The sequence below is a fragment of the Caloenas nicobarica genome, chromosome 2 (genome assembly GCF_036013445.1).
Source record: "Caloenas nicobarica isolate bCalNic1 chromosome 2, bCalNic1.hap1, whole genome shotgun sequence".
NCBI lineage: Eukaryota > Metazoa > Chordata > Aves > Columbiformes > Columbidae > Caloenas > Caloenas nicobarica.
The window spans coordinates 95,324,193-95,396,281 of record NC_088246.1 but is presented as its reverse complement, the minus strand read 5'-3'; positions in this window follow the sequence as shown (position 1 = coordinate 95,396,281).

Genomic DNA, 72,089 nt, shown 5'->3' with positions numbered 1-72,089 from the left:
CTCTGCTTCAGCCTGTGCCCGTTGCCCCTCATCCTATTGTTGGACACCACTGAAAGGAGTCTGGTCCCATCCTCTTGACATCCACCCTTGAGATATTGATAAACATTTATGAGATCCCCTCTCAGCTTTCTCTTCTCCAGGCTGAACAGAGCCAGCTCTCTCAGTGTCTCCTCATAAGAAAGGTGCTCCAGACCTCTAATCATCTTCGTAGCCTGCACCTGGACTCCCTCCATTAATTCGTTATCCTTCTTAAACTGGGGAGCCCAGAACTGGACACAGGACTCCAGATGCAGCCTCACCAGGGCAGAGCAGAAGGGGAGGAGAACCTCCTTTGACCTGCTGGTCACACTCTTCTTAATGCACCCCAGGATACCGTTGGCCTTCTTGGCCACAAGGGCACATTGCTAACTCATGGTCAACCTGTTGTTGACCAGAACTCCCAGGTCCTTCTCTGCAATGCTGTTTTCCAGCAGGTCCACCCCTAACCCTCAGGTGCAGAACCCTACACTTTCTCTCATTGAACTTCATTAGGTTCTTCTCTGCCCAGTCCTCCAGCCTGTCCAGGTCTCACTGAAAATGATACGGTTCTTTTACCAATGAGCCTACAGGAACCCAGCAGGAACTGCATTCTCATGACATGGTGAAGGACCAAGGCATGAGGTACCTGGTACAGAAGGCTTGAAAAATGGGAAGCACTGGATGGGCATGTCGTGGGAAGAGTTGTGGTTTGAAGAGATAACATGATAGCGAATGAAGAAAAAGAAGGCCTGAAAGTGACATATATGTCAATTCCAGCTTTTTACTCATACGTTGATCTATATTGGACAACAAGCAAAAAGAAGTTGTTGTGTCAACTTTGCCCAAACTTAGACAAGCTGTCTTTGTAAGAGTAATGTACAGCTAAGAAGGGGAAATCTATGCTGCTCCTGTTCGTGGGCAGGTTGTGAGATACCGTTTCTTTTCCAATCATAACGCCAGGAACTAAGGACTGCATGTCCTTTACACATATATTGTCACCACTGATTCTGATGTGCTGTTGAGTAGGCGTCACTCTGTCCTTTTGAGTTAAGCAAAGCTGATATGGAGCAAGGCTCAGAGAGTCTCCTTGTGGACCTGCTCTGAGCCCCGAGTTTCCATCCCCAGTGAAATAAGGCTCGTTCAGAGGATTGAAACAAGCATGATACCAAGGAGACTCCTTTCCTGTCACAGCTCTCATCTTCCCAAACACTGTCAGCCACCCCACTGAGTCGGAAAGCAGAGGACATCCTACTGGCAGTTGGATATAGCTGTGATATGTGCCATCCACTGAAGACAATGATCATGGTACTGTACTCCTTTCCTCATGAAGTTATTTAAAGGTGAAATGTTCAGTGTAGATAAATAAAATAAAGAGTAACAGTGGTTATCTCAGTCACCCACTGTGTGGAGAATTGCTTGTGATGGTGTCCCATCACCTCATCCCTCAGCTTCACCATGCTTTTTAAGGTAACTTTGTTTTTTAAAAGCTAAAAATAGTTTTTCTTTAATCTATTTTTTTTTGTCAACAGTGTAATGTAATCCATGCGTGACTATATTAGCTTTGACATGAAAAATTCACGGCTGCAATGCCTCCCTCAAGAAATAGGTTAATGTAGACATTTATCACTTAAAGGTACTAATATACTAATGGTTTTTATTTAAAACTGTGATATTTCAAGCACCTCACGTGAAAACAGAAAAGAACCAGTGTAGGAAGGAAGCTGCTCAGCATCAGGAATTGGATGCTTTGCTGGAATAACTCCTTTGACTTCGGCAACATCAGTGCTAACAACAGCTAAAATTTAGGCATGTGCAACCTAATTATTTTTCCTAGGGGATAGGACTTGGTTGTATTCTTATGATTTGGGGAAAGATGATAGAGGAAAAAAAAAGGGCTTTGTTGAGCCATCCTGTGATAAAGACGTGATAATAACTCAAGTTCATTTTTTACTCAGCAGCTGCATATAGACTTCATTGCGTTTTCAACTCAAAAGGTGGAGGCTTTGAACATCACTTTCGTTTCCACTTCATTGTTTTCATTTGCCTCACCTGTAAATATTTTGTGGCATTTTCTCTGATTTGCCACTTTTCTGCATCCCTTCTCTTCTGTGGGTTTTGTCTCCATTCCTGAAGCGCTCCCTGTAAAACTGGAAGTTCATAACGGACTCATACATATTGCCCATTCAACTTGATCTCTTCTATAACTTCTTCCTCGTTTTCCACTCAGTATCTCATGATAAGGGCAACAGCTGTAAGACAAAGGCATGGTAGCCTGTTTCCTCCTACCCCAATCCTGTCCCCATACCCCTGACCTCCTCCATGGACCAGTGCTGCTCCCTTCCCACTATTGTGATATTACCTTTCAAGCTGTGTCTTGCTCTCTGTGGGATAGGGGCAGCTGGACTGGTTCTTCTCTGCTATAATACAACATTGCATGATCTAACACCTGGTGACACTGTCCTCCTCTGACTGTGGGCCATGACACTTCATCTGCTTTCGAGGACCACAGCTCCCTGCCTCATCTCCCCGGCTGACCTTCATCTCTCTGGAAGGCTGTCAGTGCCATGTCCTTCCTGCTGCAGTTGTGGCAGCACATGACACCTGCTCCCTTTGGAAGGGAGTTTTTGAGCTCAAAATGACCATATTTTCTGTGCCTCTGTGGCTCACTGGTGGCAAAGCCCAGCCTATCATCCATTGCCAGCGAGCTGTGCCAGAGAGCACCTGGTAAGGGCTTGAGCTGGGGTCTCCTTTTCCTGTAATCTCACCTCCGCTAAGAAGTATCTTTGGTGAAGACTAGACTTTGCCTTGGTGAGGTAGGGACTGTAAATAACAGCACACATTGGTGATTTCCCTTGATGTGACCTTGTGCAAGGGCCACCTAGAAGACACCTAGATGCACAGTTGCTGGGGCAGTTAGTGCCCAGCAGGGAGGCTCAGGTTTCTCAAGGGTATGCTCCTGTTATGTGTTAGCAAAGTTGTGTTCAGCACTCATACAGTACGGGTTTTTTTCAGGAAAAGTGTAAAAAAATGTATTGGTGTGTTTTCCTGTGAAGTGCTTCTACTCTGCACAGAGCTGAATGTCTTCCTTTCACTAGAATGAACCTCATAACCCCCGCTAGTCTGAGGGCTGTAATGTCAGTGTGGAGCGAGAGCAAAAGAGCGTTGGTGCCTTATTATAGTCAGAGGACTCTGTGGACTGCTGCTGGTGCATGGACCTACCTCCAACCCGCCTCATTCTGATTGAAAGCTGCCACCTACCCCTTTGCTCTTGTGGTCACACTCCTGGAGCTTGTACTCTGCCCATGTCTTTCTGTTCCCTGCATCCTTCTTCTTGTTGAACAGGAGAAATACATTCTGTCCAGGTACCTTGTCCTTGTGTCCTGTCCTGCCTCTGTTTTCCTAGGACAACTTCAGATCTTCCCACACTCTCCTCCTCCCCTGTGCCATTTGTTGATACTCATGTGTACCCTGCTCCATCGTCCAGCTATGTGTTTTAATTAGGATGTCCGGTACAGCTTTAGTTCCTTTAATTTAATCATCTTTTATCTTGCTCTTCATTCTTCTTTCTCAGAACTCATTTCTTGCTGTATTAAGTTGACTCCTCTTGTTTGTTCTTCAGCTGCTAACAAAACGAGGTATAATGAGCATTTATCAAGATCCATTTTCCATTTACCCATGAAACCGTTATGATCACTTTTGATTAAAATACAGATGGGCCTGAATGGAGCCTGGGAATAATTAAAATGAAAGAAAACTCACCTCAAGGCTTGTTTAAAATTTCGTCTGAATCCAAATCTGTATTTCTGTATCTTTTGCCCATGTCTACATTCTGTGCTCTTCTATAATCCACAAATCTCTTTGTTATTAGGAATTCACAGACCATTTGTCTTACATTAGCTGTAGTGCTAGGATAAAGCTAAAATATATAAATCTCAATTTACCTCCCTAGAACTGGAAGATTAGTCATCTGTAAGCAGTCAATTGTGCTGATTACAGTGATCACTAAACCAGACACATCCTCATCTTACTTGCTGTGTTTTAGAACTGGAAATGATTGCATCAGCTTCATTTCTGCCATGTGTTCTTGCTCTCTCTCTCTCTTCCCTTTTTCCTGCTAATTCACATTTATTTTGAGCTGAAAATGAAGCATAGATTATCTGTAAAATACAGCTACTAAACGTAAGGTACAGCCCTTACAGAAACAACAGTATGGCTGAACACATAAAGTTTATACTCCATATCAGTGTACCCAAACCAAAGAGTTTCACCATAACTCCTTGATTGATAGGTTTGTATCATCCTCCTTGTGCTCATTTTTCTTCTGATTATTTTCCCCACCCCAGATGCAACACAATCCATACAGTACATCCTGGGCAGATCATCCTTTAAGAATGACTTCCACACCCCACTTAGTGTCAGGTGAAGTCATTTGCTTGAAGCTATGCATCTAAGAGGCGGAGGGACAAGAGGGATTGGATCAAGCACTCCAAACGACAGAGATTTCTCTTCATGTCAGACATGGTGTGTAGTACATTCTCTGAGTGCCACTGTTAGTGTCAACATTGACCCTCTTTGAAAATTCCATATTAAATCCCCTTTCAAAGGCTTAATTTGGAGCTGGATGCTGTTTCTGAGAGGGTAAGATTTCTTCTTCTGTATGGTCTGCCTTGTAGCATCCATGTAATACCATTGCAAATTCCCCTACTCTAAACACTGAACAATATGGAGCTAGATGGGTTTAACTCCTCCTTCCTTCTTTGGATCTCAATTTTCAGACCAAAAATGTATCCTTTCCCTTAGTTAAACTGCAGCTGCAAGTACACATCAGGTCACTGGAACCGAGGAATCCATGTTTCTATTATTCCCATTTCCCTGCGCACTACTGGCTGTCAAAGCTGCTGAGTGTGAGCCATGTTCAGCTGTCCAGGTTTGCAGGTAGATTTTGCCTCTGGCTTTCCTCACTGAGACTCTGCAAACTCTCTCTGCTTGAAGATCTGTGCTAGAAGGAGTCTGATCTCTGTTATCTGCTCCAAGTGAAACATTTATTTTTCTCTCCTATGTAGCTTTGTGTAGAATAGTTCCTCAAAAAACACATTCCTCTCTAAGTATTTTTCTCTATATTACATTTAACTCTTGATTGATTGTTCCCTAAGGATTAGCTAACTGTGATGACATAACACTGGATAATAGGGACCGTGTCCCTGTGCTGCTGAACACTGGCAATTGTGGCACTTTGTGTCTGTAGGTTCGTGGAGGTTTTCTCAGTCTTCCCAGTGGAGCGAGGGTCATCTGGCTGATGATACTTGTGAGATGGTTTGTGGATGCACTTGACAGGTAACACTGAGCTGGTAGGTTTGGATGTTGCAACTTGTTCCCAAAGTCGTCGATTGTTGTAGGCTATGGAGAAATCTTCATTAGGGGATGCTGCGGCCTGGGAGAGAGGAGCGAGTCTTGCGAGCTGTTGAAGCTGAAGGGCTGGAGGTCTGAGCTCTGCTCCGATGTTGGTGGCACAAACCTGCCCAGCCCTGAACACAAAGTGTGGGGCTCTCTCACACAACTCCCACAGCACATGAAGCACAAGAGAGGTTGTCCACACGGGCAGAGGAGAGAGGGTTGCCCAAAAGCTTGCCACAGGAGCCATGCTGCCCTTTGCTGCTCCAGCCTGTAGCCAAGATGTCTGCAGGAAGCCCAGATATCCCTGTGCCAAGTGTAACTGCCCAGTATCGGGGTATCAGCAGCGTGTGGCACCTTCTTCTGCAGGTGGGCTTCAGGGACCAGCACTGCAGCTGGTCTGGCAGGCAACCCTGTCCTCTGCCCTTCAGGAGAAGGAGAGGTTTCCAGCAGCTGGCTGCTGGAGCTGATGTCTTTCCCAACATCCCCCCATAGCTGTCCTCCTTGTAGCACAGGGAAGGGAAGAGCGAAGGGGAGGTACCAACTCTGCTGTAGGGGAATGCAATTTCTCTGTTGCTGGGGAATGGAATATCCTGGTTCCTTCTGTACTCATCAGGCGCTGATCATTTCTGCCTTCAGCTTTAATGAAGAAATGGTGTCAAGAGACAGTAGTGGCAAATCCAATCTAGCATCATCACCTCGCAGGTATGGGCAAAACCAGCTATACTGCCATTTAAATAAGCAGAGTCCTTTCAGAATGAATGCAGTGTGACTGAGCAGCAAGTTCACCATTTAAAGTGAAAATCAACACTTCCCAGCAGTGAAGTAGATCATTAAACATTTTGTTGCATGAGCCAGCATCACTTTTCTAAAAAAAGGTGTCGGGATGTTCAGCCAAATGAGCAATTCAGTTGGCTTAACTTTCCTGACCGCTTTCTAATTTGGTTTTAATGAAGATATAATTAAGAGGTAATGTCAGTAGAGAAGAACATTGTCACAGGATAATGGTCTCCTGCTGCTGCATAAATGGTAAATGCAGTAAATACAGAAGGAAAGCTGGAATGTTTATTTTCAAAGCAGGAGGCATTGATCCTGGGACATTGTTCTGTTTTGATACCTTTATTTCAATTTTGTCAGAAGAATGAGAGGCAGCAGATTCAATCCATTTTGTCCTGCTACCATTTCATGGGAGTGGGAGCAAAACTCTCCAGGTGGCTCTACTGCAGTGGGAATGTACTGCTGCTAATGGTGGCTCATGGGTTAGACTTGCAATTGCTCACTTTAACCTGATTGTCCGATGGCATTCGTGCTGCCATGGGGAATGCAGCAGCTGAGAGCCTCAGTCAGTCAACGCTACAGAATAACTTAGCCATGATAGTACTGTTTATGAAAGTGAACCTCCTTTCAGAAACCAGCCTTTTTATTTTTTGATTAGCTGGAGCTTATGATGTTCGTTTTTTCTGGTGAATAACGTCTGCCTTCCAGCATTGCAATAGCAGAAATAAGGATTTTATGTTCCAGCCCATATCATTCACCTCCAATGCAATTCAGGCTGCAAAATTATTTCCATTCTGAACTTCAGTTCCCATTTTTCTTTTAAGTTTTGCAAAACTTCTTTGGGGAGAAATTCTCTTCCCAGGCATTTAAGCCAAGTAATAGCTTTAACCGTTTTTTGCATTATGAAGGCTGACAAGATATACTATCTCCTAAAGCTAAGACTGTTTTTTCAAGCAGAAAACTGCATGAAATAACTGCAAATGAGACGTTTGCTAAAATGTGGATAAATCTTGGAAGTTAAAACTTCCTGTGAAATTAGTACGTGCTGAAGAGAACTGCCTTTGTTCTGTCTGAAATATTCGGTGTTTTGAATTTGCAAACTAATGACAATTTAGAGCACACAGAATAAATCTTAAATCTTCCAGGACACCCAAGGAATATATAGTGTTCTTCATCAATAGCTGGCAAAACATTTTATGCTGATCAGAATGAGAGCTAGCCTGATAGGGGTTCATTAAAAAAAAAAAAAGGGCTTTTTCATTCTGAAGTACAAGCAAATCCAGTCTTTCAAAAATGCTAATAAAAACCGAGAGACTGTTAACACACCATATGTAAAGCACGTTGAGGCTGAGAGGGATTTGCCTTCAGGCCCAGAGTAGGCCTAGCATTTAAATGTGCCCTAAACACTGTATTGCTTGCAGTCATTTTACTCTTGCCTAGGGAGATGTTCACACTCACGGGGACAAGATGGGCTCTGTGGGTTTGTGGATGAGCAGTTGGCTGAAAGGTGGAAGCTCTTCGGCTGAATCCCTCTTTTGGCTCATTCAGGTTTGATCTAGGTCTGTCTTCTTCTGCAACAAGTTATGCTGTCCCTTCATCCATTCAAGTGACATTGTGGGGGCAGATGCTCTTCACCTGCTTCTCCTTTGTGAATTACAACACTTACCAGCTCCCTGTTACCTTGCATGGAGCAACAAGCAGTTGTTTTCCATTTATTCCTCCACAGCTGAAGTAGAGCACTCTCTGATGAAATGGGACGTCTCCCTCTGGACCAGAGAAACTTGCCTGCCGCACAGAAATTGTTATGAGAGAGACATTTCTAGGAAAGGCTTGTTTTGTCATATCACCATTTTACAGACAGAAGACATTACCAACCAGCCAGCCCCCAAGTCAGCATCTTAGCCTCATCTTCTCAGACAAGAAAAACATCATAAACCAATGTGAAACCAGTGGCAGAGCTGGACGTTAAGACAGGAGCACTCAGTGCCTTGTGCTTTCAGCACATTGCCTTACCCTTGACCGTGGAGAGAAATTGCAGTATGAAAAGCAGTGAGTGTTTTCAGAGATAACGCTGTGAATCTGGAAGACTGCGTGAATATTTGTCATGGGGCTGCGCTTACATCAGGGTCACCCAGTCAGAATTCGGCTTACGGTGTGTCGTGTAGTTTTGCATGTCTGTAGGCTGTGCCCCTTGCAGTCCCCATCATTTAGCTGCTGATATGGTCAAAGGAAGCTGGAAAAAATCACATGCAGGAGTTGTGTTTCTGTAAAGTTATATTCACACAGCCAGAGCAAATATTAGACAGTGAAAGAGACCCAGAGTAACAGGATTGCTTTGTCCTGAGCTGCTTCCTGCTGACACATGGGAGACAGTCAGCTTCCCCAAACTGAGACACTCTTGCACCAGCTCAGTTTAAAAGCTCCTGGGGACAGCAGGAGGTTATTGTCCAGCTGGAAGCTGTTGGGAGGCCACCTATTTCCTTCCAAGAAAGTGCCTCATGCAGCTTACCTATGGTGTCAGGAGCTGAAGGAAATAATGTAGGACTTTCCTATGCTTCCTGGGGTGAGAGCATCATGCTTTGGATGCCCTTTATACTCCTGGGTGAGGAAGTTACCCTCCTTCCCAAAACATGGCCTCTGACAACATTCTGGAGAGCCTGAGGGGCCAATAGTCTGGGCCAGTCCCTTTGAGGAGGACACATGCATCCTTGCCCTGCTGAGTGCTCCCTGCCCACCTGAGAGAGGAGGATGATGGTTACAGAGGGAGAATTCTCTGCCTGAGGGATGGTGTGAATAGTGGGAGGGAGTCAGATGCTGAAATGCAAAGGGCACCTGAGGCTTGTGTCCCACTTTCTCAAGCCCCTGCAGAGAGGTGACCATGGTGTTCTGGGGGCAGACAAGGGTCAGCTGCAATGTCCCTGGTGCTGTGGGCATCCCAAAAGGTCCAGCAGTCAGAGAGGTGAGGAAGCGGCCAGAGCAGCTCCTTGGGCCATCCTCAGCCACCTGGGCAACCTCTGAGGCTGCGGCAGGGACAGCAGCAGCCCTACAGTGCTGGCATGAGCAGCAAGGAGAAAGGTTTGCCTGGTCTCTGTAAACCACTGCGCCCTCGGGATGTGCTCTCTGCTTCACTACAGCACCAAAGGGCTGTCACTGAAACAGATTTACAGGGCTGTCTGCCAGAAAGTAGAGCTGGGGCAGGAAGAGCAAGGAGCAACACATTTCCCTTTAAATGAGTAAGAAACTCTCAAGACTTGCCCTCACCCTGTGGGAGCACTTCATTTTTTGGTGAACAGCACTATAAATTTCACCTGTTGGTAGAAGTAAAGATGTTTTATGGTTGTCCAGACTGAGCTATGATTGACTTAAATTCTAACAAATCATTACCTTGCTCTCCTCCCACAGGCCTTTTAATCATGCTACACACAGCACCTGCTTTTCCTTTAGAGATAACCAGGGTGGGAGCGAACAACTGTCACCGTCACCTAATGAATGAAATTTGAACCATTCTATCATTTCCCTCTGCTTGGCTATAAGAACACAAGGAAAACAAGCAGAGCAGAAATCATATGGCAAGAAGCAGGCTGAGCTGTGCTCCTGAGCATCGCGGCCGTGCTGTCAGGAGGCGGACCGCTCCGTGTGAAGCAGCTGCATTCTCAGTAAGGTGTGGGGTGCTGGAGGAAGGAACGAGGAGTCAACAGGATCCTTGCCATGAAGGGCTTTTTTTGACAAAAGGTGCTACGCAACGTTGCATGTTGTGGCGGAGGGGACACGGTGGAGTATTTCCAGCAAGAGATGGTGCATTTGTACCAAATCGGTATGCATGCTGTTTTCTCTGTTGGAATATTGTCATTGTCCTTTATTACATTAAAGGGGAGCATCTTTATCTCATGGTGATTTGGGTGGGATGTGACATTGCGTTATGTAAAAGGGGCCAGTAATATCAAGGAGACAACCGTGAAATAGCACATTACACACTGAATTGAACAGCAGGCTCATTTACATTCCTTTAATTTGGAAATATGAACATTCAGAAACCCTCTTCTCCACTTGCATTCCCTTATTTGGGGAACAAGTAAATTACATTTATGATAATTTAGTATTTAACTGGTACAAGCATTGCAAATTCCAGAAGCAAACGTTTCAAAATAGACAGGAGCTGTGCCAGCTTCCTTTGCAAATGCGTGTGGTAAAAGCCACCTCTGCGGGTGACTCCAAACACAGCATTTCCAGCTTCTGGACCTGCACTTGCAAGCACTTGTAAAGCAGATGTGACAGCTGGAGTTAGGCTTGCAGGGCTGGACCTGTTGTCCCAATCACAATGTAAGCTTATCGTGTGTGGCAGATGGATTTAATTAATAAACTGGGTGTAACACCTCCTCTGTTGTGTGTGGAGTCATTTTTGCAGCCTATGAGATCCCAGAATTGCAGATGAAAATGACAGCATAGACCTTTTAGATCAGCCGTGCTCAAATGATGCTGAGAGGCTTCTACGGCAATCCCACTGCTACATTTTCCAGTCTTGCCTTGGAAAATTTCTACCGATAGTGACTCATGTTCAGCCACTCACCCGACAGCTTATTCTATTGCCTGTGTAACAGCCCTTATTATTAAGTAATTTCTCTTGTATCTAAATGAGATTGTTCCACTTTTAATTTGAGAACCTTTTACCATCTCTGCTGCAGGGAAGGTCCGTCCTACCAGCGCACAAATATTAGCTCTCATCCTGGCACTAGCTGGGACTCCTTCCTGCCCTGGTAGTTACATTCCATCACATCCACCACCTTGCAGTTCCCTTCACCATTTCCACTGCCCATCCTTAATTCCCCTGCCACTTTTCAGTGCCCTTTTTAGAAAGTGAGGCTTAAAAATGTGTCTTGTGCTCCAGCTCCAGCCTTACCCAGACTGCATAATGCTGCACTCATCACTCCCTTTTTGTCACACGACAGAGCCCTCTTTACTCTGTACACCCTGGGATGGTGATTGCTCTCCTCGAAATGTGAGCTCTTACACTTTTCATCACCCACTACAACCCCAAGGTCTTTTCCTACATAAATGTTTTCTAAATATCTGTGTTGATTGTTGTTATTTCTCTCCAAGTGCATTACTGTCACATTCATCAATATTAAATAAATTTTATTTTGTTGACATCTTCTCATGACTCAGAACCTGCCAGATAATTCAGCAATGGAGATTTACTATCCCCTTTCACCTATTCATTTGATATTTTATCGCTTTCAGTGCTAGCAAGGTTAAACACAGCATTGCCTCATATAGATCAAATGTCCAGTGTACAGAGGGGAATAGAAATATTTGGATAAATACTTGAAAGTCAAAAGTAGGATTTTTTTTTAGAAAAGCAAAAAAAAAAAATGCAGTCTTTTCTCATTAAATATAAATCTTGTATTTAAAATTTTCCCCTTTAACCAAACTACAATAAAAACAGAGAATGTAAATAAATAAAACCCAATATTTTCTTTAATTTAAAAAAAAGTTGGAAATCTTCTTCAAACCCAAACTTTTATGTGAGCATTTTCATCTGAATTATATAGACTTTAGGGGCAAAGGCTTTCTGGGTAATTCTGACAAAGGCTGTGAGAAGGCAATACGTATGTTTTATTCTGCCTGTTTCACAGGAGGGTCAGTACAGAAATCATTGTTCTAGATGAAAGTTCATCCCCTTTCAGGAGAGCTCTGAAACATTTGCCTGAAGTTAATCAGGATCAATGGACTTCCACGTGTCTTTGCTGTGCAGAGCAGGGACTGAAGTGAGCACATGCTGCAGAGCTTCAGTCAACAGCAGTCCCTTGAGCAAAATTTTATTTAAAAAAACCTGAAACCCAAACCAACAATTGTAACAACAACAAAAAAATCGCAAAATATGTCTGAAAACCAGAAATGTTAGCATACTCATTTCTTGACATTGGCAATAACCTTTGATATATTTTGTGTAATTTCCTACAGAAACTTGCACAAATCAAAGGAAAAGGACAAGCTGGTGGCAATGCCATCCGTAATAAGAAACAACCAAATAGAGGTCTGGTTAAATGAAGAAAGACCTCATTGCTCAGAGACCTAAGTGAATGGGCTGAGCTCAGATGAGCAGAGGAGGATCTCGTGCCCGTTCTTCAGCCATATTCACTTTATAATTCATCTGTCATGCACTGTGCACTGAAGCCCTGTCAAAGCAAGTACCTGCTACTGCATAAAGGTGCAAGAATCTCTGGCCATATGTTGCCCATCAGAGGCTGCTGGTGCTTCTGAAATGACATCAGGCTACGTCTGATGTTTGGCACTAAGATAATCCTGACTGTTTTGATGGAGATCTGAAGATAACACTATTTGATGTTCCCTGTGGATGGCTGACTCCCAGATGCCATTACCAGCTTGTGGCAAATATTTTGAAGTTTCATTAACCTTCTTAGTAAGTCTGCCTTGTACCTGTGTTGCTCATTCCAAGTGTTTTTGAGGAACATTGGTTTAGGTCATCCCTGAGGCAAAGGTGGGTTCAAGAGGGGAGCCCAAACAGGCCTCCTTGATTACGTGAGATTTGCTCTGACAGATCCATTTTCAGTAATTGCATCTGCACATCTGATTTAGGGCTCCTCAGAAGACAGTAGGGGAAGCTGATTTCTTTGAAAGTAAATACCCAGCAGCCAGAACTGAAACAGATGTTATGGATGGGACCAGTAATTCACTTAACTGTGTCTCAAAAACCCTCTTTTCTATACATTGCTCCTCAATATTCTCCTGGGCAATCACTAGCCCTGCTAAATTTGTGGTTCTCATTTAATTCCCTGACATGTTCTTATTTTTTAAAGCTTTATTTTCAGCTATTGAAGTACAAGAAATTGCTTTTTGCCTCAAGCCTTGCTTTCCAGAGACTCCACTCCTGGTAACTTAAAGGGAATGCTTTCCCCTTTGCCGTGAACATCTCTGAGGGCACTTCTGAGCCCACCTGTGATTTTCCACACCAGGCTGTGCTCCCGGTGGACACAAACCTTTCCCTGTGCTGCCAGCGGAGAGCACAGTGCTCAGACCAAGCCCCCACAATAAGCAACTTTCTTGGAGATGAAAGGCTTGGGTTTAGGCTCAGTCAACGCATCTTTCTGCCCGAGGGCTTAATTTATCTCTCTCTCTGTAAATGACTACCCATCTAGCAGCTAGTTACAGCATGGATAAACTGCCCGCAAGAGAAGCGTGGAGCCCAGCTCTCTTGGCCCAAAGATGGGGAGGGCCTCTGTCAAGAGCGAGAACCCCAGGACAGTCCATGGTGGAGACAGAGGCAGGTCAGACTGCGACGAAGGTGCGTGGGCAGCAGGTGGGACTCCACCAAGGCATGGCCCTGTGCCACAAACCCCTGTCATCATGGTCTGCAAGCTGTCACCTAGCTGTTCGTCACATGGGGATTGTCCCTGGGTTTGGAAACTTCTTCCCAATTTGTCGTTGGGTCTTACATCAGGGGCTCCTCCAGGTTGGGGGGACCAGGCTGCAAGGGGCCAGGGTTGGGGACAGCCCTGGCAGGAGTTATCCAGCGGACACTGGTGCATCCTCTTTGGAAACAGGCCTGTGGTCACACAGGCTGTGGCCACACAGCCCGTGGCATCACTTGGGTTAAAAGGTAAGTATGTGCTGCGGATGGCACCTCTCGGTGGAGGGATGTACATGCACGTGTAGATGCCACGCACAAGTAGCCATTTTTTCACACCGTTACCTCAGAAATGTTACTGAAATAATTACAAATTATGTCTGTTGTATAATCCTTTTTTCCTTTACCTAGTCTATAATTACAGTACCTTCAGAAAAAAAAAGTGTATTGGATTTTTCTGTCATGATCTATGTTTAGGGCTTGGCAGGATTCAATTTTAATTTCGACTTCAATGATAACATTTTATTACCTGTGTTCTTTATTTATAGTTACACACTGCTTATTTATACTGATGTAAATATTTTTTGACTTGCATCCAGGAAAGTGCTATTATCATTGGTTGAAAGAAAAGCAGCCTCCTTCTTTTGAATAGCTGGTGTGATTTCGAAGAGATGGGGGTCTATAAATTCATCTACCATCACAAAATTTATCTCTTAATCTAGACAGAAAAGTAATGACAAATACATTTAAAAACTCTACCTGACAGAGCCTGTCCATGCTCTGTTTTCTTAGAATACTGTGCAAGGTGACGACATGAATCACAAGTAACATTCAACATGAGTTTGGACAAACTAGAAAATGTTATTTTTTCTTTGGAGGGAGAAGAAATATATTGTGCTATTAGAAACAGAGTTGAGCTGAGAAAAAAAAGATATTATAATTTTAAGTATTTTGTGCATTTAGATAAGCCAATCAGATCCCATATGGCATATGAGCAAGCATTAATGGAGAGATCATTAATCAAGTAATACACCTACTGGTGTTAGGAAATATAGACTGCCTTAGCCTGTATCCAGGCTTTAGCTTATTGTGCTCGTACAATCAAGAGGCTCGCATAAGCACAATAGGACAGGACTTCTGTGCGAGCTGATTCACTGCTTATATAGATCTTGCTTAGCATAATTCACTTAGCGTAAGTAACTAAATTTGCTAAATCTTAGGCCACAAGCTGTGAACTTTCACCTAGATATGTCAAACTTTTTGCCTATTTAAGCAAAGGAGGGTCCCCAGAGTCAGTTCAAGCCAGAAGACAAGGGAGCTACGATCGTCAGAAAAAGTTGCATCCATCCCTAGAGATAAGAAAAGGAATGGTACACCTGGAGACAAGAAACAGCAGAATGTGAGAGCTTACTGATGTTTTGTCTCTTGTCAAGGAGACCAAGGACTTTTTCAACTTTCCAGCAGCAGGTGCACATGGCATCGGACAGGACAGCACCTAGATTGATGTCCAGGCTCGCCAGTGAAAGACAACTTACTCGACCGCAGAGAGAGGAAACAATCCGCCTGATGAAAATGAAGGGATCCAATGAAGAACGAGGGACCCCAGACCCTCATTTTACAATAGGCCTGAACTGGCACACGAAGGGTGGGAAACTTAGATTGTAAGAGTGTAATTGCTCAGAGATTTCTTTGTTCTGAGTCTCTCTCTGGAGGCACCCAGCTCGAGCTTGTCTCTACCGCTGTACCTTTCAAAGTACTTCAGAGGAATTTCTGGAACTCATGCCTGAGATTCTGCTTTGGGAAACGTAGGGTGAAGAAACTTATTTAAGAAATGGAAACAAACCCCACAACAGTTTACAGAAAACAGACAAATAGTTAATCCATGGTTAGATGGGTTAGTGGATGTCAGTGCTGTGGATGTCAGTGCTGGAGCATTACTTCAGAGAGGAAGCAGCATGAGACTGTGGACAAACATCATCCAGTTCTCCAGTACCCCAGGACCCCAGTACCAACCAGCTGACACCCAACCAGTAGAAAAAGTTTCCTGAATCGTGGTTGCTTGCTGGAGAAAGAGAGCATGAGAGTGCCCACCAGGAGGAAACCTCTGGTTTACCCAGGAGAATTAAACCCCAAGACTGCGGTCTGATTGCTGTGGGCACAGAGATCAGGTTTCCACTGATTCCAGTCAAGCTGAAGGATTTACCTGCACAGGAAAGCGGTGGGATGGTGAGCATGTCTTCTTCATTCCCCCACCCACAAGGACTTCCTCTCTCCAGATGTATTCATTATGGAGCTCCTTCCCCACCTTCTGCCCACGAGCAGGGCTATCCAAAGCCAAGTTGCTGGGAACTCTACCTGTTGCTCAACAATGCTGAAAGCTGAGATATATTTTGAAATTTTCATGCACGAAGGGAAAGACTTAGTTTTAAAATAATGTATAGTAACACAAGATATTTGGCCCCAACATGCAGGAAACATGGGTGTTATTGGTTCAGAGCTGCACAGCAAGGGAATTGGAGATTACTGCTCCCATCTTCACGCTCCCATCTTCACGCTCCCATCTTGACTTTTTGCTAAATGATTTGGCAGAGCAAATAAAAAAAGCCAAGGCTATAACCGTTTTCTGTTGCCACCCTAATGATCCTAAGTGCTCTGAGAAAATTGCCACTAAGCATTTTACCTGAAGTATTTGTGGAACAGGCCTTAAAAATTATTGATAGTAAGAAAATAACAGAGATTAATGAGCTTTTTCCCCAAGCTAGTGTACCACTGGAGAATTTACAAGTCTTAATGTGTACTAAATTTGAAAAGTACAATTTTAATTCCATCCTGAAGAGTACTTAAATCATAAAGAAAGTTACCGACTAAGTAAGTAGGGGATCTAAAGTACAATTGTCATAGCTGAAATGTCCTTTACCTCCCCACACAAAACCAAGCCCATCAATCTGAAAGATTTTGTTCAATACGCCATTGCCAGGAACTGTTTTCAAATTCAGATGAAGAGAAAAAAGCAACAACAATCCTAAATATATCATTAAAAACTCTGTGTAGTAAATAAGACAGACTTCGTATCAGCTTAGGGCCCTTGATTTATGCCAGAGACGCAGCCACGAAGCAGTGCAAGAGAGTATAGTGCCCCAGGACTTGTCTAACAAGATGTCATGTTTTTCCACATGCAATGAACTGTTCTATATCAAGTCAGAGGAGAAAGTAATACTCCAGCCCCTATTCGCTTTACAGGTTTGGCAGACATGCCTTTTTTATCGAGTTCAGTTCTTGGACAGGTCCAAATGAATAGGAATTTTTTGTCTGCCCCGAAATTTAGTGCATCTCACAGAGACAGGAAGGCAGAAGGTGTGGGCTGGGGGAAGCAGACAGGACGCACCAGTTTGAGGAGATAGCTCTCCCTATAACAGCTGCTCTTTTAGCATTACGTGCATAGATGAGTAAGTACAGACGTGTGTGAAGATCTGGGGAAACAAACCATGGTTTCTGAATAAGCTCAGTCTCTCAGCATGTACTCTATGGTGTCTTGACATCAGTTCACCTTTGGTGATGTAACATCAGCAGCGATTCTCAGGAAAGCATCTGGCTGCCTTGGCAGGTAAATGAGTAGCAGCTGGGAAAAAAATGGAGTTCACGTGGGGACAGAGGCATTGAAGGGCTTTCTGAGCTATTGATTTTTGCATGTGCTTAAGGAAGCACAGTGGGGAAACAGATTTTGTGTCAGCTCAGGTTACCCAGAAATTTCTATAATTTGCCATCCAGTCCAGTCACTAGATAGATTGAACCTGGTTAACATCACTTAATAACCAGCACAAATGATCTTTGAGGCAAATTATTAAGTGTTTGAGAAAAACCTGGTCCAATTCCTTGCTAAAGGGTTTTGTATCTTAAGTCGCTATACAAAACATTGTGTGAATACTGAGTTCTATAATGCAAGAAAACCAGCAGTGCCCGTGAGCTGGGAGATGGCAATTGCCAAGTTACGTGGCCCTTTCTACCAGTGAGTGTCAAGTGCCAGCAGGGTGCTGGTGTTGCTTTTGGCCAGTTTTCTTCCTCTGCCCACCGTACATCAGGAGCTCAGTCACCCAGACCTATTCAGCTGTTGTGTGGGCTGATGACACAGCTCTTTTCCTCCCATGACCTACAGGTTTTTTGCTCCTGCTGAACCTCCTCATGCTAATACAGGCATTGTAGTTATTTTAATTTTGAAAAAAACACCTATGACATTAACATTTCCTTGACATTTCTGAGCCTCTGTATTCCTCAGCTTCTTTACATCTTTCCTCGCAGGCATGTATGGCCAGAATGCAGGTTGCCCTTCCTTCAGGACTGTACCTGCATCTGCACCTGGTGCTGTGTCGAGTCTCTCGCTGATGCCTCTGAACCAAAGATCCTCTCAAAATATCCACATGGAGGTGGGGGGCTGTCATGGTTTAGCGCCAGCCCGCAGCTAAACACCACACAGCTGCTCTTTTACTTTTGCCCCGGTGGGATGGGGAAGAGAATGGGAAGAGTAAAAGTGAGAAAACTCGTGCGCTGAGATAAAGGCAGTTTAATAGGTAAAATAGAAGCTGTGCACACACGTGAAACAAAACAAGGAATTCATTCACAACTTCCCATGGGCATACAGATGTTCAGCCATCTCCAGGGCAGCCGGGCTCCATCACATGTAACAGTTACTTGAGAAGACGAACACCATCGCTCTGAACGTGCCCCCTTTCCTTCTTTCCCCAGCTTTATATACTGAGCACAATGTCATATGGTATGGAATATCCATTTGGTCATTTGGGTTCAGCTATACCAGCTACATCCCCTCCCAACTTCTTGTGCACTCCCAGACTACTCACTGGTGGGGTGCAGTGAGTAGCAGAAAAGGCCTTGACTCTGTGTAAGCCCTTCTCAGCAATAACTAAAATATCCTTGTGTTACCAACACAAATCCAAAACACAGCATCAAATCCAAAACACAGCATCATACGAGCTACTATGAACAAAATTAACACTGTTCCAGCCAAAACCAGCACAGGGGTGCAAGTTGACTGTTAAAAGTCCTTTTCACATCAGTCTTCAAGACACATCTGCATCCAGGGTCAATTCAAAACACAGCTCTGCCTCTGCACATAGCTCTCCCTGCTGCTCACTCAGCTCTAATCATTAGGATCTGGCCATTTCAGGAAAGACGAATGCACTGATGGGGGGTTTTTATGTCCCGTTGTTCATGAATTATTGCTCCTGTCACACAATAACTGTAATTATTACTTTTCTGGACCTTTGGTTGATTGTCTTAGCAGAAGAGAAGAAAAAGCAGCAGAAAAGAGGGGTGCAAAATCAGACATCTTGAAATTAAAAATAACCTCTTGCCTTTTGCTACTAGAATTGCTCCCTTTAGGTCAGAGCCAACACGCACACACACCTGCGTGTGGTGCTTCCTCTGTTCCGTGGTGCCTAGGGTAGTTTGTCTAGTTTTAAATTGGCCAAAGTATATGAAGGGTAGAAGGTTATTTTGAATCTGCTAATGTGTCGTGGGAGACTGTTGCAGCAATGAAGCATAGGAAGTGGGGGAAGGCAGAGGGAAAATGTAAAATAAGTTTGGTTGAACTAAAGCAGCACATGATGTGAGAATTTCAAAGCTCCTGGTACCAGATTGTTACAGTAGTAAAAAAAAATAATAATTTCTTTTTTTTCCTTTTTGTTTTCCCTGAGACGGCATGTCCTTACACAGAATATGAGAGTCTTGGCTTCACTGAGTTTGTGTTAAAGGGATAAGGGAGAGCCTCATTACTGGACTTTTCCTGAAAGCTCCTGGATGGTTATATAGCTCAGCATAACAAGGATTGTCACCATTAATATATCCAGGAGCTATGTATGGGTTTTGCACTTCACTGTTAACCTGCCTGACCCTGGGAGACGGTGTGACCTGACCAGACGGGCAATCAGAGGACATCCTCTTCCCTGGACGGCTGTCAGGTCCCTGATATTTCCACTCTTTCCCCTTCAAAATATCAATTTATTCCTGCTTCTCATTCTTACTATGTCTTTTTTTCCTTCTTCACTTTATATAAGAACCTCCTTAGCAATTCAAGACAGGTCCAGCTGTGGTTAGTCTGTCATGGAGAAAATAATATCAAAAGGAAACGTGCTGGGGAAACACACAACCCAGTGCAAAGCCTTCCCCTAATTGATTGATAAAAGAAGAATTAGGGCTGCCTCAAGAAACAATATTTCCATAGCAATGGGAAAAGAGAGGAAGCTGTGCCGTGAATTGCAGGGCAACTGGCTTCAGCTCCTTGGCCTCTAAATTGCTGGGTGCATTGGTGTCGGCAGCGAGGTGCCGGCCAGCGTGCCCAAAGGCTCCACTAGCAGCTGGTGGTGGATGCGCCAGGTTAGTGTGGGACCACTGTCCCACCGATGGACCCCCAGGGCACAGCGCAGCATGGGCCATGTCCATGTTTGAGCCCAGTTACGGGGGCTGCGAGCACGATGCCGTACTGTGGGATGGAGATAAGCTTCCATCCTCTATCCTGGCTCCCCCCCAAAAATAAATAGATGCCATGTTTTGTAGTCTTTTTTCTTCTCTTTTCTTTTAGGTAAGAAACAAGATTAGGCCTCAGCCTAGGTACTGGTTGCTATCACTTCAAGCAGACTGACTTTCTTGTATTTTCTCTGTAACAAAATCATCCAGAAGACACAGGGGCACACTGTCAATTACTAAGACCGCGTCCTTCATTTTTGATGGTTAATGTTGCTTGCCTGAAAAGTGACTAATTATATGGGGTACATCTAAAACTTTATTTGCTTAATTGGAGATGTCTTAAGGAAGGCTTGCTTTCAGGGAAGGAAGCCCACTGCAGGAGTCTCAGGGTGGGAAACCACAGCTTGCCATGTTGCCAGCTGCTTTTGAAAATATTGGTCATGCATGTGTGTGTAGCAAATTTGTGTGTATCTTTTTTATTTGCAAGGCAGGCCAGAATAAGCAAACTCAGGTTCTGGCAGCTAAATCATGAACAAATGTTAGTCTCAATTTGGTGTAGTACAAAATTAACAGTTTACAAATCATAATGGGTCTCAGAGAAAAAAAAAAAACACAACAAAAACAGCTCAAAGAGCAAAAAAATGAGCCCTCATTCTGGACTTGAAGCTTGAAAAAACAAATTAATCCATTTTCATAGCTGTCAGTTGGGCACACCTTCTCCAAGTCATATGTTTACCAAGGTTTAATTCCTGCTCTGCTATGGGTCGGTGCTGATGGGAGTTCAGCACCTGGAGAGGAGGAGCCGCCTCTCGCAGCGCACGGCGCCGTAGCCGGCTTCACTTCTGCGCTTTAAACCCACACATTTTTCAAAGACAGAACATACATTGCTGCTTTGGGTGACGTTTTGGTTGCCGGCTATGACCAAGGCTGCATCAGAAGAAAAGAAAGTCAAGGCTGATGTGATTTCTTCCATGCTGCCTTTGTTTGGCTCACTTTTTCAACAGCCATTCCTGAAAAACGTGGAAAGACTGGACACTAAACAGCCTCTCTCATAATGAACGGCCTCTTCGTTATTGTCATCAGTACCAGCAGTCTGGGGAACATATAGAAGAAACTGCCTGAAAGGTAACAGTCCGAAGACAGAGAGAGAGCAATACAGACATAACATGTAATACACCAATTGACCTGAAGATGGGTTTGTCTCAAACCAGCATGACATAATTTTCTCTGCCTGAATTTATGAAAATAAAGTTTACAGCGCTGATTTTCGGGGCAGATAAAAGTCAGCAGGCCCCAAGCAGCATACATATTTCAGGAATTTAGAAAAAGTCGGCATATCAGAGACATGACTTAAGGGACAAAAACAAACTGGAGGGAAAGGGAATAAGTGGAAACAGAATGGTGCTGAAGATTAAGTTGGTCATTCTACTGCTTAGCAAAAATTTTTACTTTCAAAAGTATCTGCTTCCTGGGGAAAACTGGAGCTTTCTATTGAAAAGCTTTTGAAGTATTCCTATGTTTGGACCATTTTCTGATATACAGCTTTCTAGTGCAGAAATTAAAATTTGGCAGGGAGAGAAAACATCCTCTGTTGTTGTTGCTGTTGACAATTTTCAGTAAGAAATCTCTCCTTACCTGCCTTCATTGGGGAATGAAAAGCTTGCACTTGATGCAGAGCTAGAGCAAAAGACAAACAAGGAGAATGACAAAATTAGACAAGTCAAAGCATCCTAATTTTCTTTTTATCTACTCTTTGGTACTTTCTCTTCTTAGCTTCTTGTCTTTTTTTTTTTTTTTTTTTTTCCTACTTGTCAGGGCTCTTCTTTTAGGCTTTCAGCTTTTTGTACAGGGACTGCTGTTGATTTTTCACACAGGTTAGCATGTTGGGCACTTGACTGGCAGAGGGCTAAGGGTTACAGTATATGCCAGTCATTGCAGACAGCCAGCTAGCAGGAAAGGTCATCTGGGCAACCCTTTGCTGTAGTAAACAGTGGGGGAGCCCAAACAAGAAGGCTAAATTATTTGATGCAACAAAAACAACAACAAAAACAAGGCAAGCAGAGCCCTTGTTCGGAAAGTGACTTAGGCAAACAACCAGCTGAAAACCACCGCAACCAGCACTCCTGCTGCCTGACCACAGCCTGAGCATTCGGTCAGATCCTGCAAAGTGGTATTTCCGAAGGCTGGAAGTTTTGCTACATGCTGTGTCTAGCTCCAGCTTACAGTCTTACATGCCATCAACCCTGAGGCAAGACTACATATCTGCTAGATAAAGTTGAGCAGCCGTCCTCAGCTTAAACTCAAGCGTTCATTGTATGACCTTACTAGGTCTGGTTTGGCAAGGCCCTGGTGCACATTCACTTATGTTTAGAGAGATGGCAGGAGGCTCAGATGGAAGTGGCATTGTTTCTAGAGAAAACAATCAGGACTAATACGGAAAGGACAGATCTGACGTGACAGTGTAAGCTACAGACAGGGGCTGACGCTGCTAGAGTGACATTTTAAATATACTCTTATACAGTTTATTTGCAGAGAATGAACATAATGCTCCAAGAGACGAAGAACTCCACCTGCTCTAGAGATGTAGCTATAGCAACCTCCACACGATTACATTGCTAATCTGCAGGTGTTGAAGAGGCATAGATAGATGCTGTTGAGTAATTCAGCTTCAAATAGATACTTTGATCTGCATAACAGCTTGCATTTATGTCCCAAATATGGATCGTTTCCAGTTCTACAATTCTTCCTTATAAAAGAAAAATTTCCATTCTTTATTTTATAATGAGAGCCTTAAAACTTGCCTATGCTATCTAACAAGCTAGACAGCTTCATTACTTTTGGGTGGGGCAGAAGCAGGGGAAAAGGAAACCTTTTCATTGCCAAAAATGCCCAAACTATTTCTTGCATGTTTTATCCAAGAAAATCCTAAGCGAGAACAAAATCAAACAAAAGAGAATACATCTTCTACTTTCCCGTATACATGATGCACTGACAAATCAATTACATCTTCACGTTAAAGATGGCCTATTCTGCTGCAGACACTGGTGACAGTCTCTGAACACCTATGTAGCAGATCAGATCACACTTCATTAGCAGCCATAACACTGTTAAAAGCATCAAGCTAACGTCTGCCCTGCTTTACTCTCCACGAGATGTCATTGAACTTGGTGGGGATGCCTGGGATGGAAGTCAAGGCAGAATGTGGCTCCTCATCAAACGGCTCCAAAGGAACCTGGAACTTTGATAAGCAAAATCTGCAATTCACTGATTCAATAAAAGGAAGGAATTCAACAGCTTCAAGAGTAAAACGATCCTTCATTTTATTCCCTGCTAATCTGCTGGAGCACCCCTTTAGAAAGGTAGTTCAGTCAAAGACTCATCTTTTCATGAAAGCTGGTTAAGGACATTTGAAGAAGCCTCTAAAGTCTGTATCACATGCCCCTTTCCTTCTCTCCTTTTTATCCTTTATTTCTTTGCCAACTGAACATCCCACGACCCAGCTGCTGCCCTCACCTCCTGAAGCAACCTGCACTGCCCCATTTCCTCCCCTTGCTTCATTTATTTTTTTGCAGGCTGCTGCATAATCGCCATATTTATTTATCTGAATGACTTTTCTGTATTAAAGAACAAGAAATCAAATCGGAAAAGCCATTTGAAATACCTCTCTGCTTACAAAAATCAGTGGCCCAAGTCGAAAGTTTGCCTTTTGCATGAGCTGCATGGGACAGTGCAGTTGGCCACAGCACAATCACCCACTACTTCTCGCACAGGATCCTGCCTCATCCCTTGCTCAGAATGTGGCTCTTCCAGCATCATTATTTATTGCCAAAATCAGACATTTCTCATTCCACCCCTTATCTCCCTGTCCTGCTGCCTTTCTGCTGGCCTTGCTTTCACGCCTGCCCCCTGCCCCTCTGACCCCCCTGTGCCTATCTCAGTGTCCTTCATTTCGTTACAACCCCAGCCCCCTTGCATCCACTGCCCTGGCCATCTGGGCCACCCCTGTCACCTGGAGCCACCAAGTTCCTCCACCTCCCACCCCCTTGAAAACTTCCAGACTCCTTGTCCCTGGCTCTTGTGTTCTTTAGCTTGTGCCTCCCGTCACTGCATGGCCCCAGTGTGGGGGTTACCCACCCCTCACAGGGTTAGGGGACAGCTGGAGGGGGGAGTTGCAGCATCTCTTTGGCCACGGAGGGCAAGTGGCGTTTTGGTCTTTGGTGCCCTGGTCCTTGGTGTCCTGCAGGAATGAGCCTTGCACGTTGAACAGATTGGTCTTTCCTGGTTACCCTCTACCAACTGTACCTCCCAGCGAAAATCTGAAATCACAGACCCGTTCTCAGTAAGACCATATTAATTATACTCTTATTTTCTAATTCTTTATTAATTAAATCTCCCATCAATTTCTCCATTACTTTGCCTGGGATCGGTATCAAATAACTGGACTATATTTATCAGGGTGGTTTCATTTGTCTTGGAATTTTTACAAAATATTGACATTGACCTTTGAGAATTTTCCCATTATTTCATGACTTATTAAAAATTTACACACACGGCCTAAAAATATACTGCATTGTATCTTGGGGGCCACTTTTGTGGACCTTTAGATTTCAAAACCGCTTAACCCTAGTGTAAGTTGTTCAATATCTTTCTTAATTAATGATATGTCAGAAAATACATTATTCCAAATAGAGAGCAGAAATAATTGTTGAACAATTTTGTCTTTTTTGTCATCATTATTAATGAATTGGCTATCTCCAGCTAGTAATGAGACTATGGCATTGATATTTTTTCTGCTATTATTAACAAGTTTTCAATAAACCTTTCTTTTTAAACAAAGCCTGACCAGCCATGGATTTTTTTCTCATGTCTTTAGCATCCTTTATCAATTTTTTACACTTCATAAGCTCTTATTTATATGGATTTTTATTACCTCCCTCTTTTCCCCATATGTTGCATATTGCTTTTTAATTCGTTATTCCTGCCTGCATTCTTCCATTGAAAGAGAATGGACTTTTCACCGATATTATTCAGCTCTTTTACTGTGAAGTAATGGCTTTTTGGCCATTTAATATGTGCTTCTCCTTAATAATTTTTTTACACTCGGTTTCTCTTTTATCTTTTCTCAGTTTGGGAAACTAGTTCATATAAGTACCGAGCAGTGGATATTTTCTGCCTCTGACATGTCCGCTGTCCCCAAACCGGTAACGGTGGCAAATGTGCCACCTGCCCAGGCAGGTCTTACCCACTGCTTTTAACACTGCCATCGTTCAAAACTTCCAGGAGGTTTCAGTAGGCCGGTTATATCAGATTTCTTCCTATCACTGACTATTTTCACTTCCTCCAAACCCTCGCATTGGTCTATAAGCTCACAGAAAACACGGGCTCTGGTGTCGCAGGAGGTGGGGGAGTGTCCCTGGCTCAGGAAGAGCCCCCGATCCCCATAACCCTGTGGGAATGTGGGGCTTGGAGGGAAGAAGAGCCTGGCTCAGGGGTCAGGCAAGGCAGAGCCAAACTGAACTCGACTCCTTAATTCTTTGCCTCAACTGCAAGACTTATCCTTCCTCCTGAATTGCTTTCGAGCTGTATTGCTCCCAGAAGTTCAGAAGTGTTTTTAGCAAGCCCAAATAGCCTCTCAGTTATCGAGTCGAGGGGGAAATGTCATATATTGCTGAAGGAAAAATCTTAACTTTCTTTCTGTATGTGCATGCAAGCCCATAGCAGAAATAGTTCCAGCTGGGAAAATATTATTTGGGGAATCAAAATCAGCACTTTTTCTTGTTTGAGTGTGTTATTTTTCACTTCGCTTGGCACTTCAAGTGCAAGGTCATGTGGCAAGTCATTACACCAGCAATGTTTATCTCTGTTTGAAGAGCTCTGTCAAGAATTGATTTGAAAAAGGTTTAGGTAGTGCTTATTTTTTTTCTTGACAACAGCTCCATTATTCAAAGCCTATTTATGCAAAATCATTTGCTGCAGAGGTATCTTTATTTTAATTGCAAAAAGAAGGTTTTTATTTTTTTTAAGGAAAAAGTCAATATTATTAAAGCAGGAATAATATTTTTTAAAATTATGAAGTTAAGTTGTAGCACCTCCACACCCATGGGTTTGTATGAGAAAGTCAGAGAAAAATTGTTTACAGAGAACTCCGGAGATCACCTGGGCAAACATCCCTGTTGAAGCTGGAACAGCTTCAACCTAGTTCAGGGCAGCCCGTGGCCACGCACACACACACACACACAATTTCTGTCTATCTCTCTATGTAGTCACATACACACAAAATTACATTTTTTTCTATTGGCCTTCACTATTTTCAGTAGTTTTTAAAGCCTTACACACGTGCAGTATCTTAGAAATACAGCTTTTAACACCAGCTGGTTTCCCTCTGCTAAGTGTTTTATCTAGAAGATTAGATTACACACCCTGGGGAAGAAAGTGACTCAACTACATTGTACAGCAGGTAAAGTGCTTTGGGCTCTGCATTGTGTCATTAGGACCAATATGAGAAAGCAGCAAGACTTATCTTGATCTTGCTGGTTGCCTCAATTAACATGGTCCCTATAGTGTCCTCCTTGATATCTAATCCGCATGGTTTCTTGTTCTATGTATTTTGCTCTGATAATGCTATCAGATCATTGCTAAGAGTACAAAAGTACATATTAAGGAAGAAAGGATGTAGCGGTTATTGAGAGAAGCCACGTGCTTAATTAACATGGAAATCAAACAATGGGCTATTAAGCCTTTCATGTAAGGGAAAGAAATGTACTAGATACAGGCCCTAAAAATAAAAAGTAAACAAAAAAAAAAAAGGGAAGGAAAAAGTGCACAGGGAAGGATGCTAATTATCAACAGGATTCAAAAGCAATGCCATTCATAGCAACCTATCTACTCCTGGCAAACACTTTCGTCATTTGGAAATAGCTTTTCATACACAGCAACAAAAGCAAGTGGCAAAAAAGAGGGGGGCTGTCCTCCCACGTCTCACACATCCAAGACGTAGTGAAATTATCTCTACTCTCATGGGACTTTGCCTTATTCCAGGGGGTAGCCTCTACTTCCAGAGCAGCCCTGGGTGCATTTCTCAGTCATGCGAAGACAAAGAAAGATGAAGATTCAGACCCAGGGAACCTGATGAAATGATAATCTGTATCTTGCCAGCCAACTCTGCAAATGATGCCTAAAATAAAGATTCCTGTGGTTAAAAAAAAAAAAAAAAAAGACAAAACCGTCCCTAGGAGAGAGTAAAAGTCAGTTTGGGAGGCTGACAACCTTCAACTGGCAACGAGAGCTGCTACTAGAAGCAATCCCATGGCTGAAATTGCTTTCTGCTCCCTGATGTGCCATCCGATGCTCTGGATGGCTTTCAACAAGTGTCCCAGGGCCAGGCTGCTGCCGCGAGCAAGAACGAGCATCACAGGCAAGAGCACCCACAGGGCCCTACCCCTGGGCGGCGGGGACGCAGGACGCGCTCTTCCTCTCTAGCGTGCATCCTGCAACGAAACCTCATCTCAGGGATCACGTCCCCATCAGTAGGCGCTTGCTTTCTGTCCTCTGGAGTCTCACAATGAAAGCCTCTGGTGACTGCTTCAGTTCAGTGGTTTTCCTTCTCCCTTCTCTCACACCTCCCTACCATACCTTACCCCCAACGTGCAACACCCAGGATCGTGTTCTGGAGAAGAAGGGTGGAGGATGTTTGTTTCAAATGTTGCATATTTAATCACACGAATCCTTAAATATTCTACCTAGATCAGTCCTTTAAATCAGCTCAGCACTTACGCCTTGATGGGTAGCTGCCATGAAAGACAGCAGCAGAGAGTCTGATGGTGCACAACTGCTGCAAAAAGTTTTTCCTCTCCTCTTTCTTCTGCCAAATTTTTAAGTGATGTACACCTGTTTCTGAGCTAGGAAACACACTCTGTATTTTTTATTGCCTTTCCTAACTGACTTCCTGACTATATGTTGCAGTGACGTGCCAGGACAGCACCGAAAGCAAATATTTCTGGAGGAGTAACGGCCTTCTGGTAGTGAAGTCATATGTAAGAATATTCCATCCTTACTACTTACAATGCAAACAGCACCTCATTTGCATTTCCGTGGTTTAAATGTAGATGGTCCAAGATAAGTCATTGTCAGATGCCTGTAAATATTGATGAGTGCTCTGGGACCTGGTTTGTAACCACGTCTTTCTCTTCTGTCACAACCTGAGAGCTGCATATTAGCAGGGATATCGATGGAGCTTCTGGGAGGGAAATGCATACTTTTGCTTAGTGGGTGACAGCAAAAGAAAAGAAAAAAGTTAGGGAAGAAAATTTCCAGATGAATAATGAATCAAGCCAGGTTGGAGGCTGGTGAATCTTAATTAGAAACCTGACGTATTGGCAGCCTGACATCCTCCCGCTCCCTGCTCTCGAAGGAACGCTTCATAGCAGCTGTGTGCTGTGTGGTCCCCGCCTGATGGTGTCCGTAATGCGGGTGATGGAGCCTCTGCTTGGACCAGGGTGAGCCTCAGCCACCGGGGTTGGGGACAACATTGCTGCTTCTCTCATGCAGATGCAGGGACAGAAAATGTTCCAGTGAAAAATGATGGGGAAAGGTGAATCTGTGGCCACCCCGCTTCCCTCCAGAGATTATCAGGTGCTCTACTGAATTGTATTTATCTTGTCTGTTGTGAATAGATCTTGTCAATTCTTCTTTCTGCTTTTATTTTTTCCTAATGGGAGTTTCAACATTCCTATTTGAGATGCCTTAGTAAACTGCCTACAGTCACAAGGAAGGGAGCAAGAACATCAATCTGCATCTGCTCTCTCCTGCAGAGAGTTGTCATCAGTCATCTTGTCTGAACTAGCAGGTGAGGGACAGCGTGACCCAAAGGGCAGCCCCAGAAGTAAGAGGCAGGCAAGGTTCTCCCAGACTGTTCTGTGAGAAGGTCACATCTTTGGATCTCAGTTTCTCCAACTCTAAAATGCTCCAATTTATTTTGTGTTTTAGAGGAAAAGTACTCCATAAGTGCTACAGTTTATTATTCCAATGTGACTGTAAAATCATGATGTCTTCATTGCAAAATGATCTTTAAAACATGAGGCATTAGGATGGTGACTGAAATCATTAGTATCAAATTGTTCTGCTTTTGCCCTGTCACATTGATACTTCAAAGCAAAATTGTCTCGTGGGCGTTTATAAGATTTTATGAGGATAACCTGTCTTTTCAAACCTTGTTGAGGGGAGAGGGCGAAAAAGCCCCCAGATGTTTTCTTAATGAAGAAGGACTAAGGTTTCTGCCTGTTTATATCTGAATCTGTCCTTTAATATTTAAATTCTAACCCACTAACAATCAACGTGATGAATGATCAGTGTGATGAAAATGAGCCTTCAATTGTTCAGGAGCAGTGCAGGCAGACGTCCCCACACCTCTTTCCCATCAGAGGCTATTGAGCTCACCGAGACATTGAGGAGGGGGCAGCCGCGGTGCCCCATCCCTCCCTCTGCCCACAGAAGGGGAGCAGAGGTGTCTCTGCTCCCCGGCGTGAGTGCTTTCTGGCAGAGACCATGTTTCTCTGCTGGTTTTGGGTACTGGACACTTGGCACAGGGAAGCCACATCCATGATGCAGCTCTCTCAGGCACAACCTCAGCAGAAATACAGTACAAACAAGGTGGCATTGTGCATTGTGCAGCTGCTGGGCTTGTAAACTGTCTGGTTCTCCAGAACTGTGCTATCTTCTCTGTCCTGCAGGTTGTATTCCTACCAGGTTAACAAAGTTTTGTGTCTTTGTCCTCCCTCTTCATCCTCTTTCAGGCTAGACTGCATCTCAAAATCACATCTCTTCTTGCGGAAGAAAGTCTAGGTGGCCTTTCAGCAGACTCAGTGAGTGCACTCTGCTGTGTGGGGACAGATCATGAACAGCTTTCCTCCATCAACAGCTCCACTGGGGCAACTTTTTCACGTTCCTTCAACTTGTTGCTCTTGGAACTTCTCTTCCCTCAGGTACACATTTTGGAGATCACGAACATGGTTGTGGCTGCCTGCTGTTGCCCTGTTTTGACCCAATGCACATGTGCAAAGCAGGAAGGTTTCTTTTCCTGCTTACTGCATGTGCTGCATGTGGCCTGGTACTACCATGTCATCTTTTCTTTTTTCTTTTTTTTTTAACCCAGTTATTTCTTCCCTGCCAGCTTCCCCAAATACCTTTGGGATTTACTAGGTAGTTTCCAAACAAGTTTGATGAAATGGAAGTGGCTTTGAATGTTACGAATATAGAAATCAATTCAATTTTTCTGGAGTTGTTCCCTGGCACAGAACAGTTCTTGCCCATGTTACTCCAATAATTTTCCCCCACGTTGTGTATTGGGAATGTTCCTGGATCTGATTTGCACATCTTGTCCAGAAGTTGCTGGGAGAGTGCTGATCAGCACAGGCCAAAATGGAGCGAGGGATCACCATCACCATTCGGCTGTGTAGATGACAGTGTGGCCATGGCCATGGCTTAGTTTTCTAGGATGGATGTAACCAAGTGGACATGCCTGCAAATTAAACACACATGAACAACCAGATAGAAGACAGCCGGGAATCTACACCAAGCCTTCTTCTGACACTAGACAGACCCACACAAGCCCACGGCAAACCAGATTTCATCATCTTGGGAATGAGCTGGTAGTGACTGGCCAAATGGAGCAGGAGCTCCTGGTTTGTGTGGATGGCCTGACCCAGAGTCATTTTCTTGTACAGAACTGCTCATGGCTGCTTCAGAAAATGTGTGGGAAAGTGTTATTCCTGGAGTCTTACGACAAATGTAGAATGATGTCACTGGTTGTGCGCTGGGTGAAGGGCCCACCTTTTTGTCACCTCTATCATATGGTCTAGGGCCCAGCTGTGGTGCCTTTCAGAGGCGATAATGCAGCTGGTCCCAATTTAAATGTAAAGACACTCGAAAGGACTGTAACCCCACCACCACCGGCAGTAGGAAGCACCTCTGATCCCCACAGGGACTGCACAAAGCTGGCAGAAGGATCCAAGTAGGACTGTTTTGAGGTCTCCAAGCTATAGGTAACATCCCACAGGAAAGCTGGGGAACACTGCAAGCCACCAGGTACGGTGGGGGAAGAACAAGTATTCCTGCCTTTACCTCTCCTCTGGTTTCCTCAAGTTTATCTCTGGCTCTACAATCAGATTTCTAAAGTCCACAGGGACAATTTCAGTTTTTGAGAACTTAGTTCCTATAGGGATTCAGGGAAGTTCCTTTTTGCTGTACAGTGGTACACAGGTCTGCAATACACAGCAGCTCTTGTGAATTTATGTACATAATGTCACAAGTGAAGTCCGACGAAGGAAAGACCAATACTATGGCACCGATGCAGCTGTTGAGTATGACTATTATCTAGGTTTATGGCAAACCAGTTCATTAGCATTTAAATTGATTCTTCAATATTTTCCTAGAAATTCACAGCAATATAACCCTTAAATCTAGGACTGGTAATGTTGTGATTTTTATGTCTAATTTTAGATTTAATTTTTTGTCCGATAGATTGCAATTATATGGCCACGCAATTTCAGAGAGCTGATTTAAAATGCACGGATTTGTGTTTTGCCTTTAACGAGTAAAAGAAAAAAAGAAAAGAGAAAGTAGGCATTACTCTGTGTCCCTGTGCAAAACTGACAGAAAATCCTGAAATTCTTGGACATAAATGCCTCATGCATTTTAGTCACACGGCTTACAAATTAAAAGCCTAGACAGAAGATATATCTTTTAAGCGATATAGAGGATACAAAATATAAATCAAAAGGACCTGGACAATCCTGTGAGTTGAATGACGTAGGCATCTCTCAGTGAATACCTACATTGTTCTGAATTTGGTGTAAAATAAAAGTGAGAAGGGTTGTATGGCCTCCGTCCAGCCTCTGTCCTTATCTGATGGGATTCAGCCATCATGATGCTCTCTGTCTGACAGCACCTGCCCAACCAGTGCCTCTGGCTGGCGGGGACCGGTGGTGGTGGCTTGCAAGGGGCAAGTCACACTCACAATATGTTGATGTTGATAGTCTGTGGACACAAGCAATACCCCTTGCCTGTACCAGCTGCCTACTTCAGACCATTAGTTTCTTTGCTAAATTTCAACACCCAGACCTGAAAGCTTAAAAAAAACCAAAAACCAAAAACCAAAACCAAACAAACAACACCCCCCCAAAAAAAAAACCCAAAACAAACAAAAAAACCCCAACCAACCAAACAAACAAAAAAAACAAAAACCAAAAAACACAACAGTATACTTCAAATGGGTACAAAAAGGCAGAACTCACCATAAGCCAAACTTCTGTGGCTTTTCAGTGACCTTTGTGATTAGGAGCACTTTTTTTCACTGTGTTTATTTCATTCTGTTAGTTAATGTCATCCCATGTCAATCTTTGTCAGTTCTGTGGTTTCGAGAGGTGGGTTTTTTCCAGGCGTGAATTACTACAAGACCGTAGAGAGGGAAAATAAACTTCTTAAGGGAAGGAAGAGTTTGTGCCATTAATATCAGCCACAGAAAGCTGACTTCAGTCAGTCTTGTCCTGTTGACAAGTGCTGCTAAGGTAGAAGAACCACTCCTTCACAGGCTTCTTTGGGAGCTCTGGTGTGGGAACTGTTTTAGATGTCAACCACGCACTTTCAGTATCACATTAAAAATGATAAAAGTTGCTTGAAAACATCCTTCTTGAGTATTAGTCAGTGAAAGCATCTGACTTTGGTGTGAGAAAGGCTAGGTCAAGTTGTACGTGTTTCTTATCCATTTAACAAGCATTGCTGCAGGGAATTGAAGGGTAGAGAGAAATTACTGTCACTATTTTATTTTATTGAACTAAATCTTCAATATGACGGGTGTGACCGCAATATCTCTTTAACAATAAAAGTTTCACTATGAATTGAATGCCACCAGTTCAGCAGAGTGTGTTCCTCTAAGTGCTAAATTCTCTTCCTTTCCACGAATATATTTCTGTTCATTAAAACATTAGGCTGCTGACACCAGTTTTTGTACTGTATCAAAGGGGACACTGCGCAGCTGAGAGATTCGCATTACCTCTCCCACACTTCTTTTGCAAGACTTACTGTACTTGTAAAAAACACAGTTAAAAAACTCAGAAAGTTATGTGAAGAGATGAGGTTAAATCAAAAGATTACAAGCAAATCCTCCTGATGTGATTTGAATTCAAGGTTATATCCAAGTGTTCCAGATCATTCAGATCCTTCAAAAAAGAGCTGATCCCAATGCAATTGTGAACTTTGCATCTTTGATGACCTATATGGTTTATTATTAAATATAATGTATTTATTTGCATGAACGTAGATCAAATCCCAGTATAGTCAACAGGAACCTCATCACTGACTTCAGTGGACTTTGAACCAAAACCTGTAACATATTAAAAAAAAATCAAATTAATAGTGGGTCGTTCTGGCTCCAGAGAGCACAAAGTGACTTCAGTTTTATGTTCATACTTCCACCTTACCTTCCAAACCTGTGTATCTTGTGAAATGCAACATTTCTTAACTCTTTTTTATAGATGTGCCATAGGAATAAAGTAAAAACAAAACCTGCAAATGCAGAGCTGTGTAGAACTAACACTGTAATTCTGGCTGCTTTGGTCAGGACTTCATGCAGACTGGTCCAAGGACAAAAGGAGAGCTCCCTCCCTGATTTTAACCGGGGCTGGATTAGTCCTTTCACTTTGAATATACCTTTATCAAATGGCTCCCAAATAGAGGTAAATGAGCTCTTTTGCTGCTAGTGTTTCCCTGGTCAAGAGATGTCTGACATTGCTCGAAAGATGCTTCCCTTGCTCGCACCCCCGGGAGAGGGCTGGGAAAAAAACCTAAATGTGTCAGAAGCAAAACTTTTGGAGATGCCTTGTACATCCCAACCTAAGATGAAGCAGATCCCTTGCTGAATATAGCCAGAGGATTTGACCGTAAGAGGACTGTTACTGTCTGTCTAAATGATCTTGCTAATATCTCTTTCTCTTGATCACTACATCCTTTTATAGCTTATATAGCTGGTGTACCAAATGCACAAACTTTTTTTCCTAATAGCCCATTAGGTATGCTTTTGAGGTACAACCTCAGTAACGACTTCCTTCCAATATAATTGTATTTTAATTACACATTTAAGGCCAAACTCTTTCCTGGTCTATTCTAACTAAAACTCTTTGAAACTTTATTAATTTTAATTAAACAGAAGTTGGTGGAAAACCTCTAGCTGCTGAATTTTGCATTAAAAATTTTAAATTCAATTAAACACGGATTTAATTTCCATAAGCACTTCAATTATTAGTGTGTTAGTCTTTTGGGACAATAACATGAAATATATGGAACACAAAGTCCTTTCCAACAGATGACACAGCCCACCTTTAAGTGCTTCCCATTTGCCACAGCTACCTGAGGGATGCTTCCTACAGGCCATAACAGGACTTCTCTATTATTAACACCAGTAGCTGTGGTATTCCATAAGAGATGGTAGAAATTGCTTTTGAGTTATTTTACTCAAGTACTTCTGTATCCTCAGTTCCTTAGGAGGGAGGGCCAGGCACAGGGACTATGCAGGAAGCCTTTGGAGATGGCATCAGGAAGCGTGCAGCTAGACAGTGACCTGCAGCTGGAGATAAATCATCCCTTTATAACAGGTGGGACAGAGCTTATGTCATCAGGCAGTGTGGAACGTGCATCACCGCAGCAGCCTCACGAATGAACTGTCCCATCACCCAGGCAAAGGCAGACAGCCTGGAAACAGAGCAGGCAAGCCACCAGAAGGGACTCGGGTCACCGGGAGCTCAAAAGGCCTGTTTGAAGTCTCCATGTGAGTGTGGATTCAGCAGAGGGAAGAACTTGATCGACACATGGAGTTGCCCATGAAAGACAGTGAGAAAACATGAAAGTAAAACTTTTTACTGTCTCACTGAGCAAGGAGAACAAGAAGTGACCTGAGAGACTATTTTCAAAATAATACTTGGAACAATTGAACCATTGACAAAGTTATTTGAAGACTTGACCTAGACAGAATGAGATTGTAGAGGGACACAGTAATTGTGCTCAAAAGCAAGAATAAAAATAAGGGGCAATGGAGTCTTATGTTTCAGATGTAAGATCAACACTATGCGCATCTTCGGAGACATTATGGAGCCCCTAATTAAAAACAGAGCTACTTGCGGGATTACAGCCTACAAGTGAAATTATTGAGAGAAATGGATCCAGCCCTGGAGAAATTAGACAGCATCACAAAGAAGTCACTGCTGAGTGCTCAGACAACTATAACACATGTCACTGGGACTCCAAAGCTCTCGGGTGAGGAGAGGGTACTGCCCAGCAATGTCTCTGGCAACACAGCAAGCTGTGCATGCTGTGCAGAGTACCACACAGATGTCTGTTTGCAAAACCTTTACAACCCAGAAGGGAGACTCCAAAAATTGCTATAGCTCACTGGCCATGATGAACACTGCTGGACGTGCCCGTTCTAACTCCCTGCATTTTTTTTTTAAATAGCCACCCAGTAGTTCCAGCAAAGATCTGACATGGTTTATCCAACATATGCTGAACATGTGGGCACAGGTTTGCCTGATCAGAGCCATGGAGCACATCCTCCAGCCAAGCATGAGTGCAGCCCAGCCTGAACCCTGGAAAAAAAAAAAAAAAAAACAAACAACTGGACAGGTCTGTTTTATTTTGATGACGGGAGTATGTACAGCCACTACAGCTTGTTGCCACAGCTCCATGGAGACCAGCTGCCTCGGAGCAGCTTTCTAGTTTTTGGGAGCCACAGGTCAAAGGGAGAGAGGTTGCAGTTTTTGATCTGGGGCAAAACAGTGGTGAAATGTGATTTGAGCCTGAATAATGGAAGGAAAATTCTGCCTAACAGAAATTCCTGGGAGAGGAATTAAAATAGCAGGAGACAGAGCTGGATCTGCATAAGAGAGAAGACAGATTGCAGTCATCTTGGACACGATACACTGCATAAAATAGTGTGCGATGACAGGTCGGAAGATTGGTGCGAGTTTTAGGGGTACATCTGTAATTGCTATTTGTGCACAAAGTCCCATGACACAAAGAGGAAAGCTGGGTCATGTACATGTCTGTTTGACCCTTCTAAAGTGTCTCTGGTTTCAGTCCAAACACAAGAGAGGATGTGACGCTCCTGGCCCCGGAAGGTCAGAGCAGCCTCTTAACAGCCTCTGCACCAGCTTCACAGGAATTCTCGATGCCCAGATCATCAGGATTGTCATTTCTAAGGTGGTATAGACAGATACAGGACACAGGAAGCCTGAAAACCGTTTAGAGACTGAAAAGTCCAAGAAAACCCTGGAGATGTTTGTTGTAAGCAGTATCATTTAACTGTTAGAACGCATGGCATCAGCCAAATATTACAAACCTCGTTGTTTGAAACAGCCTGAACAGCTGATGCCATGCTCAAGTCCAAGAGGAGAAGGTTACAAAGAGATTCAGCTGGAAAGGTTTTTGAACAGACAGGAAGCTCTGCTATTTGAGACCTCCTATCTGAGATTGTACAGCCCCTGTAACACCAGATCACCACAGCCCCCAAAAATCAGTAGTCTTCCTCATGAGGGGGTAGCCAACTGCAGCCCAACCAGGAGAGAACAGCATCTATGCTGTGGATGCTACCAGCAGGGCAAAGCCAAAACCGAAAGATTTACCAACATGAAACAATAGAGCTGCTGATGAGTCAGGGGAGAACTGGAAGTCAAAACAGCACAGCATGTCCCAGGGGCTCTCCTGAATTAGCAGACTATTAACTACTAAATAGGTATATTTTGCTAATGCTTGTTTTATGTTAATGTTTGCTGTTAATGTTTGTTGTTTGGGTAATGAAGATGTCAGGAAAGGTAGCCATAGGATGGTCTGGCACAAGGCAGCTGGACCTCTCTCTTTGGGATTGCAGAGGTCCCTGTTACACGTGTATACCGACACTGCTTAAAGCTGGCCTCTGCAGGCACCTGGGCCCTGCGTGGTGGCCGAGCAGCACGGCTACAGCATCATTTGCAGCTGCAGTACCTCTGAAAACAGCTTCTTTTCAATAAGATCTTGTTTCATTTTTACAAGCAATGAAGTGCTTTGTGGCTGTTGCTCAGCACGTGTAACCTGACATCCCAGGCGGTCCCAGCAGCTGGGAGGAAAGTCAGGCAGTGAGGAGCTACTCTGTGTACTGAGCAGAACTTACTTTCTTGTTTTGCCAAGTTTTGGCAGGCAGGTAAATTTTTTAAAGGTGATACTTGCTTCTAAATGCAACACATATCTCACTTTGCTGCAGTCTGTCCACCTACTGTGCGATGCTTATGGGGAGAAGGAATCACCAGTAAACGCGACTCTGAGAATTGACAAGGAAATATGTGCTTTTCTATCAGAGAAAAAGTGGCTTGAGTTAAAATATTTCAAGGTATTGTGCAGTTCTGTTGAAGTTTGAAGCTCACTGTTCCTCATGTGCTTAAATAAAGAGAAGTTGAGCTTAATGGTATATTTCTGCATAATTGAAAATGCATAAACACAGGGAGAGAGACAAAAAGAGAGAAAGCTAACTGGAAGCAGTTTCCCTGATATGTGCAAGTCACTTGAGCTTGGCTAACAGAACCTGCAGTTTCAAGCCATTTAGGCACTTTGGAAAATTTGTTCTGGTTATGAAGCATGCTTACCGGGCAGCTGCAATGTCGGTCAATACTCTGTGCGGCAGCCAGCCCTGGGGAAAGAGGGGTCTCTCGGCAGCCTGCAGCCAGCAGCCTGGGTAGCTTCCAGTCCTCGCCTCCTTCCAACAGTAAATAAAAGCATAATCCAACAGTAAATAAAAGCATAATGAAATAAGAAGAGCTAATGCCAACGCCCAAAAGCTGATGTGGAAAGGAGGAGCACGAGGCCAGACAAGTGCAAACACATCTCCTCTCTCCTCCAAGTACTTTGCAGCCATTTGTGGCCCAGACACATCCTGAGCCAGACTCGTTTTCTGTGTATTTAGTAGCTCTCAGTGGGTTTCCTCTTCCATGAGTTCATCCAGCCTTCTCTCAAGGCTGCAGTAGCGATCAATGTTTTCTCAGCAGCCAGTCAAGCTGAGGAAAAAGGGAATCAATATTCACTTTGGTCTTGGCCTCTCCAGTCCTCAGCTGCTCCCTTATGTGTCCCTGTGTTAACAACGCGTGTGAGGGATAGGAATGAGATCAGCGGCTGCTGGGAGGGCCCCGTGCCATAGAAATTTCCAAATAATATTTGTTCTTTGTCTCTAAAGGGCACAGAGTGCAGCTGACACTCCCAGCCCATTATTACGCCTTTTTCTGTGCATACAATGTTTCTGGCAAGTAGACACTAAAGTAAATATAAGGAAAAAAATAAAAACAAAAGCTCGCAAATGAAACCAAAAAGCCAAATTAACATGAAAAGTGCATTGCTGAGGTTGTGAATCATGTACATGTAAACATACTAGTGTTTAGCAATATGCAGAAAATGTGAATGTGACTTAATCCTTCTAAGACTTTTGCTAGTTTCTCCCTCCACAAAATAAAATTCTCAGTGGAGCAAGGATGGTATGAAAGAACTAAGAATCATGATGTCAAGATGGTCAGTGTCATTAACATTTTTCCTTTCATATTTTAATTTGACAAAATTAGCTAAACACCTTTCCTAAAAGAATCAACCCAAATTGGATTCAGTTGAGTTGCCGAGTGAAATAATGAATTATTTTCTTAATTTCCCCCAGGAAACAAATGTTTCTGTACATGGCATCAAACTCAAATGGTGTGAAGAAGTCTCGAGTTACTCAGCAATGAAATGTTATGGAGTAAATAGAAGGCAATTGTTAAAAACCCCCATCTGAGCAGCAAAGGAGAAAATTCCTTCGTGATACATGTAGGTGACATCATCTTGGGAATATCCTTCCTTCAGGTGTGGAGCTTCTTTGCAGATGTTTCCCAGGGGAATTCTGCACATTGTTTGCCAACATGACTGTAGATTTACTTCTTTATTTTCTTGGAAATATGGAGCTTTGTGGATTCATTGATTTTCAGTCTAGAATTAAACATTATGATCATGCTGTACAACAGTCCTTATAGGCTTGCACATACTTTCAAGTTCTTTCCTCAAGCTCACATTTTCTAACTGAACTGAAGCATGTCTTCTGCAAGAAAAAAAAATCTTGCCTTGTTTTAAAGACATCAGGTGTCAGAAAACTGCTAGACAGTATCTGATTCCTAGTCTAAGTTGTCTTGTGGTTTTCATCATGTGGTTCATCAGTCCCTGGGCATCTGTGGACTATCTCTAGTGCAGTCATGAAATGTGATTGAGGAAATGAAGTTCTTGGTCTCTACATAGCAATTGACCTGTGTAAAATGTCCTTGAAAGTCTGTATTTCCACTGAAACAAGTTGAAGGACCTATAAATTTTAAAAATTACTTACTTAGTATCTAAAAATGGCAGCACTACACCCTTCAGAGAAAGATGCGAACAGTCCCATATTCTGTAATTACAAAGTAATGTGTCAGAAGGGGATACCCCAACCTTTTACAAAGCTTGTTTATGCCCTTTAGCACAAGTTTATTTCACTTATTTTTTGAGACAACTTTTATTCTATCCTGTAAATCAGGCTGGCTTGCTGGAAAAAAACATTAGCTTAGTGGTCAGTTTTCTAAACCACAGCACAGTGTCTAACATCACATTCTTCAGCACTATCCTTCAATAAACTACTAATTCCAGCCCATAGTCCTGTATAATCTGAAAACACTACACAAATAAACTGTATCATAGATATTTGAGTGCAGTAGCTGTCATGAAAAAAAAAACAAAACACAACGAACAAACAAACAAAAAAACACCACCACCACCAAAACAAACAAACAAACAAACAAAACAAAACAAAACAAAAACAAACAAAAAACCAAAGCAGAATGGAAAAAATAGCAAAGTTATTGTATGTCAAAAGACGACAAAAATTGTCAACTCTCATATTGATATCTCAGCCTCACCTATAGAGGCAAAGATGGGATGTGTCATGGTAGAAGATGCATCCTCAGGGATTGGAGAGAAGAGGCTCACAACTGTGAGACAGTTTCACATCTGCCTTGGTGGGACACCTGTGCCAGACACTTGTTTGGAGACCTCAGCAGCTTCCCTACTCATTCTTTGATGAAGTCTGGTCACTTTTGGTTTTGAGCCTTGTACTACCGTGCTTTCACTGTGGGGCACTAGAGGCCTCATCCTCCTCATGTCCTTAGTCTTGAGGACATTAATGGGCATGCTGATGAGGGAGGCACACAGGCCCAGATTTAACCCTTGGGGGGAAAAAAAAATTAGAAGTGAAATAGATTTTGAAGTAGGAAGCTCTTTTCCCATGTTGAAAAGTCACAGCAGTTCTGAAATGAGAAGGCATATTTTAGCGATTAGTTGCAGTCAATCTTCAGAATGCTTTAGGCTTTGTAATAAGTCAAACACAATATCCTCTCCTCCGTGGAGGAGTGAGATGTGGGGTTTCTGAGTGGAAGAACAAATGCTTTACAAATGAGATATTTGCAATAATTGCTCCACAGCGGCTATCCACACTAAATAATATTTCCACCTAAACCAGAAATCTGCCTTGAATAAATGGAAGAAAACTACATTAGGAGAGAGAAGTCATATCTACAAACTACATGTAAATCAGAAGTTCATTAGGGGAGTGCACAGAGAAGCTTTTGGAAGGTAATTTTGCTACAAACTAGTTTTCACGAAAATGAAGTAAAGCTTTCAAAAGCATGATTGCTCTAAGTAATTCAAATTATCTACTCTACCTGATACTAAGTCTTCCCATAGAGATTACAAAGCACTTACATTTTTACCCACTTTGTTACAGAAATCCCTAAGGAAGGTTTCAATCCATTTACAAGCACTGCTGTGAGAAGGAAAGAAAATATGCCAGAAGTTTTCAAAACCACCTCCAGCACAGATAGAGTTAAACGTTTTCACAGTGTTGCCTCTATATCATAAAGCTCTTTGTGCAGAAATTTACCACTGAGTCACACAAAAAACCCACTCTGGACTGAAACGTGGTCTACAAGAGTTCAGCCAAGAAACAATATTTCTGGGTGCCTTGTCCCACCCTTACATTTATTCTAGCACTGAAATCGAAAAAGATGCTAAATGCTGTACAGTTTCCAAATGTGAATGTGCTCCTATTACTCAGAAAATGACTTTAATTTTAAAATGAAATGGTACAGGCTTATGGCCTAGATTGTTGGTTATGCTTCAAGCATCAGGCAAGCTCTGCAGCGCTGGCCATCACAGGCAGCACGGGCTGCCCAGCTGTCCCTCAGACGTGTGCAGGTTCCCCTAGGACATGTCCCGTTTTGTAGCAGTCCAAAGTCTAGCTTTTATTTAGGCAAAACTCCCACTGGCACTCACTCTCAGGGGTACTTTACAGCATTTAGTCATTGGGGAAGGCATTGCTCACCAGGGCGGCAGTTTCCATCGCTGCTCCATAGCAAGCGAGGCCCACATTTTGCAGTATAGAAACACTTAATCTGTGGGGACACAAAAGCGCTTGGACATTTTACCCCTCTCACAGCCCAGCAGCAGCGCTGAGCAGCGTGGCTGTGTTTTCATCTGGCTTGCCAAAAGGCTGCACCGGACTCACCTGGTTGCAGCATTTTCCTACGAGATCGCTCCTTGGTGTAGCTGAAAGGGTTATGGTTTGGGGCAGGTGAAAGCTGAACAGCTTCAGTCAAAACCATTTCTAGCTAGGGTTTTGTACTTACATACAAGGGGGTTTGCTGATTTCTGCTTTGCGTGCTGAAGTTCGAGTGGCTCCAAACACAGCAACATTAAAAAAAAAAAAAAAAAAAAAAAAAGATGTAGAGGAGGAAGCCTGTGTGGAATAAAAAGGCCAAGGAATGAATCTTCCTAGAAACTCCCCTGCAAGTGCTGCTGCATGCTGTGCTTTGAAACCTGCAGGTGAAAATCCAGGCCTTCTGAGGGCAGGGGGAGCTTTACCTTTGGCTTTGGTGTATCTAGGCTTCCAGGCAAGGTCACCACTTCACTGTCTTCCACGTCCTGCAGCTTATACACACCTACAAAGTTCCTGCAGGTCACAGTGGCTGCATGAGGGACCCACATGCCATCCTGAGCAGAGTGGAAGGAATGAGGCAGCAGAAAAGTTGCCAGAAAATGCACCATTGTGGTAAAGTGGGCGAATGTCTGCATTGTTGTGTTTGGCTGCTGCTTCTCCTAGTTGCATCTTGCTGCCTGCATGAATACACAGTTAAATCAATATTTGTTATGCAACTGATCAATAGTTGACCAGCAGAAAAGGTGACGTAAATAGAGTGTCCTAGTGGCCTCCCTTCAAAGCGGTTGGGAGTCATCTGGGAGAGAAAATTCCTTACCAGCCTGTCTGGGGCTGGCTCACGAAGAAATGTCCCAGCTCAAAGCATGACCTCAAGAAAGACATGGAGCTTTTGAAAATGGCTGTGTTGTATTAACAATGGACGGAATCACAGAGCTAGAGGGACAAATACCTTCAGATATGGCATCCATGGACTCTTGCAGAAACAGCTGCATTCAGAGAGCAAACAAAACGTTTTTATTTTTCTTCCAGCATTGCCTCTTGCATTTACTCCAGCACGCTATATTTGGTACGGTTGTTTCTGTAGGAGAGCTACTCTCTAACAGCTGTCATCACATAGAAGATGCAAGTCTCCTGGGAGTTTAAGGCTGCTTTTATTTAGACCCATGCTTTGTTATGATACCAAGTTTAGCCTCAGCCATACTGCATACTGAAGTCCCAGTGTCTGTGGCTGCTCACAAGCTAAAGGTCCACATTTCTTTGGTTTCACTGTATTTCACAGCATCCCTGCCCATGCAAAATTCTGCTCCTGTTAATCCAAACCTTCAACTGTAGCTCAGGTGTGTGGAGATGGAGAGAGAGGGTGCTCTCAAAGACAGCGTGCAGTGCATGCTGATGGGGACAAGAAGCACCGTACAGCTGTCAACACAGAGAAAAGAAGGCTGGTCTTGGGGCACCGATGTTTGGGATGGAAGGCAGGAAGATCAGTTTAACTTTTTTCACATTCCATATCTGGCCTGTTTAAATGCAATTTTTGGCTGCCACATGGATGTTCGCTACCACAGGTCCCCTTTCTGAGGTGAAAAATTTCTCTCAGAGAAGGTCCTTAAACTTTTTTAGCTTGGGATGATGAAGTGTCTTAAAATATAACATAAATACATGCACACGCATACGTGCCAACTCATACTACCCGCAGGAGATCTGTGTATGGTACTGTGTAATTTTAGTTTTCTATCACAACATCATTTAAATTATGGATTTGCTTAAAAAAGAAAAAGGAAAAAAAAATAACTCATGCAACTTGTAAGTACAGCACCCTGAGTTGTCCTGTTCATTTTCCATTCAGCTGGAGTTTAGGAGGCATTAATTGATGCAGACCTTTGAATCTGCCCCGTCAGAAACTCTGACAACTCAGAACATTGTATGCTCTCCATTATTATTCCAAAAATATCATCTCACACACTCCAAAACTTTTAAAGAAATACTGATTTGGTCGTACTCTCCCACATTTTTGCAACAGTCATCTTTTACTGTGAATGTTAATATGCTGAGTGGGACAATGGTGATGTTTCGCTTCTGTAAAGAACAATCTTTTTCTTTGTAAATTCCAGGAACAGCATCTTTCTGCTGCTCTAGCTGTTTCATGTAACAAATAATCTTTGCAATAGGAGAATTTGACTCATCATGCAGATTTGTGTTCTTTATAAGTAGAAAATAACAGCAGACAGTTTTCCCCATGTGTCAGTGCTTTTAGTCCTGTCAGGATTGATACAAATATTTATTGAGGAGAAACACACAAATCGTCCTGCACACGAAACCCTGCCTCTGTTGATGAGCCCAAGATTTTGAGTGCCTTTCTGGTGTAGAGCAGTCCCTCCCCTGTGCAAAGCATCCCTCATGCAAGTCTACTGTGGCATGGCCTAGGTGGGGGCTCTCCCGAGGCATGGTATAGACCTTCATTTGGGCACGTACCACCCTCTTCTGCCTCCACTGCAGGGAGGGAGATGACGGCTTGTCCAGAGGAAAGCAACATATCCCATTAGTACACCTTTTGGTGGGGGTCGATTCAGGTCTGCAAATCCATTTCAGTGCTGTATCTTGGATCAAGGAGTCCGCAGGTCTAAATCAGACCAGTTGGAAGAATCTGCTGTAACAGGGCTGGAGAGGGTTCAAAGCTGACCATTAAAGCTCTCCAGGCAAATAAATGAGTGTGTGTGCATACGGCCATGTGCACACACACACGGGCACACATTCCTTAGGCCTTACAGAAGATCAGCCAGCATTTGGGTTATGGCTGGTGGGTTTGGTAGGAGACCAATTAAAGTTCTTATGACTGAGATGAAAACCGTGCGTGCTACAGCTGGAAGAGCCGTTTGGAGAAGCCTGAGTGCTCCCAGAATAGTACCATTTCTCTAACATAGCTACAAGCAACACATCAAGTTCCAAATGGCTTCTTTTTTTAAGTTTGGATCTAAGGGGGTGGAGGGGGGTGGGACATGCAGTGGAGAGCTGACAATGACAAGCAGGCATTTATTTGAAGAAAAAGAATAAATCTACTAAACTCTTAAAGACTTACAGCATAAAGTCTTGGCAATCTCACCACTTTCCCCAAATCACTCCAAGGAACATGATAATGTCAGGGTTCTGGTCTTTAGGAATAAATAAACTGCACAACGTTTCAGGTTATAACATGGCATTTTGTAATGGAATAATAATAAATATAACCCTATCTGGATATATATGAAGTAACTGCTTTTCTTTTTGTTTTTTTTTTTTTTCTTCTGGGCTGAAGGGTTGCAGTTGTTCCTGCATAGTCATATACCCCAGCTATGTGGTAGCACATGGAGGCCCTAACATTGTGAAAACACCACTATATTTTGCAGTAATGCCTCTGTATTGTGATTCTAAGAATTGTCCCTAACTATTAGTGTCGCAAAGCATAGCTTATTGTTTCATATATCCACAGACATTTAATGCTCCTGTGCTGGTTTTTGGCAGGGATTATTTGGGTGGTTATGGTTTTCACTGCTCCCTGAAGGCTTCACAGACCTTCCCAAGTTCCAGTGCAGTCTGCTGGGTGTAGTTCAGCATGTCCCATAATCCCCCATGGAAAGAAAGGAAAGATCTGGTGGTTAGACTCAGAAATTTAGTTTTCTTAGGCATCAGTTGCTTCCCTACCCTCTAGACAGCTCAGTTCTCTGGCCTTCAGCTCTGGGTTTCCCTGCTGTCTTAGTCGTGTGCAGAAAGTAAAATCCAATTACTTCTTCTATGTGGAGAAGATGCAGAGAGTCAGCAGTGACAGATAGATCCCTGCAGGGCAGAGAGACCCATCCTCTGCAAAATAATGAACCCTGTAGGAAAAAAAAAAAAAAAAAAAAAAGGCTTTAAAAAACACACACAACTGAAGAGCCCAGAGCCCTCAGTGAGCTGAAGTTGAAAGTTCACATACTTTTGAATCATTGCTTCAGGCTGTCTTCAGAGTCAAAGGGATCTTAGTTTACACATTGGTTATACGTTTAATCTTGTTTTAGCGGCTGCAATCAAGTCAAAAGTTCTTATTGTTTGGGAGGTTTTTTGAGTGAAAGCTGATGCTGTGTGTGGGGACAAGAGGGTCTTCTTCAGTTCCACAGACATGAAATAATCAGTACCTTGGTGTGAGCTCCACTTTGTTCAGATGCACTGTAGGCCAAAACTTCTTTCCTAGTCCTGGGCTACTGTTCTGGATATTCTTCACAGAGGTGTGAGCACAGACATTTCTGAGGCAAGCTTTGGCATTATCAATCACAGCAGCCCCCAAGCAAGTGATCTGATTTTCAAAGTCATGAAATGAAAGCTGCTGGTGCTTTTTCACCTCTGAAGATCAGACAGTGTGCTCATAGCCTTCTTTGTAAGGAGGCATTTGATATTAGTCACTGTTATGAAAATTGTCCCCTCATTATATTATGAACATGGCTGCAGAAACCTGAGCACTTCTATCGTTTGAAATAAGAAGTAGTGAATATCCACTTATCACTGCTGCACCATGATCACATTAGTTATAAACACAAGTAATTTACTGTCTTTGATGTCATTTCATTCATTATTATGTATTTCTTTGCCTTCTGTGGAAATCGGTATATCTGGGGATCTTAGTGGAAGCAGTGCCATTTGGAAATGTATAAAATTGTAGATCTTGCAAAACAGTCCTCTAACCGTAGAGTTTTGAAAACTTTTCCCTTCCCCCAAAACCCAATTTTGCCAGTTATGGGTCTGTGAAACACAATCATCATTCAGTACGTGGCAGAGCACAGTGTGGAAAACATTTCCAATGCTATTTGTCCACCTTGCAGATGTGGCGACGTTCACTTTCGCCACTAACTGAGGAGACTGAACTTCACTGCCACAAATTAAAGAACAGATACTTCAGAGTCAAGCACCCACTTTACGTGCCCTGGTGGAATTCACAAGAAAGAGCACACGCCGTGTGAGTGCCATCTGTGTCATCTGGCCAGAGGATATTCCCCTGTGCAACATGTAAACATCAGGGAAGCCTGGGATGGATGGTGGCAACCTTGCTCCCATGGAGAAACATCTGCATCTGCCGATAGTTTCAGAGAAACTAGTGGGTGGCAGAATCAGGCTCTGTGTCTGTAGCCACCTCTTCCCAGGCAGCCCGCACATCAGAAATGGTTTTTTTTTTTAAAGAACCTGGCAAATGCATTTGAAATACATGCAGAGATTTTTTTTCAGCCTGGCAAGAGCCAGTGTAAGCCATGGAGCAGAACTTCTATGGGCTGCAGAACAAGCCTGTGCAGTTTTCAAAAACCTCTACCCTGTCTTCATAGTCCGATGCCTAATAATGAATGTTTATTAGCCTTTCCACCTCTGAGGTACCTGTTTCCACCCAGCATGGACAAACTGAATTGACTCCAAGATTGCTGAGCCCCCTGTCAAAAGTCATTGGCAGCAGACCAGCAGGATCAAAATCTAGTGTGAGGTTTCTGGAAGGAGCAACCTGCCATACAAACATCCTTGCCCAGACAAGCAGGATTGCATAAACCTGATTTCTTTACGAATTCAGATTCAAATACTATTTGATTTTTGCCCTCTTTCTATTATGCATTTCATTCAGCTGTGCTTCAATCATGGTTCGCCAGCCTTCCTTGCTCTTCTGAGGCTGGAGAAGTCATAAATACAGCAGCTCCCTTTGAGCGTTAATGCTGGATGCTGTCCATGACTGCTGAGCTGCAATATGCGAGCCAGCGATACCACAAAGTGAGAGCTTATATTCCTTTCCTATTGCATATTTTTAGTGCGTAAATCCACAGAGCAGAAAAATTTTATACGGGAATGAATGGTCATGGTGAAAGTAATCCACATATAAAGCAGTGGCAGATACTTCTTTCTGCCTGGGACTCATCCTGTTGGGAAGTTTCATGACAGGCTGAACTAAACCTTCAACCACTGATGTTTTTTAATTTGTGCCTGAGCTGGGGGTGGAGGGGAGGGTGGTCGCTGGCATTGTTTATCCATTATTCATTTAGCAATGTCTCCAGGGAGCAACTTAATGCCATGTCTTTTTCACTTACATGGATTGCAGTAGAGTCTTTCCTTCTTCAAGCCTGCTTGCAGTGGGAAATATTCTATGTTGGTTTACAACTGACATAGCTTAAACTGTTTGGGGGCTGCAGTAAAGACCTGGTTATACACAGTTTGACGTGAGTGATCAGATTTTACTGATGTGGTTTCAGACTGTGGCACTAAATACACCTACTAAAAACTGAATTACTAAGACTACGTAATCCAGAAATATCTTGGCTTGTCAAAATACACAGTATCTATCTCCTTTGGGCTGAAAATACTTCTATTCCCCAAATTGTTCATTGTCTTTTGAAAGGACTGGCTTTCACTGGGAGATTTGAGGTTTTTTTGCTTTGTTTTCCTGGTCTTCTTTAAACCAGGTATTTTAAGTCAATATATCACTAGCAAACCCAGATGAGATTTTCAGTGCAGCCTTTACTGACAGAATCAAAATTACATGAAGTATTGTATTTTGAGGCAGTGATATGTGTGCAGTGAAGAAGAGGCAGGTTCTGATGTGGCTGGGTGAAATGCTCCCAGTTAAATCCCATCGCTTGAGAGGCTCTGTGCAACCAACACACCTGCGCACTAATAAAACTGAGGGGCTGGAAAGAGCAAAAATTACTTTCCGAGTCTAATAGGAAGGATGTGAATAGAATCACAGCTGAAAACATGGAGCAGAAAAACTTGGTGGATCCCCAAGAGACAGAGATGGTAAATCCTTTGCTGAAGGCAGGCAGAGGAGGAGGTGCTATTCAGAAGTGAACATCCAACTTTGCACTCAAGACCTCCTGGTCCTGACATGGGAAATATCTGGGTCATTGGATGTGGCGGATTAAAAAGTATCCCATAGGCACAAACACGTATTCTGAGGACTAGTGAGATTTGCGGCATTTCAGCCTGAGTCAGATGCACGTGCTTCACTCCTTTAGATAGTCCCCAAAAATACCAGAAAAAAGGCGGGATATTAAAGCATTAGTCCACGTCCTTGTGCGAGAACACTTCCCTCAGCATGGGAGGCATTCCTGCCTGGAGATAAGGTACTGGCTGGGTAAAGGCAGCAGAGATCATGCCCAAGGGGCAATGGCCATTGGAATGTGCTCGGCCCATGTCTCAGGAGCAGCAGAAAACCCTGCTTTTCCTGCAGGTCCTGCCTCCCCTCCCTACTGGGCTTCTGGCACAGGGAGGCAGGGTCTGTGCTTTTACCACATGTCAGGGATGAAGCCACAGGGAAGAGGAGAAGGAAGGCAGAGAAAACAATTTGCCTTTTAGTCTTTACCACCCACGAACCTCTGTACACCATTTCCCTCCTAGGAACTGGTTCAGGTTCCCTGTGAAATCAGGAGGCATGTGGTCATATAAGGAGGCACTAGGTCCATACCAAAGGAGAGAGAGAGGCTCCTCCAAAGCAGAAATCAGATGTATTTCCCCTTGGTGCTCTCCTGTCTTTTCAGGTGGGCTGTGGCCTCATCTTAGGCAAACCCTGGAGTTGGTGTGGCTTCCATGGTCCCCAAGGCCTGTGCCACAGATTTGGGGGACAGTAAGAGGTAACTAGAGCTGCTCACCTACCTCTGCAAAGAGACTGCTGGTCACATTTACCCTACACCTTTTCTTTCCTGGGCTAGCCATCAATAGTAGAAGAGATTCAGGAGTCTGTTGGCAAGGCTGTAAGCCCTGGTTTACCTCAGCTGCTGAGGACCTCTCTGTATAGTGGGAGGCATCAGCTTGTTCATATCTTCATATCCTGTACCTGCCCAGGAGGATGCCTACTGCCCAGGCTGGACCTTCTGGTTGGGCAAGTGTCCGAGCACAGGACCCTGCCCTCAGTGCTGTGAAACCCCTCGGAAGGAAATCCCTGTCTCTCTCCACCAGCTCCACAGCCAAACCAAACTCCGTTTAAATACCTGTATTTAGTTCCATTCTTCCCCTTCCAGTGAAAGTTTCGGTGGCAGACAAACTTCTGATGGACAGCTTGCATTCACATTGACTATCTGTGATTTTTGATCTGTTGTAAATATAAATTAGTCCACGGCTGGATATTGCCTTAAATTAATTGTTTACATACTAACTGGGGAAAGCTGACATACAGCCTTGGCTTTATTTAGCAATTTAAACTTGAAGTTTTACTGAATGATTAGTAGAAAAAATGTTACATGTGGAGGTAGTTTTTTCCCTTGCCCCACAATATTTTACTTTGATTAAAGCTGTACTGAGGTAAAATTGTACATCTTACACAAAAAGCAATTTACCTCTGCTCTTATTGAAGCTAACCATACTTACTTGTCCTAGCATAACGTATTTTTCCAGCTGCATTCTAACTGCAGTGCTTTATCATATGAACCAAGCTAGATTAAATCAAATTCAGTTTGTGTTGTGAATTTTAAGACATTCATTCAATTAGTTGGAATAAAAGCAGAATATTTGGAAGAAAGATTAAAGCTGAAAAATGCTGATGCTGAGCTGGGCATTCAGTGCTCTGTCTGTACCTTTGTCACCCCGAAACACTTCTTGTGCTTGAAAAGGCTCCCTGATTGAAAAGGCTCCCTGATTTTTTGTTTGTTTGTTTTCTTTTGGCTTTGTTTTTTTTGCTGTTTCTGAGACTGTGAGTGATGTTCATGGGATGGGGAAGGTAAGAGTCATTTTATCAGGTAGCAACACCCAAGTGCATGTAAGACCTGACTGGTTTTCCTCCTGCTGTGCCTGTCGTGAGCTTTTTCTGGGCACTGATGGACAGGACCACATTCAAGCTGAGGCATTTTTAATCTGTTGGAGTCCACTGAGAAGCCACAGTGCTGCTCCCCAGTTGCACTCCAGTCTAACCAGTACCCCTCAACTGCTTTCCTATTACTCTGCTTTTTGCCACCTGGTGGGAAAATCACCACTGCTCACTCATGTTTACATTTTGGATGCAGGTGTGCAGCTCAGGGAGGCCAGGACAGGAGCGGAGGGACACCAAGGAGGCCGGTGAGTCTTAACTCCCTTTTCGGCAAGCAAACTACTTCCTTCTGTCACCCCTTCTGTTGTTTCCCCCTAAAATGGCTTATTTGCACACATACCAAGTATTTTGGGGGTATGAGGATGTTTTTACTGTGTTGCCCTCTGTGTTGAATGCATTATCCATTAATTATTATTAGCATATTACCTTTATTAAGAAAATGTTGATCCTTGTTGTTATATGTCTTATGGTTGTAATTTTCCTCATCTGGGAATTCTTGATTAACCTGGTTTAGGTTCACCAGCCTGAGTGATTTGAAAAGGCCACTGTAAAATACTAGAGAGAAATAAAAATCTCTTGATGCAGTCAGGCTCCACTCCCTCAACTTAAAAACGTCGTGTTTTTATATTTTGAGACAGTTTCTCAGACAGCCAGACAAGGTGACATTAAACAAATCATGCTAATTACAACACAATTTATGTAGAGAGATTTTACTGGCCTGCTAATACTTGGCAAGAGCTGCCAATTACAAATGTTACAAAAAAGAGTGTTTCAAGTGTTAACTTTTTTGGTTCTTAGGGAAATGGAAAGATGGAGCTTGTTGAACTCCCTTGTTTGTGCCAAGGGGTGCAGAGCCCTGTCCAAGCACAGAAGGGGGAGTCAGAGACCTGAGCTCAGGCCATGGGTTTCAGACCGAGCTGCACAGGCTGTGACACCAGGCAGATCATTCCTGAATGCACCCCATGCCAAACAAAATCAGCAAGAACTTGTGTAATCCCTGGAGGCTTTACATCTCTCTGGCCTCTGTTACCCAACACCAGGTGTCCTGCTGTGTGTGAGTCATCCTCAGAGCTGCAGACAAGATATTGCCATTCTGGTCTGGGGACATTTTGCATGGTCGATGGTACATCGTACAACAGAGGGGAAGATAACATGCCCTGTGCATTAGTTGCTTCACTAACAGAACAAGGATTAAAAACTTACCTATAAAACTTGCCAACAGCACCAGAAAATTTGTTTCCCAGGAGCCTGTAAAGCACTTTAAGCTTAAACCTCGTAGGTATGTAGGGCTTGGCCTCCCATTCACTTAGCTTAAGACTGTGATCATGTAAGATGCTAGCTCCCCCCATCCACCCCCGTTAGTGTTTACCTTCACAGAACCAACAAAAGGGTATTGGGCATCCACTCCTCACCAACATTGATGCTTACACCATAGTTTAAACACTGTGGTTTACATGAAGTCACCTTGTCCTGCAAGGTGTTCGGATGCATCATGCTGGTTTCGTTGCAGGGACAACAGCAGTCTGGTAATAGCAAATGGCTTTGGGGGCAGTACCGAGGCAGAAGCGGAAAGGGGAGAAGGCTGGTAATAGCCTCTCACTGCAGGGGTTTACTGAATGAGTCCTTGCTAGTGCCATCTGGCTGGGGCTCCACTCCGAGCAGTGGCCACTGACCACATATGGGAATGCAAAGCTCCAGGTTAGACCCTTAAGTCAAGGGAGAATGAGTGTCACGAGGATGGAGCCAGGCTCTTCTTGGTGACAATCAATGATAGGACAAGGGGCAATGGGTGCAAACTGGAACACAGGAGGTTCCATTTAAACTTGAGAAGAAACTTCTTCACAGTGAGGGTGCCAGAGCACTGGAACAGGCTGCCCAGGGAGGTTGTGGAGTCTCCTTCTCTGGAGACATTCAAAACCCATCTGGACGCCTTCCTGTGTAACCTCATCTGGGTGTTCCTGCTCCGGCGGGGGGATTGGACTAGGTGATCTTTCAAGGTCCCTTCCAATCCCTGACATTCTGTCATTCTGTGGTGTGGGGAAGGGTCCTCAAAAACCTGCTGCTTAGAGCTAAATGAGCTCAGACCCTTCCTCTGTCTTCTCTGGGACACCCAGAAAGAGAAGCCCATCAGATAATCAGCTCACTCTCTGGAACAGCAGAAATTCTCTGGCAAGCTTTTCCTTATGTATGTGTGAATAAATGTGATTTGGAGATTCTCAAACAGGCTGGTGGGTGGGATGCCTTACTCTGGAATTGGTTTCAGATCCTCCTCCAAAGCAAGCTGAACTCAACTCTGAATTGATCGCAGAACACAGGGCTCCCAGCACTAAGCTGAGTTGCCCTCCTTCTTCCATGGTCATTAATGCAGCCTGTGCCTGGCTTTGCTATCCCTTGCAAATGTGTATAGGCATGGGCATACCTCTGCAGAGCTTGAGAATCATCTTCCTGGGCTTCTTATGTTTTGCTCTGAGGTAGATTTGCAAGCAGCTTGGCATCTGTGCTTCAGAGGCTTGGTGATGCCACTGGGAATTTGAGTCTTGGATACTTGTGGAAATTGCCCAGGAGGTAAGCTGTATTTTTGACAGGGTCACAAGTACTCTAAATGATAGAGACAGGAAGACTTCCGTGGGTCTTGGTGAAGGTGGTACTTTTTGCATGCATAAAGGCAAACTCCTGCCCCACATAATAGCACCATTAAGTCCTGCAGTGCTTGCAGTGAGTACCCCTTTGGGGCTACTGCCTTTGGCTTTGAGTGATTTGTGAAAGTTGCAAGTACTACAAAGGGTAAAGCTTCCACGGGGGATGAAGCCTCCTGGTTTCATGAGCCATGGGAGTTCCTGTGAAATGAAGATGATCAGTACCTCGCCTCAGCAACCCTTGGGAGTTACACTTGAGTATGAGCGGAGTCTCCCCTGCAGTGGTGACACACAGAGCTAATCTTCCTTTACAGCTGCACCTGGTGGCATGTGTGACTGTTGCTTGCCTGAGAACAGGCACATTTTCACGCTTGACTCACAGTTAGTCCAGCACCATAAGCCAGCACTGCCCGTGGTTACACGGAAATTCAGTAGGACTGGGAACGCATACAGCAGGGGAGAGAAATAGGCCAGAAGAGTTATTTCAAGCAGCTGTTGGTGATAGCTGCTGGTAGCGACAGTAAGTTATCAGAAGGAAATAGATATATATATCTCTTCAAAATGAAAACCAGCATCTGCACCTGAACAGAGTTTGGTGATTGCTAAATGGCTCCATAGGCAAGAGAAGAGCTTTATGGGCTGAAGGTTTTGCATAAAGCAGTTGCTGTTTACACCTGAAACTCATGTACGAATAAAGTCATCACTCTTTACTGCCAATCCTCCTCTACTCCAAGCCAAAGCAGCCTGTGGAGCCGCATGACAACACTCCTTGCAATTGTTTCTCACAGGTGTAGCTTTTATATGCATTTGCCAACAGTTGTCCAGGTCAACTCACATGCTGAGCCCCATTTAATCCAACAAAGCAATGCATTAAGAAAAGCAGAGAGGATATTATTCAGGAAGGGGAACTTTGTCCTGGTCCCTAATTCCCCTTGGATGGAAAAAGTAGAAAATTGAGTTAATTTTCTGCTTTGAATTGCCGTGCAGAAGAGTTTAGCTTTTTCCACTGAGTGTCAGGGGAGCCCATGGAGACAGGCCACCATGGACAGAAGTTTTCTAGTACAGATGTCTCACTTCCCTTTCATGGGCAGCAATCACAGACCCACAGACAGACCTTCAACTGAGTAAAAAGTGAAGCCTAAATTGTAAAACACTATAAAACAATAGGTCTGAAATCCAAACTTTTTCCCCCTCTTCATTTCTGTTCCTCTTATAAAACCATCTCCATCATCTGTTTCTCCTGGATCTTCCTCCTTGCTAAGATAGGTGACATATGGTGCTTTCACCTTGAGAGGGTCAATTTTGGGAGTTGTGATCTTCTGGTACCTCTTGCAGCAGCTGCACACCACCTGCAATGGCAGCCCCCAGCTGCTACGGAAATCCTGGGAACCGCTGTGACCCTCAGCACCAAACTGCCCTCTGCCAGGTCTGTGTTTGACATGAAGGCAGCAAGAGCTGTGTTACCACGCTGTCTCCTACACCCCTGAAAGCCACTAGAAGCCTGGGGTGAGAAAGTGCCACTCCAATGGAGAGGACTTGAGAAGGGGACCAAGGGACTGTTGGGGCTTACTTGGTGCTCACAGTGACCGGGAGGAGCACAGGGAGGTGGTGAGGAGGGAGGAAAGCCTGGGAGAGGCAAGGAAGAGGGGAGCTGGGGGCTGCAATAACTCCAGGAGGAAGGAGGTGGTGAAGCAGAAAGGATTTGCCCGTCTTAGTAAGGGAAAGAGGTAGTGATGGTGGTAGGAAGCCCTGAGCATCATTATACAGTGTTGCATAATTATAACGCACTGTTGTTATTGCTACGCTTTAAAAGAAAGAAAATCACACGCTAGATCTCAGAAAGCTCAAAACAAACTTAAATATCTAGAGACTGCTTAATTGTGGAAGAGAGACTTCTCATTGTGGAAGGAGGAGGACTCTGGTCACATCTTCAGGATTTTTTTCTAGAAATTAACGTTTGAGAAAATAATTTTCACCAGCTGTGTGACCTAAAGAACTGGGGCTTTGGGGAAAACATTCAGATATCACAAACCTTACCACCAAACAGCAAGCACTAGCAAGTGTGGGATTAGGTTTTCACAGGAGCTGCACTGTTGTGTTCCTGGTAACCTGTTTTTCTGGGTTTTTTTGTAGAGGTAGTTTTGATTTAGCAGCAGAGAACTGAGGTGGGAGCAACAGACCACATACTTCCTCCTGGATACTTTCCTTTTGTACCTGCATGTGATGCTGCCATTTAACCTTGGCTGAAATGGGAACGGACGATTTTTCTTTGTGCCGGGAGCATGGATATTTCCCATGCAGGCATTTTCAGCCATCCATACATTTGAAGAGGTAGTGGGAAACAGGGTCCAGTCCCAGCTGGCATGGTTTCAAGAGACAGCTTCCCAGTAGAGGTCAAGCCAGGGCTGGCAGCCTGCTGCCTGCGCGCATGTGCAGGAAAAAAACAAGCCACAGACGCAGACCCCAGCTGTGAAGCACTGCAAGGTACAGCATTGTCCTCCTGGCAATCTTTGTTTAGCACTCAGAAACTCCTGACGAATAGCCCAAGTCTCCAAACTGCGCCTGGACAGAATTTCCGGATGGAAAAATAACATATTTCTAGAGAAATCCGGGCTGTATCCAAAGCAAAAAAAATCCAGTTTCCCATTCAGACACCAAGTGATAGCCAGCCCCAGCCTTCAGATTTGCAAATTAAACCTCAAGCCTCCACTTCCCTTCAGACAGTGTGAAAGCTAATTCAGGCATTTGCAGAAAGCCGGATAAAATCAAGCTCATCTTAATCTTTCATCCAATGAGACATTTGATGTATTTGAAAACTTCTCTCATCTTTTAATATCATCTGTTGCTCCCTTTTAAAATCTGTTATCATCACACCCATAAGAAGTCTCTCTATGGAAGTTCACCTTCTTGAGATTAAATTAGAATAGAAGGTGGCTGTATACATAGATACACAGAATAAAACGGGGTGGCTTACAGTGATGTATGTTTTCTGTAAGGAAATATATTAGCAGTTCCCCATACAAAAAATACCTTTCTACCACTATGGAATGCATCAAATGACACTTCTTAAAATATTTTTTTTCTTCTCCAGTGAGGAAAAAGTGATTTGTCTGGATATGTCACTTGCCTGAGCCAAACCCCAGGGTGTGCAGTAGCATCCGCATCGCTGTGAATATTTCTGGTAGTCTCTGCCACAGAAAGCAAGAGAAAAAGACTTCTTTCTAAGGATGCTTCTTCCCAGTTGAAGTGATCAAAAGCAACAAATAAGAAATGTCTTAAGTTTATTTCCTTGCTTACATGTTTTCTTTCCTCTGAAATGTGTATTACAAGCACAATGAATATGAACTAGAAAATTAGTCCTATGCTAGGTTAGACTACAGGGGCTTTTCTTTAAAGGTAAAGCACTTACTTTTCCATTTTACATCTGCTTTTTTTAAGACTGTCGTATTTTTTGAGATTTGATCGATCACTCAAAGCCACAGATAGTGTTACAAACCTCAAATCAATTCTCAGGTAAGTTTTCATCATTCCTTGGAAAAAAAACCCAGTAGTTTCTGTCAACAATGTTCAAGCAATTTTTAAAATATTGGCTAATTGAGAGGTTTAAATCGTTGAAACCCCACTCTGCACGAAGCAGCACCTGGCGACACCAGGTACCACTCTCTAGAATTGTGCTGGCTCCGTTCTCCTTTTTCACCCCAGGAAGACAAAACAAACCCTCCCCAAGATATATTATTATGTGATATTGAAAAATTTCCCATCAGACATAGTGAAGAGAGAGTTGGTGGGAGCCTTTTTTGTTGCAATCTTCTGCTCAGGAGGCTTGCGCTGAGGCCCTTTAGGGGCCCCACATCTCACGCCAATCACTGAGGGCTCATTTCCTGCCCCAGGTCCACCGTCTGACACTGTTTGTCCTCTGTCTTCTTCCACCCAGGATAGTATTCAGCATCTTCTGAGAACTTTCTGCTGACTGAGTTTCATCTGTACCTCGATGAGGGATTTATCATCTCTTCTGCACGGCTTGGCTTCCTGGCTGTGCCCACTCCAGTTTCCCACTCTGTGGCTCCTTCTGCTTGACCGTGGACAGCGAGAGAAGTGAGTCAGCAAGCCCTTTCTCTTATCAGCTGTTTCCCAGAGAAAGAAACATTAGCGCATCAGACTGCCAGACAACACACCACAGAGATTGTCCCACATATTGCTTCTTTCCTTCCTTTTTTCATGTCAAGAGCTAAAGAGGTGGGTGACAGATTTCCAGTGGGGGGCGGGAATTTATGCTGAGCGCTGCTATTGCGACCTTTCTGTCTTTTACACTTGAACTTGAATGGGAAGGGGCCGTGAAAGTGATGCACTAGAGCCAATAGCTTATCTACAAAGCCCCTGGCTAATTAGTCATTAAAAAAAAATGTGATCTGTTAAAAGAGGAAAGAGGGGTTTAAAAGGATATACCTTTATAGCTATAAATTGCTACATTTCAATCCCAAAGAAAAAGAATTACAGGGTAATGTGCAAAGGGTCAATTCAATAAAAGGAGGGAAAGAGATGCCCGAGTTTCCTTGAACTCACCAGGGAGGTAGCTGTGTTCAGTGCGCTTGCTGCACATACATGTAGCTGGATAATTGCTAGGTTAGGAACTGAAATAGCAGCATGTGGGCATGATCCAAAGGATCAAGAAGACACACAGAAAAAAAACCTCACGAGCCCAGCCTTGGGCAAAGTTTCGCTGCATGCAGAGCAGATCAACTATTTATTTCTGAAATTTATACTTTGTAAAGCATAAAATTAGCAGGGAGGATCAGCGTGCTCCCCCAGCAATCCACATACCCTCTGACAGATACTGCGTTTGGCTGTGTCTAATGAGTGCAGCCCCAGAAACAAGACTAGAGCCCTGCAGGAGTTGCGTGCTCTCACACAGCATTTTTTTAGAAAGCAGCTCAATTAATCTGAAGGCTAACTTAATTAAGTAAAGCTCACCTCCTTATCAGCTTCTTCTAGGCTTTTACATCTTACCAGGTACTGTGGAGCTATTCATTAGGCCTCACAATGTGCCTCTCAGCTAGGTAAATATGTGCTAATCATATTTCACAGGGTGTTCCGACAAAGGCAGAACAGTTAACCCCGAAGTTTTGAATGTCTGGCCTGCAGGAGTTGTGTAGGGGCACAAAGGAAAATGTGGGCCAGTGGAAGGAATCCCACAGCACCTGGGAGACGGTGAGAGCCAGACAAAGGAGGAGAAGGAGACTGGAAATGAACAGTCACCCAAAACGCCAATGAGTGTTTTCTAAGCCCCAAGCTGTGTGCTGCATGTTCAGGGTGGGCCACCAAGGCTCTCTGGGCTGGGGTTGACTGCAGAAGAAACATAGACACCCTGGTCTCTGCAGCTGGGAGGTCCTGGGGAGCCAAGGACACGAGGACAATGTGATGATAAGGATCCGCTCCAATCCATTTTAGGGTTCCGCTTTCCCAGTAGGAAAAAGGAGACCTCGCACTCATCAGTGGGTGTCAGCCCCAGCAGGGATGTCACAGAGCAAACCCCACTGGAAACCCTGTGTGCAAACATAGGTGGTGTCACCTGCACACAGCGAGCAGCCAGCAAACCAAGCCAGAGCGGGGCTGTGCTCCGCCGGGTGCGCCGGCACGTCAGCAACGGTGAAACATGGTGTCTGGAACAGCGGTGTGTGCGTCTGAGCATTGGAGACTGGAGGCGACTGTCTCCTGTCCCTGTGTGATGGAGAAGAGGGGGTTGTCCTGGCAGTCACATGTACTGCAGCAAAAGAAACCTAAAGCAACTGGACAAGGTCACTGAGAGAGACAAAACCAAATCTGAAAGAGGTTTTTCAAGACATCCTGCCTTGAATCCATGTCCCAGTTATGCTCTTCCTGTCTGTCCTTGCACTCCCAAGTTATAATTCCTAAACCCCAGTTTCTTTTCCTATAAGAGAACAAAAAGAATGCAATGTTTATTCTTACAAGAAGTGCGATGCCATAATCAATTTAAGAACACAATTGACTGAATGCTGACATATATTACTGAATGAAACTTAATTCTGAAAAGCTTCATTTGATCACTGGGGACGTATGTCTTGTTTACAGTGTCAGTTCTGTTACAAGTGTTTTTAAGGACAGATGCTTCTGAGAATGAAAGGTCTTGTGAATCTGGCACACAAATTCACAAGGCAGGTTCAACTTCTGTCTCCTCACCTATCAGTGCTAATAATAATCACACTTATTTGCTTCATTTGAAGAAAGAGAGAGAGAGAAAAAAAGAGACAAAGAGCAAGAAAGAAGAGATAAGAAGAGAAGGAGGAGGAAGGGAGGAAGCATGTGGACCTAGAGCAGCTGTGAAGGGTTAGTGGCAGAGGTGAGAAGAGCTGGATGTACATCACTATCACACTGCCCTGTCTGCATTAGCTCTCTGACAGTTCTGTACCTGCCTTGGAAGTTCGTTCCTTGGTGCTACTTAATTACTGCATTGTCTCTGATTTCAGAGAGAAATCAATCTCCTGTAACACTATTTTTGTCTTGTCCTATTCTCGGCATTTTCAAAAACGTATCACCTCCCACTCCCGCCTCAACCAGTCATATTCATATTTTTCTGTCTTACCAGAGCTTCCTCAGCATTTTTATACCTATTTTCATGAATCAAAGTGGTTGCTCTAAAGGCTGATTTTTCTCATAAGTTGCTGTTCTGGAGGTAACAGCCTCAGCAGCTGATTAGGGATCTTGTCTAGGTTCCCTTTCCCTGACTAGAACACAGTCCATGTTTTAAGGACACATTTTGCTCACCTTTACATTCATATCCTCCTCATTTCACAAAAGCAAGCATTTTTTTCTTGGAAAAAATGAAATATGTGGTAGCCTAATCTCCTAAAACTTCTAGAGGAACAGCCACATGCGCTCCAACACAGAAGACCAGCAGCTGATACCCCATGGAGGCAAGAGTGTCTCTTTATCACCTAACCTGGAGAGGACCAGATTTGCAACTTCAAGGAAGCTCTCAAGTCTTAGCCATTTTTAGGGGAGTTTAGATTACTATAATTTCAATACTTTTTGCTTTCCTGTGCTCAAATTAAAGTACACGTGCTGTGAGCAGCCTAACGCAGCTAGCACAGCTCTGTATGGTGTGCTGACTGTTTTTCCAAACCTTGAGCATTTGGGATGTGAAGTCACACTTGGCCAACTACACAGCAGATTTGGCTATGATTAAAAAGTGTCCCCTCTAAAAAAAGAAGGACTTCTTTTACTCGCAAACCATCAGCTGCAAGAGTTTATGCCAAGACTGTAAATAATGAAAGCATGACAAAAGTACATGATTTTTTTTTTCCCCCTCCTTGATCCCTTTATCATGTTCTCTGGTATAAAAACAATAATCTGCTGTTGTCCACCAGGTTCTCATTTATAGAAGACTTAAAGTCCCCTTGAGGTTTAAGAAGTTGAATCTGCAGTAAAGAGCTGCACGGGTTTATGCAGACCTCTCCTGATTCATTGGGAAGGCCAGCAGGAGCACTCAGGGTGATGTGCCAGCAAACTAGAGTTGAGAAGTACATGCTGAGGCAGTCCTGCAAAGCAACACAAGACAGAGGGGCAGAGCTGGAGACGCACTGTTGAAAGAAGAGTAAGTGGCAATTTCTGCCAAGCAGTGTCTGAGGACTTAGCTGTGGGACTGCCAAACCCACAAGTGGGAACCAAGCCGATTCATAGTTTGGAAAATGTACTCTGTGTTATGAGCTACACATGGTCCTAAGAGTCCATAGTTTAGCCTAAAAGTCAGTCTGATTAATTTATACACAGGACTGGGAGCAACACTAAGGTTGGAGCAACAGAACAGAGCTGGAGAGAAAAGAAAGCAATCAAGAGAAAATACTCTCTGGAGCTCCATGGTGGTGGAGATACTGAGTGCTATTAGCAGTCAGTGGGTTTGATGCTGGTGTTGCTCAACACCTTTAGAAAAGGCAGCAGATAATGAGAAACAGCATTAAGTACAAATCAAGGTGGGAAAAAATTACTGCTGTCTCTACTGAGAGACTGTGGTTAGAAAATTTGGAGAGACACAGTGAAAATACTAAAAGAGGCCAAACAAACAAATTCCATGAGAAACAGCAGAGTGTTTATAAATTGTGTCCTTTAATAATCTACTATTTGCATTACCATAACATGCCGTTGCATTATTTGGGCATGCAAACAATTGTTGAGTTCCCAGCTTCTGCTACTGGAAAAAAATGATGACCTGGAGGAAAGAATTTCTGTAGTAAATACCTCAGCATGAAAAATAAGAGGAGGTATTTAAGTGACAGCTCCTTGAAAAATTAGCCTAACTTCCTAAGAACTGTACTACATAGCTTAAAGAAATCTAATTTTATCTCTGCCTCCCACACAGTAAATCTCCCTATCACATTCTTTCCTTGCTTCATTGCTATTTCTTTGCTTAATAATCAGCTACTTAAAAGATTGGGGATAATGTTAATAATAGGCAAATTAGATACACAGAAAATAAATGCTTTCTGTGCTTTCAGAGGTACCCAGCGTGACTGCCATTAAACCAAAGCTTGAGGAGGGAGCACAGAAACCTGGGCAGGCTGCTGTGGAACAGGACAAGGACTCTTGCTAACTTAGTGTTGAGCAGACAACATTACTCAGTGTTGCAATGGTAAAATATTTAACAACAGGAGCTCTGCTCCCCTTCAGCATTTTTCTCCCATAAACTAATTAAGCTATAATACTATGAGCGCTTCCTTTCAGCCTAGGCTTTCCTTTTAGCATTACTATGGGCAGGCTGGGCAAAGCTGGGTTATTGCTGTGATGAAAAAAACTGACACTACATTTTGCCTCCGTCTCTTTTATTATTTTTTTTCAAGCTCTACACAAAGCCACTCACATGCCCAGTGGCTCAATCTCACTTCCAATTAAGTCAATGATAAAACTCACATTGACTTAAATGAGAGCAGGTTTGCATCCCAAAGGCTAACAGTCAAGGCTTTTAAAAGTCAGACTACTAATAGGGAAAGCAGAAAGAGTTAGAAAATGTTGTCATCTTCTCTTTCCTCAGGAGCAGTAATTCAAAGTGAATAGAGTAGGCATGTTCAGTTTGAAATTATTTTCGGGGAGAAAAAAATATGTAGTGAGGCTATTTATAATGTGGTGATTCAGCTCTTCTTCCAATATGTGTGGATGGATCTGTTGCAGAGAAGGAAGCAGCACATAGCAAGAATTATCGACTCTCCCTTTAAATAGTTTGCAAGCCCTTTCTTAGCCCTTACTATATTCAGCCATCACAATATCACCTAGCCTGTGCAGCAGTGTACACATGACAAGGTTTTAAAATGTTTTGGCCAATTAATTTGTTTATATTGGAGTCCGCTGCTGAATAAAGAGCAAAAGACCCGGCATGCTCCAGTCACTTCCTCAGCACTGGCCTCTTGTTATGGACAGAGCCCATCTAAGCCCCAGGAAGAAAGAGAATTTTTATTTTCTTTTCACAAAATTGACAAAATCAAGACAAAGGGAGAGATTAGAATAACAGCCACATTAATGTTGATTTGTCTCACATGAACCCATACACTTTCTGGGGAGGGGAGGGTAATCCACAAGTAAAAAAGCCTGGAGACCGCTTTGGAGATAGCCCAGTGTTTAAATTTCCCATGAGCATTTCAAAGGTAGCTGCATCCACCCAACCCCATTTCCACAGCGTCTGTGTGATTTCTTCTCCTCAGAGAGGGCAGAGCCCCCCCCCTACCCCCCTTCCTCCAGAAGGGCAACCCTTTGGGAGCAGCGTTTTGGGTGGGAACAACCTACTGGTGACAATAACCAATTTCTCCTCCTTTCCCCCCTCACCCCAGCAGAGGAAGAGGGACGCAGGCTGCAGAGTGACTAAGCTGTGGTCCCCGGCACCCAGGGGCTTCTGCCAGCGGGGAGCGAGTGGGGAGAACATTGCTACTATCCATGGGGGCTTGAAATCTGCCACCTTGCGGGGTGGCACGCTGCAGTGAGCCAGTGCCTGGCGGATACTCGGCTCAATTCTGGCAGGTGTGCAGCTGGAGGGCTGCCACTGGAACCCCCCCGCTCCCTGCCTGGTGCCGCCCCAGTACGTACAATGGAGTCATTCTGGGGAGGCTGGTGCCATGGAAAGTTTGAAACTTCCTGCCAAGTGGATTTGATGTTTCTTCAGGATGGCCCTGACAGCCATAGTTGTAACTGCCCTGCCCTGCCACAGTGTTGAAAGTATTTTCCATCTATTCTGGATATTTTTTGTTCATCAGCTGGTGGATACACTCCACCTATAGTTATATCAGTGCCTCTTCCACTCCTTGCTTTTCCTCTGCTAGCACAGTGAGACATATTTGCCTTTCGCAGTGTTTATTATCAAGCTTAAATGGAGAACGCTGAACTGTAGTGCTGCCAGAGTAAACCGGTGCGATACGCCCACACATGAGGGAGAGGTAAAGGGGACAGCTTTTGTGAATGACATTCAAGTTCAGTTCGCAGGTTGCAACTCTTCTGAAAAATCGAAATTATTCAGGTGGCAAGGACTGGGAGCAAAGTTTCATGACTCGTTACTCTAATGGGAAGCCAGGTGGCTCAGCAGAAGTTGATAGCGTTGCTCTGGATGAACACAAGGGTAACACAAATCTATAGTGTCAGCTCTCAAATGGTTGCACCTCTTCTGTGCTCAGTCTGTGATCGGGAGAGTATACCTGCATACACCCACACATGCACTGTTTTTCTCTGCTTTTGTGCACCATTCTCTTTTCCAAACTTTTTTTTATTGTCATGGCTTCAGAATTTGAAACAGTCCCAACCTCCTTTTCTAATTAAAGCAGAGATCATGGTTTTATATTTCTGCGTCAAATGCTGAGAGCCAACAGCATTTCAAAAAAACATAAAGTTGATTATGGCTGCAAAACCTCTTGGAAAAGGAGGAGGCAGTGCAGTCCTGAAGGCTGTGGGTCTGGGATCCCTTCTCTTCCTCCCTCCCTCCCTCAGTCCCTGACTCTTTCTCCCTCCCAGCCCCCTTAGAGCAGTGTGCCCTGTGCTGAGGGCCTTTGCCCACTCCCAGGCTGTGGAGTCCTGACACCAGCACACTCCCCTCCTGTTCCAGCTGCACTGCATGACCTACAGACCTCCTCCATCCCCCTGTGCCTCAGAGCTCTTCTCTGGTACGGTGATGGTGAGGAAAAGATGTACCAACGGCATCCCATAGGAAATTCCACCGATCCCCCTGCTGCTGCTGGCTCTGCCTCATCTTTGGAGAGCAGAAGCAGAGGAGAAAAGCATCAGAAGTGCAGTGGGGCCAGAGAGGAGCCCACCACTGAGGTGAGAGCACCCAGCGACTCCGGTGCAGTTCGGTACCACATTCATGAAGACCAGCAATGCTGCCGCAGTGTCAGCATGTCGGCCAGCAGCAGAAGGACACGGGAGCATTCAATTCAGGACAGGGTTTGTACTGCCACGGCAGCCACTCTGCCTTGAAAAAAGGTAGATGACTTTGAAAACTGTCCTCCCACAGCTAACTCGCTTTGTGGGCCAGTGTGAAGAGGGAAGAAATCTCCTCCCCGCTTTCCTGCTGCCGCGGGCGCTGATCTGACTCACCCCATCACTCCCACTGGGATTTCGTGTCGACCCTGTGTCAGAGATATGGGACTGCTCTGCCAGATCTCACCTCACTCCCTCCTTCGCCCGCAGGGAGGAGGGGTGTCCACCCACTGGCCTGCCATGCCCAGCCTGGCCCTGCACAAGGAATACTATGGGAACCTGTGCTCGCTGTGCCTCTTTGGCTCAGCTTACTTTGCAGGGAAAATCTCTTTCCTGACTATTGGAAGTTCACCCAAGGCTCTTAACGGATATTTCTCCTGCATCATGACTACTGATAAACGTTCTTCATTAAAGTACTAAATTAATCTCTGCTGAATATATGCGACGCAGCCTGAAGCCCACCTCAATCTCCATTAACTGCATTGTTCTCACAGCCAAGAGAAATAAGATTTATTTTAGTCAGCAAAGTGAACAAACACCACCTGTGATCCACTCAGGAAGCTGACCTGAGCTAGAAGGTGACATTTTTACTGTTTCTTTTTGACTACAACCAAGCCTAATGGTGCATGGATTATTATGCTTCCAGCAAAGCTGTCTTTTTCAGTCGAAAATGAGGTTTTTGTCGATTAAATTCTCAGTGAAACAAAGACATGCACACCATACATATAATAATTCAATTTAAAGAACATACTGAAAGAAAGGAGCTTTAAAGAATGGCGCCGTAAATGACAGATAAGAAATTATTTTTGTATCTTGAGTGAGTTGCCACTTTTGTTTACATGGTCTATATAGTGTTCACAGACTGAATCATCTTGCAAATATGAATGGCCTCTGTCCTTTCCAAGCAACTCACTGGCTACAGTAACTTATATAGTGCCACTGTTTTATGGATAAACAGGCTAAATCAGTTACTCACGCTGTCAGTATGGAGCTCTGACAATCAATAAGTTCATGTTTTGAAGAGGGATGGAGAAATGCTTTCAGTGAACTGTGTGGGACTTTCAAAGCATAAATAGAGCTTATATGACAACAAGGATACTTAGAATCACAGGACGTCCTGAGTTGGAAGAGACCGACAAGGATCATTGAGTTCAACTCCCATCCTTGCATATGACAACCCTAAATTTCACACCATGTGTCTGACGGTGTTTTCCAAACGCTTCTTGAACACTGTCAGGCTTGGGGCTGTGACTGCCTCCCTGAGGAGCCTGTTCCAGTGCTCCACCACCCTCTGGGGGAAGAACCTTTTCCTAATGTCCAACCTAAACCTCCCCTGGCACATCTTCCTGCCAGTCCCTCGGGTTCTGTCATTGCTGCTTCTATACTACATAGCTTTTTCATGGTTAATGCAACTCTTGGAAAGTTCAGGCCCTATAGGAGTTTAGGCTTTTTCCATGCGTGTCGCAAAGCGGGTTTCCTCCAGCAAAGTCAAACAGTATTTGCCAAGCACACATTGCCTTCCCACTCTGTCCTTCAAGATGTACTGTGCCTGATTTCCCACATATGGCATGACAGTATTAAAAATACGGTTGGGAATTACGTATTAGAGCTTGCATTCTGCTAGTGCTCTCTACTGGGACTGTGTGAGGGTCTGAGCCTTAATAGGTCTCAACAACTTCAGCGCTTGTCAAATCAGAGGGGGCTGAGGGTACCCAGAGAACGGGAAGGAGAAGGGGGAATGCAGAGAACAGGTTAAATCACAAAAGGCTCGGGCACGCTTGGGATAAACTTTTAGATTTTGTATCCCACACTCAGTCTCCTTCTCTGTCACCACCTGGGAACACAAGATGAAATCAGAGCCCCTACTGGGCCAGCTGGGATGATCATGTCAACTTGCGCTGATGTGTACAATAAGCCAGACCAGGTGGGAACCACATGCCCCGATGCAGGACTCAAACGATGTATATGCCTCATGTGGAAGGAGGAGAGAGAAAAGAGCGTTTTAAAGGAATACTTTAGGTCTGTTCGGGACTAAGCTTTGCTTCATTATTTGAAGCAAATCTTGTGAAGCAGATAAATTATAGACAGTTAGACTAATGCTGTAGTGATTATTAGTGTCAAAAACAACTAACTCCTTCAGATTCCCTCAAAAATCCCTGCATCGTTGTATGTCGCACTGACATAGCAGAGTAAGGGCTCTGACTAGTACAGGAATAAAAAGCTCCCACCATTTTCATGCTTCATCTATGGTTTCCATAGCAGATTTGGCAACATCTCAAACCTTCCTCAGCCCTATACCTATTATCAGTTACGTTATGTTACAGTGCTGCATTTTAATTGCTGTGTTTTCTGAGACAGGGAGAGCTGAGTCTAAATATATCTCAAGCGCCAGCAGTGATATTTAGCACAGCTACTGTAATTAAGTATTCAGCCACTGCCAAGAAATAAAACTTCTCACTTGAGCAAATAGGCTCTCTGGAAAACACTGGAATGTTTGACAAAATTCCATTTTCTGTTATTTTAATATCATTAGGAGGCCTTGGCTTTCTTGATTGGTGGGGTGTGCCTCTAAACTGCCAAGAAATTACCCGGTTTTGATCACAGCTCTTTTCCTTTCATGAATACAGACACTGACAGCTCTAACAAAGATGCTCAGCTAGGAACCTTTTTCTCCTTTAAGAGAAATGAAATACTGCTGAGTTTAAACCACTAATTACAGTTTATAATAACAATACTTCCTGGAGAAAAAAATTAAACTATACTTAACTGCTGGTTTTTATTTTTCTTTAAACTATGGGTTTGGCTACAGTCTGATGGCTAACTACTTACAAAAGTCTTCTCAACTTGTACAGTCTAGCTGGTAGATTCCAGAGCAAAAATATGTCTCTCTTCCATAGTATAGACATATTTTTCTGTTGAACCATTTTGTTCATATTTCTAGTGCAAAACTTAACGTATGCAATAGGAAGCAAAGAATTTGAAGAAAGATCACTGAAAAAACCCAAAGTACATCCTTCAATTTGAGTAGTTTTGAAAGGGCTTGGAATTTTTGCTAGTCCATAGGAAATAATTTAGAAAGAGGAAAATCACTAGGTAAAATGGTCAGGCTGGAGTAAACTGGTGCAACTGCATATATTTATACCCAGACCTCCATTCTTCTATATAAGTGCATGTGTCCCTGTTTTCTCCTGAAGTGTTGTCTCCTCCACGGTCTTCCACTGGGACTGGAAAGTTTTTCTCACTCTCTTTTTCCTCAGAAAACGTCTGCACATGACTTGTATTTGAGAATGCTGAGAGATGGAGCTTCTCCAGCAAGAATTTTCAAATTACCAGGTTTTATGCTCCTGGGATTGTAAGAGATGCTGGAGGCAGAGACAGGCACACACAGAGATGCAACAACTGGGCTTTTCAACCCAATGGGAATTAACGGGGCGATGGATGGCACTGGAGCATCTGTCTCCCATGGGTTATTTTGCTAATTCTTTCCACTGACTTGCTCCAAAGATCATAAATGGCATTGAAAACTAAGCCAGGAGTACTGACCCAGAAGGACACTTTCTGAATGAAAACACCCTCTCTCGTTTAAATTATAGCTACACAAACTGTGCAGGAAACACTGAGCCTGATCAGAGAAGTGACAGTGAGAATATTTATTTACTTTTCTTATAAGTGCCTTTTCATTTTTCCCATGGGACATAGCAATCTAAAACTGACTGCAAAACCACAATATTTATCAGGTAAAGGAATCTTCAAAAAAATCTGCCTTGTGATGATCCAAGGATTGTCTCCTGCTACTCTTAATTCCTTGAGCAGAGCTTTGTTTCATGTGTATTGCCACTGAAATCATGGGGGCAAATGTCTGAATGGGGCAAAATCTGAATGATCACAGACTGTCTGGAAACACACTCTGAACTATTCAGATCTTACCCTAAAATTTAACAATGTTTATTGCCACATGAGGAGACATGTCTTTGTAGCTTCCTACAAGATGTCAACATGGAAGGATTGGAACGTGAGCATTTTTAATCACCCACTTTATTTTAACAACTCAAACCACAAATCCACAGCCCTCTTCTGGGTATTTCAGTGGCACACACATTTTCTTAATGCAGACATTGAAAACATTATATCCCAGTATATACAGTCTAACAAAGTATTACAAAGGAAGATTTCAGTTAAGTATACTTTAATACTTGATTAGATGGGACATACTGGCATGCAATATTTTAAACAAGTGGTAAAGTTAAGCCAAAACAAAGAAATCATGTTGCAGCTCCTGCTCAAGCTGAGGCTTACTGCTGAAGATGTGAAAAATTTGTCCCAGTGAGAAACAAAAAAATACAACGCTAATGATAAGCATGTTCTCTGCTCCAAACATGTGAGGCTACTTAATTCTATTTCTGTAGAAAATTCACACCTACAACTGCTGAAGTATAGAAACAAACCCGCTGAGTTTCAAAACAGCAGATCATGAGATACTTACAGACCATTTAGTGTTTAATTCAGTGTTTCTAGTCAAATTTGCAGCAAGAAACAAAAAGACCAATATGAGCGGCACTGTAAACACAGTAACTTTTACTACCTGATTCAGATCTTCCAATCTGCATTCAAGAACAGGCAGAGATCTGACATCTCCTCTGGCTCTAGGAGAAAGCTTCAAAGGCTAATGCCAAGGATCACATTCCCGAGTTTGCTTCTCTCAGATGTTCAGTGAAGTCCCACGCCCGTCTCTCACTCTCTCTTTACACCTCTTTCATGTTGCTTTCTTCCACTTGTTTCAGACTCCGTTGAAAAGATGTGCCCCTCTGGCTGCAACACAAGACACGAGGGTTCAGAAAAGCTCCCATGTCCTGTGTTGTAGCCGGAGGTCTCACAATAGTTTAGAGCAAACCCTTTGGAGTGCAAGCTCCTTTGGCAGGCAGAGCTCTTTCCTGCACTTTTGAATTCAACCTACGTGTCAATCTGCGAAAGAGAAGCAGAGAAGAATGGAAATCAGGTGCATGTGGACAGCACGCAGATAACACTGTGTGCTATTGCTACTGTCAACATCGCAAATGGAAAAACGACCCAAGTAGCTGCCAACGTGGGTCAGAAGGTCAAGTTCAGACCCGGACTTAAAAGCTGCCGTTCAGTTGACCTCAGCAAAGACACACCAGCTCTCAGCAGTATGAATTAGCCCTACTGCCTTTCCAGTGTGACCTCCAGAGCTTGGAGACTGAAAGCATTTCTTTGGCAATTTTGCCAGCACCTCTTCTTTCAATGGCAGATAAAGCTAAGCAAATAATTAGCAACTAATCATGTATAAACAAATTCTGCCTTTTGTTTCTTGTTTGCAAATTGTCCTTACACGGATCACAACATTTACAAATTTGTTATGCAGAATTATGTATGAATGCCTTTATAATTAATAATTCCAGGTCTGCAGATCACTTATAAGGAGTTGTGAACATTTGCAAATCATGCTGCATTTCTTAATTATATAAGCCATATAAAACCAGTTCCTGATGAGGTTAGTTGTCTAATTAACTGACACTGTGGATACACAGCTCAAGAAATTACTTTTGGTAAAGATTCAAACTTTTGAGTTTAAAAAGGGGACTGTTGAAAATGGTTTCTGCTAATAAAGCTCTGTGCTAAATATCTACAGGATATAATCCCTAGAAATGGTTCGAAGAGTTACATTGAAATTTACTTAGGAATCCAAGCAGATATTCACAGGACAGCATTTTTCTTTTTTTACTGTTTGCTCAACTCATGTCATAAATTAATGCTAACGAAAATATTCAGAGCTGTTGTTGAATTTCTTATGAGCTCAGTATTTACTTGTAAGTGTTCTTTTCTCTACGGACTTACAATTCATTCCCCACTGAAATGCTTTAAGAGGCAGAGCTTCAAAATACTTTTTATTATTTTTTTTTAATAAATGTCAATCCAGTACAGTATATTGCTGTGCTTTACAATAAAGATCAGCAACTTGGAACCAGGTAGACAAGACAAGATTATTGCTATCTCTGTTCAAAATATCTGTGGCAGATTTATTGCTTTTTTGTCCCTGATTCTCTACATATCACTTCTATGCTGTCGCTGCTTTGTTTGGTACTTTCGCTTCTCCAAACAAACTCAAAGAATTGGGAGAGGAAATGAAGTGTACTTAGCTGCTATTTTTATGAAGGTGACCCACTGAATGCCTGTTCAGGCACTCTGGTGAGAAGTACGCAATTAATAGAATTTAGTAAATTACATAAGCTGTTTGCTCTAAAATGTACAACTACTGTTCAAAAGATTTTTTTTTTAATTTTATTTTTTTACCTTTCCTATCTACTTCAAATAAAACTCACAGCTATCAGCTTTGTTGATCTCCACACTTATCTGGCATGGAATAAGGTACTGTTCAACTAGTCACAGCTCAGATTAGGCAAAGGACAAAGATATGAATTAAAAGATCTTTCCATAGGAGCGCATCAAAAGGAATACTATCAGTATTTTTGACAATGACATAGCTTTTAAGGTTGTCTAATGATGAGTTTGCAACTTGAAGAACCTTCAGATCTTTTAGTGTATGTATTCTGAGATTTTTGCTATGAATGATGTAGTTTATCTAGACATTAGTTATTTCCAGCCACCTGCCTTTCTTATCTCAGCTGCATAGTAAAAAAAAAAAAAAAAAAAAAATTTACATTCAGCGTGAAAAAAAATCATGCCAAGCTCCGTCTGTCTTACGAATTCCCTAAACTGTGCCTATATAGGCACTAAATGGAAATCAAAACGCAGAGTACTAGAAACTTGGGACCCAGAATTAATTTGCTTTTACAGAAAAATTATGTTCAGATAAAGCTAAAATATTCACTCCATCCCCATTACAGCAAGGAAATTCAAGGTTAGAGCTGAAATTGCATCCTTAAAGATTTGCTGATGCCCTGTGGAAAAAGCATGAAAATCATTTTGGTTAGAGAAGATTCTGCTTAATTAGCCTGTATTTCCTTCTTTTGTGCCTCCTCATTTTTGTTCACTGAAGGCGTTTCCGAGAGAAGTTATTCTGAGTTCACAAGCCTCTCTGGATCGGTCTCACTGTCTGCTCTGCAAGACGTCTCACATAGGAAGCAGGATGCATTAGCGCTGCAACCTGCTCTATACAACGCATCCTTTTACCTGTTTTATACTACCAACAGGGGATAAATGAGAAACCTGCTTGTTCCTCGGGATTCATTTCCCTAGTCTGACAGTACAGTCGTCTTTCACTCCATGGCTATAAGCTTTAAGTCACGAAGAATGCTGATGCGATGGAGGGCAAGGGGGAGATTTGCAAATCACTTCTTGGGTGGTTTTTCATCTCCCTCTCCCCCAAAATGAGTGGGAAGCTGGTATGGCAAGCTGCAGTGGATGACCATAGAAATTTGGCATCTCAGGTGGGCTGGTCAGTGTAATCTTCACAGTGAGCCCTTGGAGAACAATTACCGATGATATCATTAGCCAGACAGTCATTACTTCTGTGGTTTGCATCAGGAGCAAGAATGGATACAATGTGCTCATATGACTACAGAGGTGTCCAAGAGATCCTCCCCTGGGGTGAGAAGCTGCCATTCCAGACCTGGCCATCAAATCAAACTTCTAAACTGGAGGTCTGAGGAATTCTGACTT